The sequence below is a fragment of the Rhyacophila brunnea genome, unplaced genomic scaffold (genome assembly GCF_057557595.1).
Source record: "Rhyacophila brunnea isolate RB1 unplaced genomic scaffold, BYU_Rbru_1.0 scaffold_21, whole genome shotgun sequence".
In the NCBI taxonomy this organism is placed as follows: Eukaryota; Metazoa; Arthropoda; class Insecta; order Trichoptera; family Rhyacophilidae; genus Rhyacophila; species Rhyacophila brunnea.
This window is the reverse complement of record NW_028232871.1, coordinates 5,401,001-5,473,089: the sequence shown is the minus strand read 5'-3', so window position 1 is coordinate 5,473,089 and position 72,089 is coordinate 5,401,001. Positions and strand designations below refer to the sequence as shown.

General features: G+C 33.7%; 2 protein-coding genes and 1 long non-coding RNA gene across 3 annotated transcripts in view; all 3 read right to left on the bottom strand.

Annotated features, from left to right (window-relative positions):
* Positions 1 to 11,607: 11,607 nt before the first annotated feature.
* Positions 11,608 to 42,423, bottom strand: LOC147070639 (inositol-tetrakisphosphate 1-kinase-like). The gene is made up of 5 exons (XM_085948747.1): positions 42,108 to 42,423; positions 26,634 to 26,732; positions 25,875 to 25,972; positions 16,330 to 16,629; positions 11,608 to 14,070 (listed from the first exon to the last, which is right to left on the bottom strand). The coding sequence occupies exons 1-5, from the start codon at positions 42,228 to 42,230 to the stop codon at positions 13,494 to 13,496; spliced, it is 1,197 nt and encodes a 398-aa protein (XP_085804873.1). The 5' UTR covers positions 42,231 to 42,423; the 3' UTR covers positions 11,608 to 13,493.
* A 6,849-nt stretch (positions 42,424 to 49,272) lies between these two features.
* LOC147070638 (uncharacterized) lies at positions 49,273 to 52,333 on the bottom strand. The gene is made up of 3 exons (XR_015070870.1): positions 52,170 to 52,333; positions 51,802 to 51,964; positions 49,273 to 50,212 (listed from the first exon to the last, which is right to left on the bottom strand). It is a non-coding gene; the product is annotated as an uncharacterized LOC147070638 (long non-coding RNA).
* Positions 52,334 to 59,524: 7,191 nt separating this feature from the next.
* The window catches only part of LOC147070637 (uncharacterized), a 13,858-nt gene continuing 1,293 nt past the window's right edge, over positions 59,525 to 72,089 (bottom strand). Inside the window, exons 2-5 of the mRNA XM_085948808.1 lie at positions 67,579 to 67,711; positions 62,812 to 62,949; positions 61,119 to 61,281; positions 59,525 to 59,768 (exon numbers count right to left, since the gene is read on the bottom strand). Coding sequence (XP_085804934.1) covers positions 59,656 to 59,768; positions 61,119 to 61,281; positions 62,812 to 62,949; positions 67,579 to 67,659 — 495 coding nt within the window. The 5' untranslated portion in view covers positions 67,660 to 67,711 and the 3' untranslated portion in view covers positions 59,525 to 59,655. The remainder of the gene's footprint in view (positions 59,769 to 61,118; positions 61,282 to 62,811; positions 62,950 to 67,578; positions 67,712 to 72,089) is intronic.

The following is a 72,089-nucleotide window of genomic DNA, read 5'->3' as shown; positions in this document are numbered from 1 at the left end:
GAGTTGGACGAATTTGAATTTCAAGGAGACGGGTTCCGCTCGGCCGAGGGTTGCGATCACCGCGAAGAGTGGACGTAGGCTGTGGTATTTTGGGAAATATGATGGTTCGGTCCGCCCTTTGAGGTAGTCTCCTGTGGGATAGGTATCAATGTGTTGCTGAAATTTATTGTTTTTGTGTGAAATACAGGAGGACCTCGACTTTCGCACATAATTGGTTCCTGAAAAGGTGTGCGAATGTTGAATGTTCGAAAGTAGAGGGTAGTAAAAAAAATTAAACTGTGTGTATTTTGAAATATATATTTATCAAGTAAATATAAGATGTTTAAGAGACATGTTTAAGTGGGGTTTGCGGGTGTTTCCCTTAAAAAGTTATCAAGAGTTAACTGTTTGCCACTCTTCTTTTTCTTTTTTTAAATAAAATATTTTAAATGGTAAATCTACAATATTGCTTAACTGCTGGCATGAAATGTAAAGTGAACCAATCTTTTAATATTAACGCAGTAAACCCAGGCTTTTTTATTTGATTACTGGAAGCAATTCTTTATCCTTCCCTTTCAATGCTCTGGGATTTTCTGGTTGGTAAATTAACATTGGCATCAATTTTAAATCACCAGCCAAGTTTCCACCAAGAAGCAATGTCAATCGGTTTTTTGAAGGTTTATGCCCAGAGGCAAGTGATTCTTCCTTAGATAAGAATGTACGACTAGGCATTTTTTCCAAAATAAACCTGTGTCATCTACATTAAATATTTGGCTAGAGGAATATTCTCCATCTTCAATAATTTTGAATAATGAGGAAATAAAGTCTTTTGCAGCATATTTATTCGCATCAACCGATTCTCCAGTGAATTTAATATAAACCAACCGTTACTTGCTTGTTATAATCGTGTTAGAATCTTCTTTTTCTAGCCTTCCAATCTTTGTACAAACTAAGAGCCTTCGCTTGAATAATTGAAATATTCAGAGGGACATCTTTTTGATGTTGGTCGTCGATCCATGATGACAAAATATTTTTCCATTTCATCCATAACTATGCCGTGTCTTTTGGAAACAACAAATATATATCCACAATTTTGAACGTATTCCTTAATTTTATTTTTCAAAATTGAACATATCGTATCAGACCTGTTTGTATCATACGAACGTCCGATTGAAGCAAAAGATTCACCGCAATTAGAACGTCATGTTAAGTTTATAAGTCCTTGATTTCTTTTTGTTCGTATCAACACTGCAGTTTTTTCCGTTTCTCACTCATGTTTATAAATTTTTAGGGTGAAATATTTCAAATGAAAAAATTAGCAAAACGCACAACATGACACGCCCGCACGCGCTCCTGCGCAAGACTATATCAGCTATCCTAAGCTAAGTGACGGGTGCGAGCACGATGCAAGTGACGCAAAAAATGCACTTGCTTGTGAGCGAGTGAGAAGGGGATATCTTAACCCCACGGCCAGCGCGACGTTTTAAAAAAACGATTTTTTTTGAAATGTGCGAAATAGCGAATTGTGCGAAAGTCGAACGTTCGTAAGTCGAGGTCCGCCTGTATAAAGTTAGTGGTTAGTGAGAAGCAAGATAATAATAATAAAATTGAGGTTCTACTGCGCGTTATTCGCAAGAAACACGGCGTCATTTTGCCGAACAATAGCCACTCTCTTTATATTATTACTCTTGAGTTTGTTAGCATCTGTTATTACTATCGACATATCAAGACCATAAATAAAGCCGGACTGCTTTGACGATGTATGCTCACGGATAACCTCTAGTAAGAATGAGGCATACAAAAAGAAGCAGTACTGAAGCTGTATTATAAAACTACTAGGAGCTCTGATAGCAAGAAAACAAACTTACATACTTAATATGGCGCTACAAACCATTCAGGTGCATGACGGATTATACAACTATCTTCCAGGTTCCTTATGTTATAACTTGCGACATGAAGTCACCCGACGACATGACGTAATTGAGACGTAAGCTCAATACACGCATCGAGGCGAGCCGCCCAATCACCATAGATATTATGCTGAAACACCTATTTGTGTATGGGGACAATGAATAACGCCAGTATTAGAGTAGCGTTAATTTCTCGAATGCTATTGACTCACTCCGGTAGTACGTCACAATGATGTCATATGACGTCATGTCGACCGGGCGACTTCAACTCGCAAGTTACCGGCCCCTGAGCTCTCTCTCTCTCCATTTGGTTACACTCAGCCTCTCTGCATCCCCTTAGGAGGCAGGGTTCCTTTATGGAGAGCTCTAGATACATCACATCTAACATTGTAACCGGTCCATCCGTCTTTGTGCCATCAAGACATTGAAAATATTGGGCTTAAATTGCTTACAAACCTCAGCATTCGTATGGATGCTTAATTTTGTTTTCTAATAGCCTTCTCTCGTTTCTCCGCGAGGTTCCAGGATTCACAACCAAATAAAGTGATTGGTTTCACGCTCACGTTGTATATCTGGAATTTTGTCTATTTGGACAATAGCTTGGACCAGAATACTCTTCAGTGCGAAGAATGCTGTATCTCCACTCTCTGCAGGCAAGTTCTAGGTTCATCTCGTTCTTTTGGGAGATGTAAGTTACCATATAAAGAAAGAAAAAAACAAATACAAAAATTTACTTGATACAATTGAAATGTTCAACCATAGCATTGATAGCAGAGAATTCTGTAGACTGGTGAATAAGGCCGTTTCACACGGGACACCTGTGTCCAGCTACCGGGTCTCCATCTGAACGCGCCCATTCAGTTATGTGTAAATGCAGGCTTGACACAGGTGTCCCGTGTGAAATAGCTCTAAGGACCGTTTCAGACGGGACACAGGTGTCGCGCTTGTATATAATATAGGAGGCATTTGTATTTGAATAAATGGGCCTTTAAATTATGTTTATGCGTTCCCCAGAGCTAATGAGCCAATGCATAATTTCGCATTATAAATTAGAACATAAAAATGGTTGCGGTAATAAAAACAAGTGTATCGGCGGCTTGAGAATGTAGCGGCCAATGGAAAAGTGTACCGGGTACGCGTCGAGTCATTAGCTCTGGGATATTCATAACCATAATACAAAGGCCCATTTATTCGAATACAAAGGCCTCCTATATTAATACGAGCGCGACACCGGTGACACGCCCCAGATTACCCGCTGTAAAAATAAACAACAAAAATAAAACAATATTGTTATTAAATAGGTATGTAAGTATTTTATTGTTCCTTATATAAATAGTGTTATTTATTTACTTTTTATAAAAAAGATACAGTAACTTAAAATCGAAATAATACGTTAGGTATTTACAAAGTGGCAATCTACTATGCATGGGAAAGTAAACATAGTAGAATGTGACAACTTTAAATTGAAAGAATTAACTTGGCCCTCATGTTGTTATCAAAGTATTGTGGGAATATTTAAGGGATTTGTAGTTTTTTCCCCAAATTGCGTAGGTTTCTAAACTAAGAGTGAGATTCCTTTGAACATGTTTTTTTGATTTGAATAAAATTGAACATATATAATTTAGAAAAACACTTTCTGAGAGAGTATATATAACCAATAGAAAAAATATATTTTTACTATATATTTTAAATATATATTTATTTTTGATTTCGAAGAGCGCTTATGAGTAGGTATTAAAAATGACCAATAGTTAAAATTTGTCGAAATTAGTATGTCACGCCGTAGCATATTGGATAAATGCGACGTTTGGGGAATTTACCCGTGGAGATGCAGGGTTCGATTCCCGGCCGGGGTGGCTTACTTTTTTCAAAAAAAGATTTTTTCTATTGGTTATAATATACTCTCTCAGAAAGTGTTTTTCTAAATTATATATGTTCAATAATCAGAATGATATATTCTTAAATCTTGTGAATTATTCGTTTGAATAAAAGAAATAGTTAATTATGAATAAAATTGGTTTTATTGTGATGTGAAGTTAATAAGGTGTTTCTTAAGTTGTGATTATATTGAGATGCACGTCGCGTACTGTCACACTGTCATGGCGACAAACTTAGTCAGTGGTTTCATCATTTTGCGACGATCACCATCTCTGTAAATTCTATGATGGAAAGTGCCAACTCTAACGTATTAGTATTTTAAATTACTATTCATTATTCATGCTAGTTTCAATTAATTTTAACAGTTTCTACATGGGTGTACGTACAAAATTACTTGCGATATTACATCCGTAGATAATATTTTTAACAGAATCCAGCCCGCAGACCATATATAATAGACAACATTTTAATAGAAAATACATAGTGCCAACTGCTAAAAACAAAAAACACACGATTTTGACATGTGTAGGCATGTGGTAAATGTTAACAAACGATCATTGAGTCATGCAGGTTTCGATGCAGTGCGGTAAAACGTGAGGTGACCTCATTGTTGTTCTGGTGATTTTGGCATATTTTGCTAACTGACAATGTTCGCTTAAAGGTTCAAAATGTGCTACGGGATAGGAGCATCAATCTGATAACATTATTAACACCAAGAAAACGCCATTACACACGACATGACGTCACGTGATAGTACGCAACGTGCAGCATAATATAATCACAAATTTACTATCTTTATTCGGAACTTGTTACTAGACTACTTACTTGAAATGTTATATTTTGATGAAACAGTATTTAAAATCAAATACAATGACAGATGACAAAATTTTTCCAATAAGTTGGGATATTTTTAGATAATAATTATATGGTAACATTAAAAATGACAAATAATTTGTGCCTGTCATCATTGCAACTATTTCGTCCAGTTTATTTATTTATAGGCATAACTAATTTTGAAGATTTTTCTTTCCGATTAGGTTATAATATGATTTAATACTTTTCATAACCCTTTGTATTATTAACACGGAAAACATACACACAAATAAATATGAAGGAAAGGTAAGATACAATTTTAATTCAACAAACCTTCGTACTTCAAGTTACAGGGGGTCCTCGTTATCCGAGGGTAATTGGGACTGAAAAAATACCTTTTAAAGCGAATCCGCTTAAAACGGGGATCAAAATTACTTAGTAAATGGGTTTAATTGAAAGAAAAAGACACGTGAGCAAGACAGAATTAGCGCAGGAGTGTGGGATTGAAAGTGACAGTTGACGACTGTGAGCTATTAATTGCGCTTGTGTTTTTTTATAGTTTTTTTTGCATCTTCCTACAAATTCAAACTGCGGTGATTCGGATAATGAGAACCTCCTGTACTTCAACTGTCGCGTTGTAGATGTACTATTTATAAGAGAAAGTAGCAATTTTTTCACATTCATCAGAATTATTACAAAGTGAAATAACAAAAAAACAATAACAAAAATAAATTACATCACAAAGCTTTATCATATTATAAAATACATTATTCAGGAATGTTGTCATTGTATCGACTCAAATGAAATCTAAACAATACTATTGCATTCGATCCAAATAGGTTAAGTTTAGAACCTGCAGATCTATTCCAACCACCATAACAACTATTCATTATTTTTCTGTATTTGAAATAACTCCATTGTGTTACTTATGTATTCAAAGTGTACAGTTGTTATTTAAATTGCGAGGTTAATATCCGTCAAACGAAAACATTTAATTACAACAAAAAAGTGCTGTGCCTGCATAAAGACTTTTGCTAATTAACTGTCAAAGTGACGTTTGACTAACCTTAAAAATCATGGTGCATGCGCAATGCGAAACCAAAAATTTGGAAGATTATATAAGCAATCAGCTGTTGTGCCACCATTTTGTAATTGCAATATTAATGAAGTTAAATTAGACAGATTCCGATATCGCATAAATTATATTAGACATATTAAATATGAATGTTATTACACATAATTACATCCATGGCAAGGTACAGTGCCATTCTTATTTATTGAAGATATTTTATATACAGGCGGGGCCCTCGACTTTCACACAATTCACTATTATTTTGTACATTTCTTAAAATTTAGATTTTTGTTGATAATGCAAAAACTGTGCGCTTCCATGCAGTGCTTCTCTCTCCTCCGCTCCCTGTCACATTATCAAATACATAAAAGGGTGATATTCAACTATCTCTTGGCAAGTTTATAAAGAAAACACCCGATTGCTAATACGCCTCGTTAACTTTATTATAACGATTGATAAATAAATATTTTAAAGTACACTTTTTGATGTTTTTTTACATCCCTCTACTTTCAAACACATTTTCAAGAACTTATTACGTGCGAAAGTCGAAGGTCGCCTGTAATAATAACGGCTAAATTATATAAAATGACAGCTCGCTGACTTATCAGTCGCTATTTTTGATATTAATGAGTTGCTTAGTCGCCAAATGCGCTTTTGGCGATTTTCCAATAAAATTAGAAAAAAATTAAATTGAAATTAAAATTTTTAATGTATGTATATGCTATATCGACAAGTCTACCAGCATACGGATGTGCGAGTTTTAAATTCCGCCAGCTTCGTCAAAAAATCAAAATGAATATTGACTTGAGTCGCTAAACCGCTCCAGGATAATTAATAACAAGTCACTAAATCAGCTCTACATAGCCGACCAATCAGGCGTCGCGATTCAAACCATGAGTATACATTTAAATCGCTATACAAACGTCATCACTATTAGCATCAACATCATCGTAAATTCACAAAACAGTTTTTCGTGATTTACTTGAAACAAAAATCTCCAGAGCGGCTTTAGCGACTAAGTGACTGAAATATCCTGAGATACGTAATGCGTAAATAACGTAATGAGTCAGGCATTACGTTGGAATGGATCTGCTGGTATTCTATTATTTGTTTACGACTTACATATTTTGCCTTCGGATTGATTTTAGTATATTGTATTTTTTCTTGTAAAAAAGCAGATACAGAAGGATTTCAAAATGGTTGCAAACAAAAAATGGCATAGTATTTTAAACCCACATCGAAAAAGCTATAAAACGGTATCACATACAAACAGCTATTGTGTGTTGAACAATATTTTTTTTTAATTACAATATTTTAATCTTTTACAAACCAAATATTGGTTAAAAGCTACCGTCATAAAGGTTTTTCTAAAACTGCACACATTGAAATATGAAAATAATGTGCATTGTTCATAAACCTTGAAACAAAACAAAATAGTACAAAACTGAATTATATAAAGATTTACTATACAACATAAAAATATAAAATTTACATACATAATCATAAAATGTTCCCATTGCTAATACAACATGTATGTATTGTGTTTTAATAACAGTTTTTAGTAAATATACATTAATTACTGTCTCTATAAAGTCAGACTATTTCAAGATCCATTTTTAAATTCAATATTATAAATGAACAGTAGATTTTAATTCACAACAGACTCCTCCTGGGATTGCCTGCACGGTCCAATTCTTTCACGACATCACCAGAAAGGGGCAGGGATAACTTGGAAATACCTGTGGAGTTTAGTCTGGTCAAAGGTCACAGATGATGAGTAATAACTCTTTCCAGATGGGTTGACTAAAATAAGAGTGCCGCCGGTTTTTTATTAGAAAAAAATGCAATTGAAGGCGTCCCCCGAAAAGGGGAAAAAACGCATCATGTCTAAAAGTGATTTTATTGACTTAAAAGGGTCTATATACCATTGCTCACGTTATTGGAAAGTTTTATTATTTTACCTGCCACAGTTTTTGAGATATTAGCAATGCTTACCGAAGAAAATAAAAATTATTATCCAAAATAAAAAAAAAAAAATTTTGTCAATGATTAGAGTGCTTTCATGAACATAATTATTATCACAGATATACTCCAAAAGTCCGCATGATCGAATAAAACGTTTTTTTCCTGTCCTGAACAATTTTGTTTTTACATATAGACCCCTTTTCGGGGGACGCCTTCAATGTTGTTGACTCAAAAGCAGCGAATAAACAGTAATTCAAAAAAAAATAGTTATGCTAGGCTCACTATAGACGAAAGTTCCGTCGCTGAAATTACATTGCGGTAAATCCGTTACTAAACATTGCAGCCACATTCAATATTCAGTGGAAGATGGCAAATAAAAGTGATAGCTATTTATAACGCCGACTGTCTGCCGAATGTGCCGCGTTGCATTAAGTAACGTACAAATGCGACGTTGCCGATCTGAAGCTGACGGAAGATCAGTGCGAGGAGGGCGGAGCAGACGCTGAAATTGAGCAGCCCGCTGACGGACAACCGATCTTCCGTGTAATGTGCCCGATGACAGCAAATTATATATACAGTATAACCTCGTTTTTACGTGCCCGGAATTCACGTTTTCCCGGCAATTGCGTGCAATTTTTTCAGTCCCGATGTATTTCAGTACATTTAATACCCGCATTTACGTTTTTCTTTCCCGCGATTTACGTCGGAAATATTCAAAATATGCGAGTTACGCGCGCTTCTGAAGAACTGTCTGATGGAGAAGAGGTTGATATTCCAACAAAGGAAGAAGCAATGAGGTTCACCGAGGGTTTAAAAACCTACTTTACAAACATTGCTGATATCCAAGATGACACTTTTAAATGTTTATATGGTCTTGAAAGAGAATTACATAACAAAAAAACAAAAATGCAACAAACTAATATACATGATTTTTTCAATAAAAATTTAAATTGAATGTTGTTTTTTAATAAAACGTTATTTTTTTAGAAACATAATATTTTAATGTTCTTTTTTTCAATACCCTCCTTTTACATTTTCCCTCCAACTAGGTTTTTTTTTTCCAGTCCCTTAAAAAATGTAAAAAAGGGGTTATACTGTAGTATAATTTATCACAGTAGTATCATAATGATCAGTTTTGCACTTCAAACAATAAAATTTGCAGTAACTATATTTTGGAAAAAATACTTAGATAATTGGGTATTTTTGAATATTTTTATTTACACTTTGGGTAACCAGATGTAGATTTTATTATCTACGCCGGTAAATCAAAAGTCAACTATATTCTATAAGAAATGATATCTTATAGGAAAGATTAATCACACTAAAACTTCAAAATAAAATTAGTGTGTGCGGCTATACACTTGCATTAAACGTTTTGTTTTGCTCTCTATTTTCATCTTTGATTCCGTAGTCAATATATGGCAACTGTGTGCAGAATTATTGTCATCACTGAAGTTGATCCCATCCCTGTCGTGTATATGCAGCCTGTGCACGACTGCCTTCCGTGACACTATAAACGTGTCTGAATGAAAAGATTTTAGTGTTACACTTTCTTGTCGCGAAACGAAGCTGCACGGGACTGATGCAGCGACCATGCACCCTGGTGCTTAAAGAAAGAGTTTAGAAAATAAAAAATAATCTTGACTTGCGCCTATACATATTATTATGGCTTGTCTTTAATGGTTCGAATGCATGATGCATTAAATTCAAGTGTCAATCAGTAATTTGTTATTGTTAAAATTTCCACAAGCATCGAGCAATTTTCACTGTTTGGCCGGTTGATTCGAAATCACAGCCAACGTAACAAGTGGTTGTATGTACTCAGTGTTCTCTAAAATACTGACGTAGCTGTCAACCGACAAGTCGATGGTTCTAAATCGATCTCGGGTGTTTTTTATTTATGATTCTTCATTACATCAGTCAGATTCACTCTGCGAAATTGCTATACGTACGTGTAAAATACTTTTCATTTAATATATATATATATACACGAAACGATAAGGGTAATTTTAATCGTCTTTAGTTGAAGAGATAGTCTAACAATTATAGAGGCGAGTTTAATGCTTTTATCATGGTTACTTACAGCAAAATCAATAATAAATTTATTATTAAGTTGTTAGTTTATTGTTTTTTTTCCAAAGTAGTATGGTATTTTAAATAATTGGATAATAAAAAAAATTTAAATACAAATACTATAAATGCCTGTAATTGGAAAATAAAAAAAAAATAATATTGTCTTCTTTTATAGAAGATGAATACTGCAATATGTACATAATTTTATGTACTTATCTATAATATTATACAAAAACTTTAAATGCTTCAATACATAATATACAGAGATGATAATAATAATATGTATAATGTACAATGACTATAATTATAATAATTATGTGTGTATTAAAATGGTTATACATTTTTTCTAATAGTATAAATCTCCGGCATCGAATTTGAAAAATATTTTTTATTTCAAAAAACCTGTTTTATAACACTAAATCTGTCACAAAATTATAACAATATTGTGAAATCGCAACTGCGCTTTTTATTGAAAATAGAAAAATACAAAACGTTAAAACGTTAAAACAATTATTAACATTTTGATGTTCTGTTATTTAAAAATATTACATAAGTATCTAAGTAGTATGAAAATGTCAAAATTGTAAGCTTATGGATTGGTAGGAGAGTTATTGTTTTGTTTTTCAGACTGTATCAAGATAATTCTGTAAATGTCAGTCTTTCTTCTCATTCCGTGTTTATAATATTATTTTCACCGAGCGTACGCAAACTATAACATTATCATAAAGGCACACAAACTATAAAATGTGTATGTACAATATATTATAGAAAAATTCATATCCACTAATGTCACAATACAACTCTTATCATCGGTAAACTACAAGAAAAATATTGATATTATATTAATTATGTTATTAGTGTATTAAAGATAACAAATTACATACATTATTAATAATAACATGTAAAAACCATGGAATGTAATCCGATATTAGCACTGAAACACTTTTCGTACAAAAAAGTTACATGTTTGAATCCTGATTCACATGTAATATCACCGTCTTGGAACAAGACTGTTGCATCTCGCGGTGGCGATGGAGGAAGTAGGCTCGAGATCCAACATAAATAGTGCACACTAAGCTTTGTCAGTCAAACATATCTGTTTTCATTGAAGTAAAACTACAGTGTGCAGATGGTGTTTGTTAGTTTTTTTAAATTCAATTAAACCCTGCACAATCTAAGCCAAAGGGATGATAACGGGATCCCCACAAATGGAGAATACCTGAGTCATCTGCGATTTGCTGATGACATAGTAATTTTCTCGCAAGACACAGAAGACCTCCAAAGCAAAATGCAGGAACTCGCTGAAGTAAGCAACAGAGTAGGTTTGAAAATAAATGTAACAAAGACGAAAGACATGTTCAACTGCTTTGCGGGCCAAAAAGAGATCCTCATCAATGGCATTCAGCTCGAACAGGTGAAAAACTACATATATCTGGGACAACAAGTGTCTATAGATGGATGTATATTTGATCAAATCGTTCGCTAAAGCTTTTTCGCTTAGCGATTAAAGCTAGACAGGAGTGCTTTTATCGATGAAATGATCAAGTTCTGCGGAAGTACGTGGCAACTCAACGCACAGGACTGAGAGAAGTGGAAGCAGCTTGAAGGGGCCTTCATCCAGCAGTGGATAGATTCAGGTTGATGATGATGATGATTGATGTAAACACGGCATTAGATATTTTGGTACTGTTCGGTTATACGGAATACAGCGGAAAGCGCATTTTGAAAATAGCCGATAAACTGGATTATTTGTTAGTTTGCGTTAGTTTAGGTTAGGTTAGTTTGGGTTAGGTTAGGTTAGGTTAGGTTTGGTTAGGTTAACCTAACAAATAATCCAGTTTATCGGCTATTTTCAAAATGCGTTTTCTGCTGTATTCCGTATAACCGAACAGTACCGATATTTTCTATAATAAATTTAAAGTCTGGACTCCTGTTTCCCTCACCGGCTAGTTCATCTACCAAAGTACTCATATCCGAAGTGGTTTACGCCGGAAGTTATTTACAATCTAAGGTCAAAGGCATATGATCACGCACTATGGAAAAACATAGACGTACTGCAGATTATAGTACATTTTCCTGTCTCAGAAACTCATTGAAATGTGACATCTCCACGGCCACAAATCATATCTAACGTCGATTGGCCAAAATATTATCTGAGATCCTCAGTGTTTTCGGAAATATATTCATTCGCTTAGTTCCAGTACCACCATCTGTAAAATATTATGTATTTGTAAATTCAACGAAAACAAATAAGTATGACTGAAAAAGAGTGCACTATTTTTATACAACCTCCGATATAATGGTTTGGCTTAGACGGGGTTTAATTGATTTTTAAAATCTAACTAACACCGCCTGCAATTTTTATTCTTAGTTCAATGAGAACAAATAAGCATGACTGACTAGTGTGCAATATTTATGTTGGATCTTCAGTGTCCTACGCCACTGGCATCTTGACAAAATGCAGTTTTGAGTTAACCATACGACTTTTAATACTATTCAATCAGCTGTAATCATGTAAAACTGGTGTATCTCAATTCAAATTTCTTCTGGAGTAACTGTAATAAAATACTCACTACTATTGATTTGTCAAGACTCTTATGTATTACTTTTAACTTGCTACCACTTCTATAAAACTGTCCAAAATCAGTATTCATTCGATACAGAATATCTTAACATCTACCAAATACTCTATTCATTGTTTTGTGACTTGGTTTAGTGAGATTAAAATCTCGCTGGGATCTCGCTGGGCGGATTGAAAAAGCAAAATTCGGCTTTAGCATCAACGAATCTGAGACGAAATAGGTTGGTTATATAAATGCACATTGCAAACAGAGCGTCGCAATCCATACGAACAAAAGACATACATCTAAAAGTATATGGGACAAAGAGAGACATACTCAATGGTGAGAAAGAGATGTGAAAGTAACGGGTGAAATCAAGATAGTATTACATATAAGTTGTAGGATGTAAGAATGTATGGAAATACTCGTATGATTTTAATTAAGTTTTGATGACTTTTTGATCATTTTGTAGATAACACAAATAATAAATAATGATAATAAAATCTTAGTAGACTTATTACTGTTGCCAAAATAGGCATTTCCCTATTACTTTTTCGGATTACCATCCGCTCATGTGAATACTCAAAAAAGACGAGACAGAAACTCCAGTATCTAGCAAATGTATTTCAATGGCGGCTCGCTGACGGCAAGACTGGAATCTCTCAGTTTCAAAACGTTCGCGACCGAAACCGTAAATACGCGACATACGTCTCCCAATCTCTCAATTTCCAGTCACCCATAAAACAGTGGTACCAATATCAGTAGATTCGATGAAAAATCATATTTTATTACCGAAATTGGTAGTACTGAACTGAACTGAACAAGAAATAACAAGCCAAGACATCAAAAGTTAAAGATGGGCGAACCAATTTTTAATTTAAATGTGGCAGATGTTGAGAAATACTCCTGCCTGTATATTCCCATAAAGATATTACAGAAAAAGCTTAGAATGAAGTAGGAAAGACAATGGGTTTGACAGTTTGAGGTTATGAGATTATTATTGCGAGTGGGTTTCAGTAGCGCCGTGTGCGAAGCATCAGTCACTGGCCAGTTTATGAGTTCCATCAACAACCATTTCGTCAAATTTTAGTTTCTACGTGAGCGGATAGCTTTACTGTATCTCGGACGGTAATCCAAGGTGACATCACCGGAACAGATGGAATTTATTTGCTTCGTAAAGGGAAGGTTAATAACTGTTTGTTATATTTGCGTACCCCAGTTTTGAATAATCAAAAAATATATTTAAACACTTTCCACTTCCTCTGGCTCGAGAACATTATTATGACAGTTAAGAATATTTGTGTAGTATCCATCTATCTTTTCCCTGCTAACATTAATTAGACTCGCCTTGTCGAGGCCCCCATTGAAAACCTTGTTATTACTAGTAATATATTCATTTTCAAAATGCCCCCGATGAATTTCTTCTTCGATTGGAATGTTCTCCGAGATCGGGTCACTCTTCCGTCCCGTCATATCGTCGATGGTGTCGATGAGGTTTTCGAAGAAATTCGGATATCCTTCGTAACCTGGATACACGTTAATGTCTATGATAGCATATTGATTCGTCACATTGTCCACTACAATATCCACACCGAACAAGACCAGCTGGAGTTCTTTTCGAAGGACTTTGATGATGGCTTCGATTTTGCAGTCGTCAAGAGTAGCGTTGAGCTCAATATTGGATACCTCGTGAGGATCCAGGATCGAGAGAGTCGACTGGCTGTCGGCCTTGCAGACGTCGCCGCTCTGGAAGTAGATCGGTTCTCGTTCACTGCACGGGTAGAAATTTTTTAAACTAGGTCGCTCTGTTATATAATATCTGAAACAGAAATGAAGCATAAAATATATTTGTAATCTTATGACATCAAACACTTTACATGAATAATATTGAAAATGTTGAAGAAAACCTTCTTCCGTAGAGGTGGAGTCTAAAGTGAAGCAAAAAAAAACATCATGTCTACTAATTTTCATACAAACCGTAAAGAGCAGCGAGCGCAATCATTGTTGAATAGAAAAATAACACTTATAAAAATATTCCTTAAGTGTCAATTACATTGAGCTACTTTACGAACTGTTTGTTGGCGAATTTAATAGCGGGCGATTCAGCTACTGCGATTATGATGATGACACATAAAACTTTCCATTCGCTGAGAAGCCACAAGCCAGCAACTATTTTGACAGAACGTAGTTCATTTTTTTTACCGAGAGGTTGCTACTGCGCAGTAGGCCCACACGCCGGCGTGTAGCGTGTAAAGTTGACCGGCTTTCAACTTTTCTCGGTAGAGTGTTTACAATCTGCTTGTTAGCTTGTTCGATGATTACACTGGGCGACTTTACAGGCAGATTGTAAATTCGCCAACAAACAGCTCGTAAAGTAGGCCAATGTAATTGACGCTTTAGATAGATTAGAGATTGAGCTTAGACTTTGACTTTAACTAGAATGAGTTTATGAACTTTTTTGATAATTTTTTATTTTTTTTTATTTATGTCCACTTAGCCAATAGTTAAAATTTGTCGCGATTAGTACGTCGCTTTGTAGTATAAAGGATAAATGCGCGGACGGGGTGTAAGCCCAAGAGATGCAGAGTTCGATTCCCTGCCGGGTGGCTTACTTCTTTCAAAAAAGATTTTTTCTATTGGTTAAAATATATTTTCTCAGAAGTGTTTTTCAAAATGTGCAGCATAATATAATCACAACTTAAGGGACTCAATTCAGCTTTCTATGGATTCTTTATAAATTTTGAAAAACCTCTAAAACACAGTTCTCATAGGGGGTCTAGGACGATTTGGCACCAGGACAACTGGACGCCACGGAATTCGAAAATAAATAGACGTTAAGTACTTATAGGTACTTTAAAAAAATATATTTAATGTTATTATTTATATTTAAATGATAATACTATGATTTAATAATTGGTGAGAATGTAAATATGCAGACGTAGTAAATAATGATTTAATCATATATTTTGTTTAAGTTCCAACGAAAAAAGAGTTTTTTATTTTATATAAAGCCTTAGGCATGATAATTCTCCATCCGCAATAAAGAATACATTATTTTAACAGTAAAATGAATTAAAACTACTAAGTAGTAGATAGAAACTGATTAAAATACCTCGTCTATATTTTGTATACGTGTCTACGACAGTGCGGCGTCCAATTGTCCGGAGTCCAGTCGTCCCATTCCTCTCATAGGTACTTTGTGTAATTTAGTATTGTATAAAAAAACATAACTTCTTCGATACAAACCCCTAAGTAAACTCGGACATCTAAAAATATGCAATTTTACAGGAGACCTATTTGAAGTAAAACTTCTTAGAACTTCTATGTTTTTATTACTAGGCACCTGAAATTCAGTGAGTACAGTTATAAACTTCTGATTATCTGTGTGCGGATTATCCGTGCAAGATATGATGTACATAACGATATAATAACTCTAAGTAAAATTCAAACTGACATTAGAAAATCATTAAAAGATTCCTGCAAACAAACCAATATCACAGGTTTTCTTAATAAATAATGAGTATAAAACATGTTAAAATAGTTGCCTGCTTTAGAAATGTATAATGTGTAGTATTTTAAAAAGAAAAACCATAGTTCGGATTACCAGTGTTTTTCGTTTATCCGTACCGCCTCTCCCCACCATTAGCCCGGATAATCGGGAGTCTTATGGCGGGTCCAGACATGTGTAATGTTACGCGAATTTTTATGGGCGGCACACGATCTCGACGCGAATCCTGTTGTTGTTCGAGTTCTCGAGCACCGCAAGGCCTTTGTGTTCATGTTTAAGACCGACAGCCAATGAATCAACGCAAACGTCGCTACGACCATTACATGTAAGGATCGTAGCTATGTCGATACGACAAATTCGCGTTACATTACACGATTCTGGACACGGCCTTACTATATTATAAATACTATTCACAGTTTATTTACGCATTATTACATTCTTTTGACAGAATTGTAATTGTCTGACTTTACGTTGACTTTCAAACATTCATTAATAAGACAACTACAAAATTCTTTTTCGGTATATGTCCGAGTTTACATAGGGACCGTCGGTATTATAATATAATCTTACCTATTTCCGATCAGAAATATTTTATACAGTACTGCGTTGTGATTGATGAAACTTTGGACAACGCACGGAGGCTTGCATTCGATAAGTCCGGCCTCGTTGAACACCACCGACATCTTGTGGGCTGATTTCGAGCCGTGGGCCAGCTTCGGCTTGCAGACCAGCGGAAAAGAAACACCTCTTGATTGGAGGACCTTCAGATTCTCGATGTGGTTGTTGGAATACAGGATGCAGAATGGCGGAGTGAATACGCCATGCTTTTGAAGCAATGGCTGGTTCTCCAGAAGGGAATAGTATCGGTACCTGAAAAGGAAAAAATATATTTGTAACATAGACTAAGTATATCAAAGGGCGTGGACAGAAAGAGCAAATTCCACGGGCCTCATATTTCAATGTTCATAGAAGTTCATAACTTCTCTGCAATGCATAGAACGAATCTCATTTTTTTTACAATTAATGTCAATTCTTCTTCTCTCCTTTAACACGGACACCACATGGCGCCTCTAGAAATCCTTGTCACTCGCCAGTCTTTTTACATCATTCCAGGTCATGCCAGCATCCCGTAATTCCGCTGTATACACTCGGTAGATAATATTTAGCAGCCTTCCAGAATTACAGTTGGCTTGAAAAAAGGCAATCCAGGTAAAAATTCTCTTCAGGCGTTCACAGCACATGGCCAACTTAGGTCCAACATCACCTCTTCACTTTCAGCATGAAGAAAGCCTGCTTGATCTACTCTCTTATCTCCTCATTACTCATAAAGTCAAAACTAAATGCCACTTCTGAGGGTATCGCTTTATAGTTAAGTAGTGAGTCATAGCAACGTACGAAGGCTCAAGAGCGACTGTAGTTATGCCATGCTTGTATGACCTGGTAAGATTGCAAGAAGACTGGTGAGCGATAGGGATTCTTGGTAGTGCTGTGTAGTGTACATAATATACTGAGGAGTGGGTATGATCAAATAAGAAAGAACTGGCATTATCAATGGCCGGTTCATTCTGTACTTTTGGACAACAAAAAACTGATGATACAATTACTACGATTATAATACCTTGTTTACATGTGCATGGAATTAATGCTGACAGTATGTATTATCGCGGCTATGACAAGAAAATGCACGTGTAAACATGTATTATCATGCAAGTGCATGAATCAAAAAAGTTCGGAAGCTTCTGAATTTTCACGAGACAGTTGGATTTGTTCAATATCTGCGCCTGCGCAGTAGAACGATGGCGAAATTGCCGGTACAAAAAATTAACTACACCGCGCAGACTAATTTTGAAGTTAACCGATTTTCACGACCTGTCAAATAGTACTATAAAATGACAGCATCGCGTCTCGCTCACTCTTGAAGAATGAGATTGACGAGACAGACAGCACTTTTACGTGTAAACAGTTATTATTGCGATATCCGAATCAATATCATAATAATGTATCGATATCATTAATCCATGCAAGTGTACAGGCGCTACATATACCTAATAATATTATGTAATTTATACATGTAAACATTTTCCTTGTTCTTTTTTTTTATCTCTGCAGATACCAAATACAATTTGTTTTTTTAACACTATTATAATTTTATATTAATTTATTGCAAATGGTAATAAACAGGTGTTTCAACATTATTCTTTTTATTATGAACAAGTGCAGTGTCAGATAGGCAGTACCACTCATTTGAAATTATATTTTCCTTGTTCTATAAATGCATGTTAGCAATCCTATTAATTTTATTCACCTATTTAGAACCAAGGAAAAGGAGGGAATTTTCTTCAAAATTCTTAAAGCTATTGTTATAGATATTGTCGAACAAGAACTTATCGTCGGTATTTTGTAAAAAGGGCGAATCAACCAAAATGCTACTTTACAGGAGGAGGATTTTTAACTTTTGACATTTATTTGTTTTTTACCTGTAGATGATTATAAATATCTAACAAGTTTATAATAAAGCTTCGAAAGAATACTGTCATTATAATAGGTATTATTATATAATATTTTAAAAGGCCTAATATGTCACATTTGCTTTTTATTTCGTAATTTTAATTAATTTAATTTTAGTCGATTATCGTTTTTAAGTACTTTCCTGTGGAGATAAAATTTCGCCGTTTTTACACAACAAAGCTAGTGGGGTACATATTGTATTTTCATTAAAAACTCGATTTCGCCAAAATGGTTGATTCGCCCTTTTTACAAAACACCGACGTTATAATATTTATATTTACTTCTAATTACAGCTAATCGCACTTCCGTTTTCAAATGAGAAACGCCCCCAATTGTATCATTCCAATTTATGCTCCCGTGGTGTACGGATCTATCAATTTACGTAATTTGAAGCTTTTTATAAAAAAACATATGTCCAAAACGATCAGGAGTGATGTTAGAATTATCATTATTAAACTTTTGGTTTATTGCAAAGAAGAAAAAGAGTCGTATCTAAAAGGAGAGCTGATACATTATTTAAACATGCCTCAAGCATGCGATGCCGCCATGACATGTACGTCACTGAGAAGTCTTCTATATACGACTACAGCGACTTCCTGTCATTGCCGATTTCTTGTTGTCGAACAGTAGAAATAGGCGCAATGTATCAGTGGTGAAGACTTCATACTAAGCGATCATTTAAACTTTACTCTACATTACTGTTACATGTAATGACTGTAATACGCGAGGAATTTGAAGTGATACAACCCTTTTTTGTAAAAATATTTTCATTATCTGTTGTGCAACACAAATAGAGCCAAAGCTGACTATTTAACAGTTTTAATGTAATTCTTTCTTTCTGGTGCTACAACCCTATGGGGGTTTTGGCCTCCTCTAGCATTTTTGCTTCCATCAAATCTGTTGAAAATTGCTTCCCTCCAGTTTTATCTGCCGAAGGTCTTTAAATCCAATGCAGTGGCGAAGGGTGGAGGTAGGCTGTTAAGATTCGCTATAAATAGTGCACACTAAACTTTGTTAGTCATATGTATTTGTTTTTATTGAACTAAGACTACAATTTACAGATGGTGTTAGTTAGTTTTTGAAAATCAATTAAACCCTGCCCAAACGAAACCATAATAGTTTTGGCCTAATTTGGGCGATACGACAAAATTGTGCACACTTTTTCATTCATAGTTATTTGTTTTCGTTGGATTAAAAATACATATTACACATATTGTTGGTTCATTTTTTTTATTTCATTAAGCCCTGCCTAAACCAAACTATAATAAATAAAAAATATTATTCTATCTATAAAATATTCAAAGTTATGTATGATTTAATTGCATAATTTTAGATATTTTATAGATAGACATGTATTTTTTGACTATTATCTAATATCGCTTGGTTTCTCAGGGCTTAATTTAATTTTAAAAACTAACCAACACTTTCTGTGAATTGTAGTCTTATTTCAATGAAAAAAAATATGTATGTCTGAAAAAGTTTATTGTGCACTATTTATGGCGGATCTTAACAGCCTACCTCCACCCTTCGCCACTGATCCAATGTGACACTATCCCTCCATATTATACGAAGTCGACCAGGTCTTGGTTTGCCTTCTGGCTTCCCGAATATCAACCCATTTGTCTCATGCGTGTGCTATCGAAGGTGGGCTACCAGCAGGATGTATCTTCCATACAGCAATCGTAACCACTTAATACATCAGAAATACTCAGTCATGTTAATAGATGACAGTACGGTCACACATGAAGCCGCAATGACACAAGGCCAATTCAATTCAAATTCAAATTTATTTTACATAATAAAATGAGCATGGTAAATTATAAATTCAAAGCGTTCATGACATGACATAAAGTAAGTGTTAACAATTTTCAAATAATAATACAGGTTTACAGTAAATAATACAATAATAAAATAAGAAAAATAAAAGTACACGGAAGCACACAGAATGAACTAGGTTGATAGACAAATTATAAAACAATGTCCACCTAAATTCACCCTCACGTAAATGGAATATATCAATATCCGAAGCGATTTGATTAAACATAGTAATTGCTCTCCCAATTGGCATTACTAATGGCAAGTTACTTCTGCACTTGGGAGAACAAACAACGGATGCACCCGATTTCTAATATAATTCATCAGAGACACACAAGCCAATACCACCAGAAATGACAGAGTTTCTATTTACGTCGCGAATAAGTCAGAAATATATGTAGCTAAATAGAGATCCCTTCTAAGCTTTAAGCTACAGTATGTAAGCATACCTAAGAGAAAATCAGTCGGCTAGAGCGACGGACAATATCCATACAGCCGAAAGTAAAGGATTCTCAAAAATTTCTTCTGGACCCTCTCAATGACCAATCAGAGCTCACCCATGGTCCAGCCAAACAACACTCGAGCATTTTTTTCAAATTTCATGTCAATTCTATATGATATTTTCAAAACTAAAAGCAATCGTGCAATATTTTTCGAGTTGACGTTGGTGTAAATAAAATAAAATATAATAGTAATAAAATATAAGAAGAGTGTCAGAATAATATTGATGTTCGGCGATTTTAAACATATTGATAAAAAGGCTTTGCAATTTGACAGCTGATAAAATAAATTAATGGGTAGGTAAGTCTACTTTTATTATATTATGTTTATATACGCTTGTATGTTACATGAAAATTCTTTGCGGTCATGGCATCGAAATAATGATAGTATCTACTTATTGTATTTTTCATGTTTGCAAATCTACCAACGTAAACATAAATACATAAAGAAGTTTACGCTTTAGTAAATTACGTATATAAAATGTCTGTATTATTTTTGCGCATTCTTACAAAAATGGAAATGGCGGCCATTGTCATTTTATTTTTTGACATTACATTTTAAAATTATTGTTTCAGAATCAACATTAATATGACATCAAATCGTTGGATTTTTGGCTGCGCAGAATAACAGCAAGCGATGAAAATTTATAATGAAATCTTCAGGCTACACATAGGAAATTAATGAAGTCATCAATCTGACAGGAAATGATGACAAATAATTACCACCACTGGTGGGAGTGGGTTAAGATTATTATTGTTATGTCCCCATAAATGTTTGTTGTAATTCATGTTAATAATATTATTAATTGCAATAAGCTGTATCTGAGTTGAAATATCGACTTTTATTTATTTTATTACAACGTTTTTCTTAGCTCGTATTCTTATTTGTCCAGTACAAATCTTGCAATCGATTTTTAACTAACTTTCCGACTAGCTATACATTTGAAACTTTTAGAATATATCAGAACACGATGCCAATGCATTTTTTTAATACTTTTAGCTATCTTTAAGTAGAATTTAATTCATTTTCAGTTAATTCTGTTTTGTATGAAAAGTTATTTCAATACAATTATTGGTTGCTAGGGGGTCCTAACAACTAAATTATTAAATATACGTGCGTTACTATGGAAATCAATATGAAATGACATTTCATTATCAGTATTTCTATAAAGTACAAATTTTTTTGATCGTTTAAGCTAGTCAAGTCAAGTTTATATGATTCAACAGAAAATTTAAAAACGTTGTATATAAAAAGTATGTAATTATTTGTGACAATTTTGTTTTTATAATTATTAATACTTCTTTGGGTTCTGGGCCTCACATAGTCAAAATTCATAGTCACGCCAATAGATGGCGCCAATTATAGGGGGCATCCTATTGTATGGAACTAACGAATCTATATTTATATGTATATATATACGTCTGTTATCTATGTGCTCTACTCAAATAATCGATACTCTCTTTTGAGACAGATACCAGGAATAGATAATTTTTCTCGATATAACATACCTAGACCCAAGCATTTTCTAAGCTTGAAAAATGCTTTACTAGAACAACTGCTGTATCATCAATAGACACCCACTGAATAAAAGAAGCGTAAGTCATGACGTAAACCAGGGATGGCGAACCCATGACACTAGGACCATTTTGTGACTTGTTACCTCGTAGACAAGACAGCCGTCAATTTTGAGTAAATTTAGAAAAAAAAATCGGTGTGTGTATTTATGTACGCGCGTTAGAAGTTATACTTCTTTGGCATAACAAAACAAAAATTGTGATAAACTAGATTCTTTGACTGGCTTATAATTATCTTGTTAAATTACACACTCAAGAAAAATGACCGCTTATATTACTAAATTATATAATAGTTTCTTGTTGTTTTTATTTTTAAAGTACCAAATGTCAATCTGACGTTTAATCGTTTGTTTACGTAAGGAATTGCAAATGGCCGACAATAATAAATTCGCTGCCTAGGCAACGGAACAATTCAAAGCTATAATACTATACTGTATAATCGTCACGATTGCAGCATCATACTGTGGCGTAAAGGTAGTGCGTTCGGCTGATAACTGAACAATCGGTGGTCCGAATCCAATCGAGTGCGTTTTTTTTCACGTGAAGAAATAAATTATGTGTTACATGTCACATGCCAAAAATACACTCAGATCTGATTTCCCAAACGCGCCAAAAGAAGTATAACTTCAATAAAACTTTTTTGGCAAATGTACAATAAACCATTGTGTAAAAACATTAGTGTTTTTCTTTTAATATTACTTGATTTGTGGGAAAAGGCTGGCTGTCCCTGACGTAGACTGTGGTAATCTTCAGCAAACACCAGCTCTGTGGTGACAATAAATTGATAAAAACACAACCGACCACAAATTACATTAATCGCATATTTGACATTTACTTAACGAGCTTAGGTTACACATGATCAAACAATTTTTGTGGATTCTACACACTGTATGAATCAACATTATGTCTATAACAGCATTGTGCATATCGCTTGTAAAATCTGTTCGAGATATTCCCAGATTGTGTTTACTATGTGAGAATGGGAATATAACCTGGAAATATATCGCACCGTGAGTGTAAAACCAAGGCATCTGCAATTTTTTCAATTTTGAGATTAAATGCAAAACAACTGCAAAAGTTGTGAACTTGATAATGTAAAAGTGAAGAAACTGAAAGAACATGCAATATAATGTAGATATAAACCAAATATTATGGTTTTTTTTAGAAACTCTATTTCTCCTAACAAAACGAAGACTTCAAACCCTAAATATCCAAAATATGTCTTTTGCAGATACCTTGGTTTTACACTCACGGTGCGATATATATAATATATCAATGGCAAGGGGCGGAGGTAGGCTGTTAAGATCCAATATAAAAATAGTACACACTAAACTTTGTCAGTAATGCTTATTTATTTTCATTGTACCAATAATACAAATTGCAGATTGTACTGGTTAGTTTATAAAATTCAATTTAACCCTGCCTAAACCAAACCTTAATACATAGTTTAGGTATGCTATGGGTGAGTCGACAAAAATAGTGCACACTTTTTCAGTCATATTTATTTGTTTTCGTTGAATTAAGAATATATATCACAGATGGTGTTGGTTATTTTGTTAAAATTCATTAAGCCGTGTCTATGTTAAACCATAATCAATAAAAAACGATTTTCTATCTACAAAATATCTAAAATTTTGTAAAATTCATGCATGGCATGAAAGAAGTATCCGAGGACGACGACTGGAACTTCTATTGGACTGATATGAGTATTTCTGTCGAGAGGGCTAAAGACATGAAGCGTTTCCAAAGAATTAATCATTTTCCTGGAATGCTGGAGATTTGCAGGTGAGAGAAGGGATGTACCTTCTGACAATTTTTACAAAAGTTACCTTTATATGATTTATATGGTTTTAGGTACATCCTATCATTTGGTGTATACATGGAGTTTCTATAATTTATTCAGTTTTTAGTGATTTGCAAACATTCTTAATTTTTTATTATCTACCTAACTTGCTCTTAATTGTTCAATTGTGTTTTAGCAAATCGTACAGTCCACTTTCAGTTTGCGCAAACCGCCATTCGATAGGGCGTTCAATGATTAAAAGTGTGAACTTGCCACAAACAAAAATCTACAATGCAGATAGAAGCACTGCAACACAGATCACTTATCATTAGACTTAGTAACCTTTTTGGACAACTGCTAAAATTGTAAATGATATTCCCTCATACTTATGTAAAGATAACAATATCTTGAATAAATTGTGAATATATTTAAAAGATATAAAAGATAAGAAGTATATTATATTTTTTCTAGGTTTTATAGATGTTACTGTCACCCTTCCCACAAACCACTCAAACAAATCAGCTTGGGGAGTGCTTCATTGTCACATGTCAGAGAGACCTTTGATTTGCATAAATATCGTAGGTGAATTGAGCATGAATAAGGGTTGCATAATATGGTTATATTGTAGTAATTAGTTTAAAAGGGTTTTTTCTTCCACATTGTACACTTTGTTTGAAATGTCAATATTGTTTTTCACATACCTAAGTGCTATGGGGTTTTTATTATTTCATTCATACATGATTTTATGATGTTTATTATATTAACCTATACGTAATTGCCAATCAATTTTGGGGGGTTATCATTCCCTTCCGCCTCCGAAGGGTTGACTGCCTTAGTTTTGGAATGTTACAGTTAGACAAACGGCATCCCGACAAAACCGCCCGGACATTACCACCCAGACATTGCGCCAAACCTGTACCGGTGCTCGTCAATACCGCCCGGACAAATCGCCTACACAAAACCGCCCGCAAAAAATACAAAAATATATAAAACAAGTGCTTTTATGGTTTTTTGAATTGTGTATCGATAGAAATTTACATACTTACGATAATCGGTGTAATTTGAGATTTAATCTATTGCAGCTGTTAGTAGAGCAATAACAAAATCATCACCTTTTTATGGTAGTATTTCTAATTTAGAATATTTAAGAAGGTTAGCACATAATATTGAAATTTAATTATAAATCATTTATATTTTTTTTTATATATCTTTTATCCGTATGTTTCTTTTATTTGTGTAGGTACCTACCAAAAATACACAAAATAAAAATTGTCTCATTTCTAAATTGTCTAGGCGGTAATGTCTGGGCGGTTTTATCAGGACCCCAGACAAACATATGCGTCGCCTGCTTCTCTCGACAAATTCCTAATTTTTTTATTCCAAGTTTGTGGACATCGGGCAATGTGCGAAGACCAAACGGCAAATTTTATTCCGGCATTGAGTTTCATTTGCCATAGCATCCTTCTGAGGTTTTCGGTGGTGAATTTAAGCATCAATTACAGACAATGACATTATCAATGGACAACGCACTCAATACAGTAGCTAGCAAGTAAATTCGCGCATAGCGACATTCGCACATGTATAGGTAAACGTCACGCAATTTCCATTATGCGATATCACGCATCGGGAATTTATAGCATTATAAACTTTATTGTAATGGCGTTAGAACAGTGTTTTGTAGTGTCAATATTCATTTGAGCGAACCCGTTCGAACCGAACCATTCGGCAGACCCGACAAAAAGCATTGGGAATCTATAGCAATATCACCTTTATTGTAATGGTGTTAGAACAGATTATGCCATTTGGCAGATCCGACAAAAAAGTGAGTGTCATTTTTTTTTCCAGATGCTTCGTCCATATTAATGTCATTGATTACAGGTCTTAAATTTGGTATCAGTAAGTAGGTACATACAGTAATAAAAAAATATAAATACCTATCGAGGAGTATTCTGACATTGTTCAACGGATCTATGACGGTCATATCTGGATGATTTGAAATATACTGCTCCACATTACCGATGAGCTCTTTCGACTGAAACCATAAACAAACATAGAATAAGTAAGTCATCCATAACACAGAAGTTGAAATGTCTGAATCATTCTTGATTCACCTCAGCATGGCACTAGTGCTATTTTTTTCTACTCTTCTTTCTCTTCAGCCATGTCCGCCCCTTAGTTAGAGCATATGGACACCACGTGGCACCTCCAAGAATCCCTGTAGTAGTTAGCCTGTCTTCTTGCATCGTTCTACGTCATACCAGCATCCAGTAGCTCCGCCGTATACACTCTACCGATAATATTTAGTGGCTTTCTTAACGTAATGAGAGGTTGTTTATTTTTACAGCAGAGATTATGGATGATTATGGAGATTATGACCATTGCAAATACTTGCTTTTCCCTCCACCACCCACCACACCTGTTATGCAGGCGTATACTGTGGCATAACGAACGTTAGGCACCATTCAATGTTATGCTGAGTGTCCCTGAAGCAAATTCCCAAGACCTTGGTTGACGTGCACTAGAGTGCGTGATTCCTGTTAGATGTCCTCGATAAGAAAAGACCTTCTCGCTCGCCGTAAAACATGCCACTACAATACCATTTGCAGGCAGGCAATATGAATAAGTTAAAATATTAGTTAAATCTTGTTTTTTTTCAGTTTGAGAGGTTATTGGACCAGGTTAAGGATTCATACCTGAGCGTCTCCATGCTCCGCCGCAGCAATAATGTCAGTCAACTTGTGAATGAATACTTTCAATGGTCCTTGTTCCTCCAGAGGCCTTTTAAGATCCAACTGAAAAATATAGAATGAAAATGATATTATTAGTCTGTTATAAATTGACATGCGAGATGACTGGTTAAAGTTGGGGACAACGGATTCTCCAGATTATACCAGAAGAAAATACCAGGATTGGAAACTATAACATGTGAAAGTAGAGAAAAATGCTTTAGAATCAGAAGTGATATTATGGGCTTTAAGTAAGTTACAATAGTTGGTAAGTTATATGAAATAATTACAAGATAAAAAGAACTTTTTATATATGTTTTTAAATTTTCTGTTGAATTATTATGCTCAATATGCTCAAACTTTTACTTGATATGAAGTAAATAAAAAACATACAAACAAACAAACAAATATCAAATACTGAAATGTCATTTTGATTTCCATAGTAACGCACGTATATTTCGAGGGTATACTGACAGAACGCATTAATTCATTAAAACAAGTTCTGAGATAATCGCAAAAAGGACTTTAATTTTTTTTTCAAAGCGTTCTCCCACGTAGATTTTTTTATGATTTAAAAACATTTTTTCTACATTATAAAGACTAACCTTAATGGCAAACACAATATACGACATGTTACAAGTCCTGTATTTTGTATGCGCAGAACGCATTAGGTCATTATCATGCTTTCTATCAGAATAAAAAAATAACAATATGATTTAATAATGTTTCTATTTTCTCACCATTATATCCTATGCATTTTACCAGGACGTAGAGCGTAAAATTGTTTACATTTTGGCATTTAAAACAAAAAAACAGCAAATAATGAAATAATGCGTTCTGTCAGTATACCCTCGATATTAATAATTTAGTTGCTAGAACCACCCCTTAGCAACCAATAATAGTGGATTGGATTACGGATTTCTTCCGAAATAACTTTTCATACAAAACAGAATTAACTGAAAATGAATTCAATTCTACTTAAAGATGGCTAAAAGTATTAAAAGAATGCATTGGCATCGTGTTCTGATATATTCTAAAAGATTCAAATGTCTAGCCAGTCGGGAAGTTAGTTAAAAATCAATTGCAAGATTTGTACTGGATAAACAACCACTGGACAAACAAGAATACAGGCTAAGAAAAATGTGGTAAAATGATTGATGGCCATTAGCACAACCCATTGGGTCTTTTACATTTTTGCCAGCTGCCTATCAACTAGGCCAGTGGTCGGCAAACTCATTAGTCAAGAGAGCCAAATATCAAGAGTACAACGATTGCGATTTCTTTGAAGAGCCAAATTTTTTAAACTTAAACTATATAATGTAGGTACACTGATTATTAACTTAATAAAGTTTTAAGTCTTAATTAAACTATAGGTAGGTACAGTGAAAAAAACTTGATGTCTTACTTAATAATGATATTATTTATTGATAAAAATTAAATTTTATGGACGGTATCCATAAAATTAAGTCAATAAAGTATATAAAAGTCTATAGAGATATAAATTACATCAATTATTATCTTTAAATTAACAATTGCCTTCCATCTCCTTGAAAAGTTTGGGTAAGTCAGGATTGTATGATGTCGTTTTTAATTTTAGGCACGATTCAGGTTTTCATCAATAAGACGACTTCTCAATCTTGATAAGGTTCATGCTTGCAAAAGATTGTTCGCATGAATATGTAGAACCAGAAAGGGAAAGAACAGCAAACGCTAGTTTTTTCAATTGATCATATTATGAGTCAGGAATACTATTCCAGGTGTTAAAAATCATCATGTCTTACTTCTCCAGGTCTTTCAAAGTAGACTACGTGCTATGAACCATATTTGTTTTTCTCCAATATGTCCATATCAGCACAGAGACATTGAAATTTAGAGTTCCATAATTCTTAATTTTTTAAATCCAGCAATTACATTTCAAAATTTCAAAGTTGCCAATGTCAACATTAAAGGGAGAAAAAATTAATTCTGTTACCGTAGCATTAAGAAGTTTTTTTAACAAAGACTAACGTCGCTTTGCTGTTTCTGAATTCCTGAATCCTTCCTTGAGAGCTTTCCTCATATTTAAAATTGTTGTTTTGAAATAGCAAATGTCAATATCAGAATTATTTTCGTAGCGATTTTTCAGCAGGCTTTGAAAGTGAATCGACGATTCTCTTTCGAAATCTTAAGCAAAAAGGGATAATTTGTTTTCGAATGAAATAACTTATTCTAACATCGAAAAAAATGTGTTTCCTTCCCCCTGCAGTTTACGATTAAGCTGATTTAGATGAGACGTAACGTCTCCCATGAAATAAATTTTTGGATCAACTGATTGTCCGTTACCTATTTCTGGATAGTGAACATCATTCTCAAGGAGAAATGGTTTAATTTCTGTTAATAAGAAAGCAAAACGTTTTCTCTTGATAATCAACGTACCATGTTATGCAGCAGAAGATCTGCGTACTAAACTAACTAAAAAAAAATTAAATTGGCGATGATTAAGAGCTAACTTTGCTAATTTCTTTTGGAAATGTCTGCGCACAAAGCGCTTTTTGACGAATGATGCATTGTGCTTATTTTTTTCTTTCAAAATAGTAACAAACCCTTTTCCTACACCGGTCGTACTTTTCGCCCTATCTGTTGAAATTGACACAATTTTATCGAGTGGAATATGATGTTTATCCATGCACTAAATTACAGCATTTGCAATATCCTCTCCACGTGTTTGACCTTTGAGTGGCAAAAATCTTAAAAGTTCTTCTTTATTACCTGTAGATGAAATAAATTGTACAAATTTGTCCTGTTTCATTTATGTCACAAAACTCGTCAACTACTACTAATAAAGATGAAACCAATTTAAGATCTTCGATTTGCTGGTTGGTTATATTCGAAGACATTTTGACTGTTTTATTTTTCACTGTTTTAGTCCGTACGTGGTCATTTGTAGAAGAGCCACACTCAAGGGGCCAAAGAGCCACGTGTGGCTCGCGAGCCGTGGTTTGCCGACCACTGAACTAGGCCAACGTGGGTGCTATAGAAGAGTTAATATTATCAGTGTTAACCACTGGCGAAGGGTGGAGGTTGGCTGTTAAGATCCGCCGTAAATAGTGCACACTAAACTTTGACAGTTATACATATTTGTTTTCATTGAAATAAAACTACAATTTACAGATGGTGTCGGTTGCTTTTTAAAATTCAATTAAACCCTGCGAAAACAAAGCCATAATAGATAATAGTCAAAAAATACTCATCCATCTATAAAATATTTAAAATTATGCAATTAAATCATACATAACTTTGGATATTTTATAGATAAAATAATATTTTTTATCCATTAGAGTTTGTTAGGCAGGGTTTAATGAATTAAAAAAAAATGAACCAACAATACGTGTAATATGTATTCTTAATCCAATGAAAACAAATAAGTATGAATGATAAAGTGTGTACAATTTTGTCGTTCGCCCAAAATATACCAAAACTATTATGGTTTGGTTTAAGCATGGTTTAATTGGTTCTTAAAAACTAACTAATACCATCTGTAAATTGTAGTCTTAGTTCAATAAAAACAGATATGTGTGACTGACAAAGTTTAATGAGCACTATTTATGGCGGATCTTAACAGCCTACCTCCACCCTTCGCTACTGATTCACGGTTATCAGTTACAGCCACCAGAGAGATTTTTGTTAAAATTCGTATTCCAATATTGTATCATATTATATCTCCTATGGATCGACACGTGTATCCCACTTTGGAAACCATTGGTATAGAAAAAGGTTTTTCTTCAACATCTTCGGTATAATCATTGTATTTGAACAAAGCGTCATTCTGATATTCTGAGTTTCATTGAACAATTTTATTAAAATTACAAGGTAAACATTAAATGTTATAAAAACTATAAAATAGTATTTTAGGCCAAACTATGAATTTAATCGGTCATGTTCACTTTACATATTAATGATTCTCGCAAAGGCTGTTCAACACAGCTATATAATCTTTATTTTGTCGTATAAAATTTACACTGACTATTGCCGTTTTTTAATAGATTTTTTTGTAAATTAACTCCACAATTATTCATTGTGGATTTTGACTGACTCATGACAAGATTTCTTAACAGGTTTTTATTTTTATTATGAGAAATGGATTTTAGCCACATGCTCAGCAGATTATGTTCATACTCTGGATCCAAATACACATTGATAAAAACCAACATGAAATTTTACAACACTGAAAGACGATCCAACTATTTTCTTCTTCTTCATGTAGTTACATCTTTTATAAACAATTGAGCCCTTATTCGGTAAAAGAGTATTTTATTTATTTAGAAAAAGAGTATTACGGCATTACAGCGATTGGCCAATGCGCCATAATACATAATAAATACAAAATTATAAAAATATCTTAATTACAAATGACAACTTATATAACAAGAAAGTAGAAAAGACAGTATGTGTATATGTAAATATTAAAGAAACATGGTAATATATACAATTATAAATTTAAGCTATTTAACACGTCCACAAACATTATATAGTTAATAAAAAATAAATCAACCTTTATGGTGCCATCAAATAAGTTAATTGCACGATACACAGCATCATGAAACATAGCATCTGTCCTATGCCGAGGTATCTTGAAGACCGTAGAGCTACGAGTGATATTGGTGGGAACATGAAAATTAATATTTGCCAGTATATATGGATTGTAAATGAACCCACGAAGAAGTAAAAAGAAATGCTTTAAAAGAACAATCACTCTTTGGGTGGACAGGGATTGGATTGATAGCATACTTACCCAGAAGAAAACGAGTCGGGAAATTCATTTTATTATCATTATCATAAGGAAAGCACCCGTATGTTCATCAGGATGTATATCAGGAAATATATGTATATATGTATATCAGGAAAATTCCAGTTCTCGGTAAATCACTTTAAATAGGTCACATGTAAATTGTACGTATTACATTTCACCGTAGCACAGTTCGCCGTGAGCTTTCTTATTGGAAAGACATGATCGCATATATACGGTCATCTCTATTTTCATAGCCGATTTTGTCAAAATTCAAGAATGTATGTAAGTAAGTATGTAAGGCTATTTTCAAAAATTGTTTGCCGCTGGCTTCCTGTAAACATAAACCGACAAGAACTGTGTTTTATTTAGACATGAATTTTATCTCAGCACTATACGACCCAAAGAGGTTGTACGGTCTTTAATATACGACCATATATTTCCGATACAACATTTCACGGTGAAGTGTAATACGGCAAACTGCATACGTAAAAATTTCCGGACACGCTTTAAATAACCATACATTCATTTATCTACGTAGGTACCAGCCAAAAATCATTATTAAAATCTTGACAAAAGATGGCACTGGAAATAAAAGGATGGCCCAGCACGTATCACATGATTTTTGAACTGGCGTGGGCGTTTACGAATAACTAGGTAAGTACTTATTTATTTTTTGATGGAGCAGAAATACTTTTTTGGAGGAAATAATAACATATTTGGGGAAGAAATTTTTGTTCATTCTATTTTTGCACCGATTAATATAAATTACCAAATGTCAATACACAAAATATACCTATAGAATATTATTTAATATGAAATTATTATTTGTACATAAAAAAAAATCTATTTTAATTGTACTCAATTTGGATAACGAGCGCACCTGTATCCACAGGCACGTTGTTGAGAACCCCTGGTTTAAATTGTTCTAATTTCATTTGAAGGTTTTCCTGCGACATGACATTGATAATTGATTTTCATTGGTTATGACACTCGATTGCTTATTGCCAATTCATAACGCATGTCAATTATTGCCTGTCACACTTATAGGCGAACCAATTTTCCTGAACTTTGCCATTTGAATTATACATGGTGGATACAGTAAACTAAAAAATAAATCGAAAGGGTTTAACACACTGAAGATATCTCATAATATAGCTACATAATAAAAACCAGTCGAATTGAATATATTATATTTTTTTAATAATCATGATAGTTATCACCTGATTATCATACTGGTTTTTACTTTTTGGTTACTGGTTTGTTTATGTTTATATAACATTAGATGAGCCAATAACGATTTTTATCGGTGTTGTTTGGAATTCTGAGTGCTTTGAATGACCTTGATTTTTTGATTAAAAAAACTGGATTCTCATAAGTACCAGTTTGGTATTTCAGTCATTTTGTCGAACACATACGTGTATAATTTGATAGTTAACTATTATACAATAAAGTCAATATCACAAAGTGTACCCATAGAAAATTTGTAGTATCAGACGTATAACTCGTTAAAAACAATTCGACCCCTTAGAGTCAAAGAAACCTATCTTAATTTTTAACAATTTTGAGTTACGTGTAGTATTGGACATTAAATGATGTCATGTTAAGTGACAAAGAAACATATCAAATAATTCAATGGATAAAAGATAAGTCAATACATATCTCCCGCAAACACGTTCTTGTTAATGGCTGTGTAATGTAAATTTACTTGTGTTTGGGGTCTCCTGTAAAGTAGAGAAAAATGAAATACGTTTCTTTGACTCTAAGGGGCTGAATTGAGGCTATTATTTCCAAACCCGGCTCAATTCCAAAAATGCAATAAACTGTTATACAGACATATATAAGACTAAGTTGTATGATTTTTTAGTTAATTTGTAGCGTAGCATATTTAAAATAGAAAACAAAGGGAAACTTACTCATTTCTATATTAATAAAGAATCTATTTACATTTTTTAATGTTTGGAATAAGCCAAGTTTGAAAGTGGCATTTGAAATGAGCCATTTTTGAAACTTAACAATGTGGATTAATCCGCCGATGAAAGTATGTAACCAAATGACATACCACTAAAATGTTACAGGCAATTTTGGATAGCAATAATTATGACCAGTTTCAATTATTCAAAACTGTCATTAATCAGAAAAATTAATTAAATAACAAAATAAAATAAAAGTTTTGATGACTTTTACTGTGAAATTTATGTAAACACTGAAGTTTTTTGGCTTCATTTCTTTGCCATTTTTCTGGTTTCCTTTGCCTTTGTCTAACTTTTAATGCTATAACAGTAACATCCATTGTTTATTAATACAAATAACTGCTTCAATTAAAAAAAAAAACACCTTTAAACTTGAATTATATGAGGAGCGGTCACAACACAATTGTCATGCAAATTATACCGGACACTATTAAACACGTGACCCCAAAGCTGAGCTCCCATTGGCTAAAGTGAAACGATCCGTCTTTGAAACTAAATGATTGTGGAATAAGCCACGTTTGAAAGTTTCACGTTATTTTGAATTGATATTTTGTATGTAATGAAGCCGGGTTTGGGGTTGCTACCTAAAAATTCTTTTAAAATGTATTTTTTTTTACAAAATGACATCATCTTTTGACAATATTGAAATGAGCCGTGTTTGGAACTAATAGCCTCTATTGGTTTACTCTTCTTCCGTCTTTTCCATGCTAGAGATGGCTTTAAACATGTCATCGATGGTACAGCTTGATGCAACAAACGGACAGACCATAACGGTCTACAGATCTTTCGGCACCACATACGCAGCCTGAAGAATCATCTGAGTATCCCCATTTCATCATATTGTTTTATCTGGTTACTTCAGTTTGAATCCGATTCATCATTCTCTAAAGATGATAGCTTCTCATCAGACACCACTGAGAAGGCTGTGCAGTTGTAAAATAAATATAAAGGATAATAAGGCTTCAAAATTATATAAATAGATTATCTACAATGTTAAAGGAATGTTCAGGTTAATGCTTTGAAAATATCATAAAATCTCCATTTTGACCTACGATGGGCATGTGGGCCGTTAGGGGTAATAAGAGCAATTCAAATATAATCAAAACGAATAAATATATGCTACTCGCACTCTTGTGTAGGAATGACGGTTACGATCGCATTTCCCAGTTCGTGTGGGGCAGACCTAACAGAACAAAATATTCATTAATTCAAAGCTATGCAAAGGTGTTTAGCATTTAATACTCGTAAAATTCAAATATTCATTAACAAAATAAATAGCACATTATTTGCATATTTTAAGATATTCATAATACAAAATATCAATGTCAAATTAAAAATTAAAAATTACATTTGCAGGAATGTAAACAATCGGTTTAAATGTATTTTAAACAGTTTGTTCATGGACAGAGTGAATTTAACTAAACACCTGATAAGAAAAATCAATAAGAATATTTTTCACAACTTCAGATATGTAACCTTACAGTGTAAAAGGCAGATATACTTAATTACCTACTGAAGTATACTTTTCTTAATAATAAAAAAAAATTAATTCAATTATATACAAAATGTTGCAAGCAAACAACGGTTGCTATTTGAAACACTGTTGCGCATGGATAAGTATCTGTTTCATTGCAACAGTATTTATTGCACATGAACAAATATTTGTTTATATGTAAGCATCACACAATTAATAACCAAACAAATAAATACATTCCTATTTTTTTTTCTGCTCGAAAAAGAACACTGAAAGTCTACATCAGTTTAGCACTGATACAGATAGTGTATGATGTCTCTCTCAATTAAACCTTCACCTTGATACGATTGACTAGAAAAATCACCGCTCAATATTACATGGTTACTTATTATTTTATTTAGCTAGTGTTGGAAGAATGAAAATAAAAAATACACTGCTTATAAAGTATTAAAAAAATTACATACCGTCTCTGTTCTGGCAGAACACACTAACTGGAGAATACTAGTTTTGAGTAATTTGACTTTGAAGTTGTTAAAATGTTTGAATTAATGGTCTATCATGTGAGTTTATTAAGTAATCGTAAAAAGGATGACTTTAAAATAAAGACTGTTTATTTATTACGAAGGTTTCCAGACGGTAAAGTTTGAAATAAGGAACATTTTGGTAGTAACTCAATATGTCATTTTTTCGAATTAGTGTCTTCTGCCAGAACAGTGACGAATTATTTACCATAATTTTTTGAACGATAGAAACTGATTGTAGATTCAATATAACATTGACTAATCCAGGCTGTCACCTACAACACTCAATTGTCATATATAATATTTGGCTTAGTTTATAGTAACCCTCCTCCAACATTATAAGGTTTTGACCGTACGGAAAAAAAATTTACGGTAAATATCTGAATCGGCAACAAGTTCACGGCTGTTTTCGAATGAATATGATGTATTTTACAACGTTTTTCTTAAGTCATATTCTTATTTGTCCAGTGGTTGTTTGTCCGGTACAAATCTTGCAATCGATTTTTAACTAACTTCCCGACTAGCTAGACATTTGAAACTTTTAGAATATATCAGAACACGATGCCAATTCATTTTTTTAATACTTTTAGCCATCTTTAAGTAGAATTGAATTTATTTTTAGTTAATTCTGTTTTGTATGAAAAGATATTTCGATACCATTATTGGTTTGCTAGGAGGTCGTAGCAACTAAATTATTCAATAATATATACGTGCGTTACTATGTAAATCAATATGAAATGACATTTCATTATTCAGTATTTCTATCAAGTACAAATTTTTTTGATCGTTTAAGCTAGTCAAGTCAAGTTTATATTATGATTCAACAGAAAATTTAAAAACGTTGTATATCAAAAGTTCTTTTTATCTTGTAATTATTTCTTATGAGGTGTAAATTTAGCATTACGATAATAGCTAATTATTTACCCATAAAATGTGATTTTTACTTGCATAGAGCTGTTAAAAGATTTGAAGTACACATTTATTTACTTATAGCAATTTTCTTAGACCAATAAAACCATGCCACAGTTAATAAGTAATTCATTATGTTCATTTATTTATGATTCAGTGAGCATATAAATCTACTTATTTCTCAGTAAGTATGCTTATACGTTTTTTAAATTGTCGACTGTCATGCTTGATGATTTTTATTGCAATGTCATTTTTTTTCAAACAGCATCAAGGCTGCTCGATTTCCTATTTGAAATGAAATGCTACTAAGTAATACTAGTGTTAAAAATAGATGACGAACAAATTAATGTTATTTGTTTGTAGTACCAACTACTTATATAATTATAAATTGTATTATTTTTATTGAACTCAGGGGGTGAATTAATGTAACTATCATAAACCCTGTCTACAGTTGGGCATTTTTTCGTTTGTGAGATGAACGCATCACGGTGCATGCGTAGCGTGCGCATTGTCTGCCTCAAACCGGTTTCAAAATGGCCGTTTTGCCAACCTAATGATTCCGCGAAAAATGTATAATAGTATATCAGACCATAAATTTACGCCAAATAAGCTAAAAATACTATAATTTTGAAGAATTAAAAACAAAAAAATGTTTTGTGTATGACAGTTTTTTGAAAATTGTACTAAGTAAGGTGCATTGGGGTAATTCCGACAGGAATTTCTATGAAATGACTATAGGTTATATATTTCGGTTAATTATTCAAAGTGTTTTATATTTACTGCCATTATTGTTTTACCTCTGTGTACTTCAAGAAAAGATGTATGATAAATATATATTAGATTGTGGAATATATAGTTGGGTTCTTTAAATTGAGAATTTGAAATATTGAGTCATTTTTTTTTTGGCATTAGGGAAATTACGAACTATCTTGGGGTAATTCCGAAATTATTCAAAAGTTGATTTTATTGCACTTTGACCGAAGGTTTACCTTTCTTTTTCTACCGTAATTACTCCTAACACAAAATATCATCAATTTTGTTAATAGTATCCATAATCCCTAACTTTTGATACTATTAGTTCGGAATTACCCCAAAAAAAGGTAGTGGTTCTCAACATTTCAGTTAAGTACTTAGGATTATAGGGATTGTGGAACGGGATGGAGCAGAGCAGGTTTATTCCCGGTTGTCACTACCAGTTTTGTTCCCACCGGTGACAAATAATGAGAAAAAATATCCCAATATGACACAAGTACCTACCACCTTAAATCAATAAAATAAAGACGAGGAAAATCAAAGAAAGTGATAATTTTAAAAATCAATTTTTATTTGAGTCTACATTCTTATTTGACTACCTTGATGGAACAATATTTTTATAAAGATATCTTTTGTTTACTTACTGCTTTTTGCATAGCAAAATAAACTTTTTTCATACCCATACAATTAAATTAGTCAACATTAAAAATGTTAAATCAAAGTCGGAACTTGTCTTTTAAATCATTTTCATCTACTTTTATGACATAAACTTATAATTTATTCCTGCTAGCAAACCTAAAACTAAAATGCGGGCTACACTGTTTAAAAAATATAACAGAATTGATTAAGACATGGTCTGAAAGCCTCACATTTACATAATAATGATCTATTGGTTTGGCACGCAATCAGTCAAAATAAATTCTATCTTTATCATTACATAAGTAATATTCTTTTTCACCAGCACTTTTTTTTGTATATCTACTTCTTCACTATTAACGACTCTGGAACGTTGTCACTATCTTTTCTTTTGGTCGTAATAAAGGTTAGCTGCTGCTGTGGTCTCATAGTTATTAAGAAGTTGATAGAGAAGTATGTTTCCTCATGTTTTATTATTTCTTCTATGAACCCAATATAGTATCTCCATTTTTTCTGATTTGACAAGCACTGAATCATTTAATTTGTAATTTTCCTTCATGGCAGGGTCCTTTTCTTGAGTTTTGTATACTATATCTTTATTTTTCAGTTTTAGTAGCAGTTGTTCATCTTTTTCTTTTGAGTCTTCTCTAGTTGTCATATTTTTTCCTTTTATAAAAACATCAACATTATCATCGCTTGAAGAATGAGATTGGCGAGACAGTCGGCATTTTTACATGTAAACAGTTATTATCGCGATAGTTGAATTTACACACTATTGGTGCCAGTCACAGAACAGATTAATAAATAGAAATGCAAAAGCCATCGCCATGGACCAATATTTGAAGCAGGGTATGTTATGGCGGTCAGGCCATAAAACCCAAATATAACAAAGCATGTGACGACGTAGGTATGTATCAAAAATGTCAACCAAATAAGACCTCAGACTGGTGATTTGGGTAAATGTATATCTTAATTATATTATATTTATTACATTTTTACATCTAAATTTAATTTTGTATGTTTTAGTGGTATATACGAGGGTGGGTCAATAAGTCCTTAGAAAAGCCGACAGGTGGCGCGACTAGTACTGTAAGCGGTTTGTTTTCATGCAGCGGCACTACCGATTCAGTATGCTGCGAAGTTTCAATCAGATTGGTCGGGTTGTTGTGTGTTTCTCGTACATTTAAAAAAAAAATTTGCTTGTGGAAAATGGAAAAATGGAAAATGGAGAAAATTGAGTTTAGAGCTGTTATTAAACATTTTAATATAAAAGGGTTAACAGCAAAGGAAATAAAAAATGAGTTGGATTTAGTTCACGGCATATCTGCTCCTTCACTTGCAACTATTTATAACTGGTTAAATGAATTTAAACGTGGTCGTACATCAACAAAGGATGAACCACGCTCAGGACGTCCTGTAGAGGTGACTACACCAGAAATGATCAATAAAATCCACGATATGGTGTTAAGTGACCGAAGATTAAAGTTGAGTGAGATAATTGAGGTTACAGGGATCTCAAAAGGTAGCGTCATTTCTATTTTACATGACAAATTGGGCATGAAAAATATTTCTGCAAGATGGGTGCCGCGTTTGCTCACAGTCGACAATAAACGCAATAGGGTGGTGGCCTCTAAAGCCCTGTTGTCGCTCATGCAACGCAATCCGGATGAATTTTTTCGTCGCTTTGTGACTGTAGATGAAACATGGATACACCACTATACTCCCGAGACGAAAGAACAGTCAAAGCAGTGGATTGCGAAGGCAAACCATGTCCAAAGAAGGCGAAAACCGTAAAATCAGCTGGTAAGGTTATGGCTACTGTATTTTGGGATGCACGTGAAATTATTTTCGTTGACTATTTGGAAAAAGGAAAAACAATAACAGGGGATTATTATGCATCTTTATTGGACCAGCTAAAAAACAAAATTGAAGAAAAACGGCCTCATTTAAACAGGAAAAAAATCTTCTTTCATCAGGACAATACCCGTGTTCACACATGTTTACGATCAATGGCTAAAATTGAAGAATTGAAGTTCGAATTGGTCGACCACCCACCGTATTCGCCAGATTTAGCCCCCAGTGACTTTTTCCTTTTCCCAAACTTAAAAAAATGGCTAAGTGGACAACGTTTTTTTTTCAAATGAAGAAGTCATCGATCGGACAAATGCTTATTTTGAGGACCTTCCGAAAACTTATTTTTCTGACGGTTTAAAAAATATTGAGAAACGTCTAACCAGGTGTATTGAGCTCCAAGGAGATTATGTTGAGAAATAAAAAAAAATACAAAAATAAAAACTGTTTTAATGCTTTTTTCTAAGGAATTATTGACCCACCCTCGTACCTATTTTGTTTGTAATGTATCCATACAACACATTTCTTTCATTAACATTGGAGTCATGAAAGGATGATAAAAATACTGTATAAAAATGGGGTGACATTCTGGCGCTGCCTAGGGGGAGTATTTTGTCTAGGGACGTCACTGGACGTAACCATTGAAAATAACATATTCTAACACGTGTGTAAGTTTATCCCATATTTCTCCATACTCTAAATCCGTTGCCTGTTATACCACACCCAGTAGGGTAAGACAGTTCCCATTAATTTTGTGTTCCCTGGTGCCAGTAAATCCATGCACGTGCACAGGCACTATAAAACATGCGCAAATCTAATCAGCGTTAAAACCAAAATTAAAAAGTTGAAATGCACAGGAAGATGAACTGATCAAATGGAGACGTGACTATAAATTCTACGATGCTGCCAGACAGTGGAAATTGCATACCTGCTACAAGTTGCCTCAGATTCAACCGATCTATCCTCTGGACATGCTTAAGGCAAACATTCAGATCAGATACTTTGATTATTTTGTATGTACAGTACTGTGTATTTACAGTAGTGAATCCAATCCCGGGATCTTGGACAATTTTCGATACCTATGAATCCCGGGATTAGTAAACATAATCCTGAAACCTCCGGGACTGATTTTTTATCAATCACAGTCAATTAGTATATGTATAAAATTATGTTAGTGAAGTGTATGTACCTGCACATAGCACATGTCACAGGGGATATCGCCGGATGCTCATGGATAATTTTTTGTTGTCATACGCAATCGTAAGAACACCAGAAAAATAAATTCATTCATTTTACCAGCTAGACGCCACTAACGTTCTGGCACGCGAAAGGCGTCTAACCGCCAGTGCCACGGACGTGCAGGCAGGCACTTGTTACTACGCTGAATTTTATGAATGTTATATTTTCTTAAATAAATAAGAAAAAGTTTTTTTTTCACATTATTATATATATTATAATATTATTTACTCCATTAAACCCATGTATTTCCAAGATTGAACATACACAATATTAATGTTAAATATGTTTGTTCTCCCACGATGCAGAACTAACCTGCCATTAGTAATGCCAATTGGGAGGGCAGTAACCATGTTTAATGAAATCGCTTCGGATATTGATATATTCCACTTACGTGAGGGTGAATTTAGGTGGACGTTGTTTTATAAGTTTTTAAGATAGGGTCTATCAAAGTTCACTCTGTGTGCTTCCATCTACTTTATTTTGTTACTTATTTTATTTATTTTCTTATTTTATTACTTATTCTCTGTATTTTTATTTTTTAAAATTATTAACACTTATTTTATGTCATGTCGTGAACGCTTTGAATTTATAATTTGTTATGTTCATTTTATGTAAAATAAATAAATTTGATCTGATTTGATCTAAATAGTATAAATTATAATATACGGTTTTGATTGTTTTATCAATGCTATTTGTATGAATAAAAAATAATAATAACTATTGAAAAAATGCCAATCCCGGGACCGTCAAGTTGTAATCTCGAAATCCCAGGATGAAAATTTTGGCTCGGGATTGGATTCCTTAATTTACAGTATGGTTGTGATCGGCAATTTTACAATGGATTCCTTTCAGAGGTTTTTCTCTGTAAATATTTACTTAATTGGCCCATTGAACACTGTATTAATGCACCCAGCAAAGCCATATAGTACTTATCCTATGAATAAAAGCCATGACCAACTATAAAACTTCACTGCTTATTTAATACCAAAGATTTTCGTTAGATATATTTGATGACCTATTTCTCACTAAACATAGATAAAATTAATTTCAATATCATTTACAGATGTAGATTACAAATAATTTATCAATCAAGTTTATATTTATTGATAATAACTCACAATGGATGTGGGTATAATCAAAAATACATGTGCCAACATTTTTCTAACCTTAAAATAATATAGAAATCATTTATTCCGGTTACCCATGGATGTATTTTAAATATATGAAAGGTAAAATTTAAATAAATATTTTTTCTTTAAATTGACAATTGATTTAACTGATATTTTATATATATTTTTTGTGATATAAACAAAAACGTACCTTCACCAAATCGTATCCGTGAAGTCTGCAAACACCAACAAATTCTGTCCATCTTAATTTCTGATATTTTTTCTCCGACATCCAAATGCCGATGAGTTTGAAGTTGTCAGCGGCTTCGCACATTATTAATTTTCAAATTATTAGTTATATTTACAATATAAGTTTGAATGGATTAGTTGTGGATGTCAACAACTAATATTATTACACATTGTTATGCTTTTAAAATGATCAACATTTTTTTATTTTTGCAATAAATTACGGCGGACTGTTCTGCGTCGAAAAAGACAAGAGCTGTCAACTGTTATTTTATTTGTGTACTTTCGAAAAAAATGAACATTGACAGAACTAAACAACACACACACGCGCGCGATCCGTCGTTCGAAAAGTATTGCCATATATAATTCTTTGAATCAGTGCTGCCATGCAGTGTTGCCATCTTTTCAAGGTGGAATAGTTCTAAGCCTCCATTAAATTAAAGTATTTGGGGAAAAAGTTTATTATGCGATTTCATCTGTTGAAAATGTGTAGGTTTTTTATTTCTCAGAAAAAAATAACGGAGAATAGAAACCCCGAGACCCCATTATATTTAGGTACCTCTTCCGACCAAAAATGCTTACCGAATAATTCAAGAACGTTCATTTTAAACCAAACTCAAGGGATTTTTTTACATTTTTCGAGCAATCTTTTTCCTAAGTACCTACCCCAAATCTTCTTGTATTGCGAAATTATAGTACTTTGCACCAGTTTATCGAAAGGAAATATCGAAGTTTTAGTACTTTTTACACATTTTTTCCGATATTCAAAATTACAGTATTTTGGGCGCATTATGTCTGTCTTATATCGTACATAGTACGCGGACCAAAATTATAGTACAAATACTATAATAATTATAGTACGGTTAGCAACTCCGTTGCCAAGTCAAAATTTAAAATTTCAGTAGATTTTGCCAAAAAAATCAGTACCTAGATTCCAAAGAGATTGAAAGACTAATGAAAGACTATTGAAAAGGAGGAGTCCAATCTTTTTGGTAGATTCACATAAAATATCAGTAGATTTTTGTAATTGTAGTACCTATATTAGATATGATTTTTAAGACTAATAAGAATAACATTCACTAATAGTAGTAATAATAAAAACAATGATGATATTAATGGGTAAAATGGCGTTCTTGTGTAGAGTTACAACGTTGTTTTGTTAATGTAGAAATGTCACACTTCGTTTAACGTTATTGTTGGCGTTGTCGGTCATTTGCTCTGCGTGTGTTAACTACGAACCGGCGCGCTTGGCTCCGTTCCAATTGTCGTTGTTGATTTCGTTCAGCTCGTGCCTCTTGTGATTGAGATGCACGCAATTGCCACATGCTTACACGCACGTTTTTGTTATCTTGTTGAATTTGTTCGTCTGTTCTTTCTGCTCTTCTATTTCGCATGTTTGTTGCTTTATTCGTTATACGGCCCAAATGGCCCCCCTTGCATCTTGCTGGCATTGTGCACTGTAATACACGCACATAAAAATAGATAAATAAAATAAATCGTACAAAATTTTACACGCACTGCGTTGTGGTATGCCGAATGAAATGTCAAAATGACGCGACGCTTCTCTTGAATTCTTCTCGGACGTAGCGCCATCTATCATTCAACAACATAAATAATTTCGTTCTGTTTGAAATACTAAGGACGGTTAAATTTGTTCAAACAAAAATAATAAAATCGCGATTAAAAAATGGGAAGGTGGGGGTAGGAGAGTGAAAATTTGGGGTTATAGGTATTTTTTATGCCAAATAATAAAAAAAAAACAAAAAAAAAATTGTCAAAAAAATAAAAGAAAAATTTTCTGGATAGAGATACCCTAATCACCTAGCGGTATGAAATATACTTGTTGACCTATTGTCATACCTAACAAATATACATAAAAAAATTCATAAAAATCGGTTGAGCCATTTCGGAGGAGTTCGACCACAAACATTGTGACACGAGATTTTTATATATATAGAGATTATCTACAACGTTTAAGGAATGTCCAGGATCATGCTTTGAAAATAGCATAAAGCTCCATTTTGATGTACGCTGAGCATGTCCCCCCTTAAGTGTTTCTAAACACCTCCTCCTTGCAAAATTACAATAATTCAAAGTTAAGTAGGTAATCACTTTTAAAATGCATATTATTATTAAAAAAATTATTATGGAATATTATTTTTTTAATAAACATTAGGTGTTGTAAAAAAGATTATGTCAAGAGGTGTCAATATTAGTGAAATAGGTACCAACCTATAAAATACTGCATCTTATATATTACAGTAATATTGTCCGTGTCCGATCCTAATAAGATCATATGGGCCTCCACAGATTTTGTTTTTACGAGAAATAATGGATGTCAACAACATGCTCAACCTATTAAGTCCATACACTGACTCAAACACAAATTTAAACACAATATGTGTATTTTTGTCAGACCCAGGATTTTAACCTGGGACCTACAACACTATAGGTAGGTCGCGGCAAATGTGGATGTAAAAAAAATAAAAATATTGACAGCCCTATCTCCCAGAGGGATACCTATAGATTTGAATATAAATACACTTTTTATTTTGTCCGAATACAATAATTATTTTTTCGACTAATATTAGACTTCGTCTATAGTTTTATTAATTATTATAGTTGCAGTAACTTGTCTTATCTGCCTGTTATCTACTTGTGACTGAAAATAAATCTTTATTCCTAATGTCGAAAGAAATAAATACAATGACATCCCGTGGGGGTAGGCAGCTTGAGCGTCGCTTGGGGGCGGCAGTTACTCGAAGGGCGGCAAATCGAGATTTGGTATACTTATAGAAATAGCTAAAAATATTTTGTTTACATGTTGTACCTACCTACAATAATAGCTTTGTAAAAATGGTGTGGAAATAACAAATCTGTGTATTGCTAATTAATGGTACAGACCAAATACTACATCAGACTTTGATGATTCGGGTAAGTGTCTAACTTAATTATATTTTGTCGCTTTTTATATCTAAATTTAATTTTGTATGCTTTATTGGCAATGACATTAATATGGACGAATCATCTGGAAAAGAAAATGACACTCACTTTATTGTCGGGTCTGCCGAATGGCATAATCTGTTCTAACGCCATTACAATAAAGGTGATATTGCTATAAACTCCTGATGCGTTTTGTTGGGTCTGCCGAATGGTTCGGTTCGAACGGGTTCGCTCAAATGAACATTGACATTAGAAACACTGCTCTAACGCCATTACAATAAAGGTCATATTGCTATAAATTCCCGATGCGTGATATTGCATAATGGAAATTGCGTGACGTCTACCTATACATGCGAATTTACTTGCTAGCTACTGTATTGAGTGCGTCGTCCATTAATAATGTCATTGTTTATTGGTGTTTATTTTGTTAGTAATGTATCAATATAACACATTTCTTAGATACTGGAGTCATGAAAGGGTGATAAAGGGTGGCTTTTTGGCGCTGCCTAGGGGCGGCATTTTGCTTAGGGACGTCACTTAATAAATAGACAATAATATGTAAATAAATCCCGTGTTTGTTCAACATACTTACATTATTGACGACATTAGGACAAGGAGATGAATATTATTCCCCACGCCATACTTTAAGTTTAGTGGTATTACTTACTGCATACATAACTTACTGTTCAATTATATAAATACATAATAATATATATTTTTTAGTCATTAGTGTAATAATAGTAAGTACCTGAGGTCCTCTAGAGGTGAGAGTAGCCTAGAAATTGAAATTAAAAGAAAAATTGTGTTACACAATAAAAATGTCGCTTCACTATAATGAAGATGCTACGTTCCAAGGCAATGAACCGAGACTTAAAATGCGTTGTATATAAAACACTGATGAGACCAGTTGTCATGTCGCCGGGGACTTCATGTCACAAGTTACAACATAGGGCTGTTGGTGCATGACTAAAAGCATGGAAAGAGTGGTGGGCTCATTTAAGCGGTGCGTGCTGTGTAGTATCTTCGGTCTCATCAATAACACATAGTTAGGGTGGAGACGAATATACTTTTACGACCCAACACATTGTATAGTCCATCAAATTAGGCCGCCTTAGATGGCTAGGCCGTATACACAGGATGGATGAGTCACGCATGACAAAGAAACTAGCATTCAGTAAGTCGGAAGGCAAACATAGGTATGGCCGACCTCGTAGAAGATAGTGGGATAGTGTCGAGTTGGATTTAAATATCTTAGGTATCCTAAACTGGAGGAAAACGACTCTGAACAGACCTGGGTGGAGGCAGATGCTGGAGGAGGCCAACATCCACATGGCGTAAGGAATAAGAAGCTTAATAATGATAGGTCAATGATTATGAAAGCATTCAAAATTCTTGTATTATTTATTTATAGGTAAGATTGTACAGGGTTGATAATATATTCAGTATTTTTTTTTTTAAACCAACTTTTGGCTGTCATAATATTTACATTGTATAATTTAATACTAAGTAATTAATGAAAATAACAAATATTATGATTATATAAAATACCTACATCAAGTAGTGCAAAAAAGATTCAAAAATAATAATTATTATCTTATAGCGGCAGCGAAAATTTTCACACCTTATCAAAAATATACATTCACAAAAATTCTTCAGTTTATTATAATAATACTAGCTGACCCAGCAAACGTTGTTCTGCCATATAAATTATTTCTAGTGAATATTTTGGTTGTTAAATAAAAAATAACGAATGTATCGTGAGTGTGTGGGGATGGGATATATGACAGAAAGAGGAATAGAGCGCTGTAGACGATGACCGCCGATAAAAACAATAAAACATCAACCATTCATTTTCTCAATTCAAAATGAGTAATGATGTTCATAATGAATGAATTACCTGTGACAGGATCTCGTTGTTTAATGTTTATGTAATATCCGTCTTGTCCCTTCCAGAAAATTAGCGGATATTGGAGAGCGTCGTATGAACGGTGTGTATGAACTCCAGATTATTGTTTCTTCTTCGAATCACGATTTCTCGCGTCGATGTGCGGTTGCCAACCATGATTCCAGCAATGTCGTCAACAACAGGCGCATTGAATCGAAGCACGTGCTCTCCAGCTGGTGTTTTATCAGGATTGATGACAATAGCGTGATTGTCACTTTGCAATTCGTGCATGTGTGCTTTGAAGAATTTCAATAATTCATTGTGCTCATTCAACAGAGCGTCCAGTTTGCCGACGATGCGCCTAGCATTAGGCGAATTGAGGCTATTGTAGCTGCAACGTGCATCCACATGATTGATGTCCTCACCGCCCATGAAGTAGATTTGTAAAAAATTATGTGGTTCGTTTGGCATTGGCAGCAATGAGCCTACTTTGTGGTATACTTGGCCTTTGATTTTGAACGTAGAATAGAATTGTTGACCATTTGCCGCAGTATTGTGAACTATTTCTGTTGCTCCGAACGAAGTCTTTTGGAAGCATAAATTGAATGTGCGAATGGACTTCAGGAACAGGTTTGAATCTGGAACCGTGCCGATAAGCAAGCCGTTCAATGGTTCTGGTGGTATCTCAATTTCTGGTAGTTGCACTTTTCCTGATGAGCAACACATCCCGGCTGACTCATGTTTGTATTTGAGCGCATGACAATGAGGACATTCTTTGTCCATAGCACCAATCAGCACTTTCGGATGAGCAGAATATTCAATATCTGGCTCGTACTCGAATGCGAGACGAAGGAACGAAGCGGATGTAAATGTTCGATGTACTTGTTGGCGTTATCGGTCATTTGCTCTGCGTGTGTTAACTACGAACCGGCGCGCTTGGCTCCGTTCCAATTGTCGTTGTTGATGTCTTTCAGCTCGTGCCTCTTGTGATTGGGATGCACGCAATTGCGACATGCTTACACGCACGTTTTTGTTATCTTGTTGGATTTGTTCGTCTGTTCTTTCGCATGTTTGTTGTTTATTCGTTCGACGGCCCAAATGGCCCCCCTTGAGTCTTGATGGCATTGTGCACTGTAATACACGCACATAAAAATAGATAAATTAAAATAAATCGTACAAAATTTTGCACGCACTGCATTGTGATATGCCGAATGAAATGTCAAAATGACGCGGCGCTTCTCTTGAATTCTTCTCGGACGTAGCGCCATCTGTCATTCAGCAACATAAATAATTTCGTTCTGTTTGAAATACGAACGACGGTTAAATTTATTCATACAAAAATAATAAAATCGCGATTAAAAAAATGGGAGGGTAGGGGTAGGAGGGTGAAAATTTGGGGTGATAGGTATTTTTTGATGCAAAATAATAAAAAAAATACAAAAAGAAATTTTCAAAAAAATAGAAAAATAAAATTTTCTGGATAGAGATACCCTAATCACCTAGCGGTATGAAATATACTTGTTGACCTATTCTCATACCTAACATATATACATTAAAAAATTTATAAAAATCGGTCGAGCCATTTCGGAGGAGTTTGACCACAAACATCGTGACACGAGATTTTTATATATATAGAGATGACAGTAATGAAAAAAACATTGTAATTATGTTATATAGAATACCTACATCAAGTAGTACAAAATAGATTCAAAAATAATAAGCAAGATAAAAAGAGCTTTTTATATACCACGTTTTTAAATTTTCTGTTGAATCATATAAACTTGACAATTCTATGTATTAATAAATACTTTTTTTTGTACTTGATGGAAATACTGAATAAATATAAAATACTTACTGAAATGTCATTTTGACATTTCATATTGATTTCCATAGTAAAGCACGTATATATTAATAATTTAGTTGCTAGGACCCCCTTAGTAACCAATAATAGTGTTTTACTTCTAACGATTTTTTTCCAAAACATACAGAACAGAATTAACTGAAAATGAATTCAATTCTGCTTAAAGATGGCCAAAAGTATTAAAAGAATGCATTGTTGTTGTGTCCTGATATATTCTAAAAGTTACAAATGTCTAGCTAGTCGGGTAGTTAGTTAAAAATCTCCAATCAAGGAAAAATTTGTACTGGACACAAGAAAAAATTTGTACCGGACAAACAAGAATACAAGCTAATAAAAACGTGGTAAAAAGTAGGTAATAAAATAAAAAATATCTTATAGCAGCATTGAAAATTTTCACACCTTATCTAAAATAAGTACATTTATAAAATTTCAGTTTTTTTTCAGGTTACAGATCCAGTCCAGTTAATATTTTTATACAGTTCAAATTTAAAAAGTAGGGACATGTTGAAAATCACAAAATTAATCAATTATTATTAAGTATAAAGATATCAAGTTGTGCGCTATTGCTAGAAGGAGAGAGCATTAATTAAATATATATTGAAGCAGCATTTTTCACCAGGTCCATATTTCCGTATCCGGAAATTTGTACATATGCACTTTGCCGAATCACACTTCACCGTGAAATGTTGTATCAGAACTATTTGGTTGTACATTAAAGACCGTCCAACCTCTTTAGGTCGTATAATACTGAGATAAAATTCATGTCTAAATAAAACATGGTTCTTGTCAGTTTACAGGAAGCCAGCGGCAAACAAATTTTGAAAATAGCTGATATAACTTTGTTAGGTTAGGTTAAGTTAAGTTAGGATTTGTTAGGTTAAGTTTTCATTTCTTTCCGATAAGAAAGCTCATGGCGAACTGTGCCACAGTGAAATGTAATACGTACAATATACATGTAACCCCATATTTCATTGCATTTGAAACTGGTTGCAGCCTATACTGTATATTATTGAATTGATTTTACCAACAGGAATGTACCTATGCCCGATTGATCAATTATCCTGTAGTGTGAATGTATACCATATTGGAGACAGTGAAAGAACACTAGTTTTACATTTATGATGTCCTCTCCAGATAGCAATAGCTTTTTATTCCACAATGACTTGAATAAAATAATATTAATCTAATATAAGGAAAGCTAGGATGAAATTATTTACATTAAAAGACTTGTTGATTTAGGGGTCAAAGGTTGTTCTTGCATATGTATTGGAATTTAATTATTATACACCCTCCTTCATCATAGTTTCATCATTTTCTTGTGTATCAGAGACAAGCTGCAGGTAAAAGTTGTAAATAATTAGGATGGAGTAAGCTGCATAACCTAGAAAAAAAGATGGGATTATTTTTATGCACGCAATCACTAAACCTATGCAAATCACTTTTGATTGTTTTACAAGAAAACAAAAATAATTTTTGGACAATTTTCTCAAAGGAGAACAGTAGATAACGTTTGGTTAGACATTGGTGTCATGTCTATTAAAATAGTTGATCAAACCATTATCAATCAGTACAAGTATATTTGGAGGGATCCTGACACTGAAATTGATCTGACACCTTGATTCAAACCACAAAAGTCAGTCGCCAATATTAATGAAATTTAAGAAGTGCTTCAGACTCTTTAAATGTTGGGAGGTATTAACATGGCGGTATCCAGTAGAAATATATTATTAAAAGTAGGTATATCATAAAGACTGTCTAGTATTTCGATATTTCATCATGATTCTAAAAGATGGCAATATTGTGTGTATAATATATAAAATTATTTAAAACAATCGACAGGGGCTAGTATGAGTGTAATGTACAGTGTGTATACACATTCATTTTCTATGGCCGGTTTTGCGCGTTCAGAGTTGGAGAACGCATATACACGCTTGTGGCATACATCCGGTTAATGACTATTAGTTGATTTCATCATAATTAGGTAGGGTGTATGTCAGTGGCGAAGGGTGACTTTTTTGGAAAGAGGTAGGCTGTGGAGATCTGATAAAAAGAACACACTTGTCAGGTATACTTACAAGAAATAAGAAGATAATACGATATTACTACAAATGAATAGGTACACACTATTGACAACGACACACTAATTTAATTAAACTTCAAAAACTCACTGACGACATAAAATTAAGCGATCAGTTTAAATTACGTATTTTATCAAAACATTTATACACATCAAAAATCATTAGATAAAAGTTCTTTTTATTTTTAAAAACAGTCAATATTTATTAATATTCAATTAAGCACCATAGAAATTTTTTATTTATTAATTATTTAGTTTTAGGCTCTGCGATCGGAGTTTACCGTAGTTCTTACAATTCGATAGACTGGGCGGAGCTACGTGACGTAAAGTCCATATGAAAAAAATTGAGAATTATTTGAAACATAATCCGACCTTTATTTACGTCAAGACAGATGGCGCGCTGTGTTATATTTTTTAAAACCTTTGCAGATTATTTTGTAATTATTATCTGTGTAATACATTCCTACACATATGGCATCTCTCGTTGGCAAAATAAATTATTTTATAGAATATAATATAATCAAGTGATTATATAAATAAGTCAATATGTAATTAAAAATATTTTCTTAAGAAGGTAGGCTTCAAATAATCGCCTAGTATGGAGTCTTCGCCACTGGTGTATGTGGGTGGGTACATTTATTAACCACATTGGACAGAATCCGTCGAATGCGTGTGATCAAGTTCCGCCTGGCACCAAGATTCAAGTTCAAGATTTTTCTAATTTGTATGGTAGGTTTTTTGTTCAATAAAAAATGTTACGTATGTTATGTTATGTAAATTATTCATTCAATAAATATGTTGTTTGTAAAATGGTATCAAACTGAATGAATGTTAATTGTCATATTGTAAAATTTAAGCTACATTAATTAAACAGAATATTGATGTATACTTACCAATACTTATTATTTCCACCGCTATAAAGAGTCCTTGAAAGATATCTATGGTACCCACTTCATAAGCAATCAGTGTAATGTACCTTTCGAAAAAGCGAACCAATATGACCAATTCGAATAGGCATGCCAGTATGATCCACAATTTGACATATGCTAATTTTCTCTGCAAGAAAATATCAATTAATAAAATCACAAGGGTACAAGATAAATCCAATACACAACAAATTGTAAGCCCTTGGAGAAACATCACAACTTCATACAATTTTTTATATATAATATACGTTATGTGCTGTCACAGTAAGCTGCCACTACGGGAAAAAAATGCAATGTCGTTTTATTTGGAATTTAAAATGTTATCAGACTTGGACCTTTCAACAAACATTGTCGCCAGAACAACAATGAGGTCACCTCACGCGTATCGCGCTAGTTAGTGAAGGTTTTTTTTCTATTATCTGCAGGCCTACACATTTTCGATTTGATTGTTTTTAGTGGTTTTGTCTGTAGATTTTCTATTAAAATATTATCTACGTCTGCTGTTTACATCTATTATCTATGGTCGCCTTGTTGGCTTCTGTTCAAAATATTATCTATGGATGCAATATCGAAAGTTATTTTAACGTACACATATGTAGAAACTCTTAAAATTAATTGAAATTAGCATGGTAATTTAAAATACGAATACATTAGAGTTGGCACTCTCTATCATTGAATTTATAGAGAGAGTGATCGGTCGGAATGACGAAACCATAGACTAAATTTGTCACTGTGACAGCACATAATGTGATGATAATGTATTTGAAGCATTGGGTACTATCAATATTTATTGTCAAATACTATTCTCTTTTTAAACGGACAATAGCCTGTTTACATATGCATGGATTTACTGCTAGCAGTACGTATTATCGCTACCATAATAAGAAAATGCAAGTGTACAAGTCGCAAGACTGCATGCATGGATCAGAAAAGTACAGCGGCTTCTGAATTTTCACTCAATAGTTGCAACTTGCACAACATCATAGAAATCTGATGGTGAACCTGCCAGAAAAATTACAAACTACACCGCATGGAGCATTTGACGTTTATTGATTTTCACAACCTTTACGAACCTGTCAAATAGCATCACACAATGAGAACAAACGCATTCGCTATAGCTTGAAGAATGTGATTGGCGAGATTTTCAGCATTTTTGTGTGTAAACAGATATTGTCACGGTAGTTTAATTTACACGACATTGATGCCAGTAAATCGTACAAATAGTGTGTTTTTTAAACTATCGCGATAATAACTGTTTACACGTAGTGCAGACTGTCTCTCCAATCTCATTCTTCAAGCGTAAGCGAGATACGATGCTGTCATTGTATGGTATTATTTGACAGATTCAGACATGTTCGGACAGGTTTGTAGATAATCGGTAAATGTCAAATTGCATGCGCATTAGTTATGCAAGTACCAATTATTGTGTGAACATTCATAAGCTTCTAAACTTTTTTGATCGATGCATGCAATCTTGTAACTTACACGATAATACCTGTTTACATGTGCATTTTCTTGTTATGGCCGCAATAATACGTATTGTCAGCAGTAAATCCATACACATATTATAATGCTCCAAAATTTTTTCTAAGATTTCTCATACATGCGCAATAATATCGAATATAATAATAGCACCTGAATACGTGTATGGATTTACTGGCAGCAATAGTGTGTATTTTAAGCTATCGTGACAATAACTGTTTACACGTAAAAGTTCTGACTGTCTCTCTAATCTTATTCTTCAAGATTAAGCGAGACGCGATGTTATCATTTTATGGTACTATTTGACAGGTTGTGAAAATCGGTTAACTTCAAAATGTGTTTTTTTACCGGCAGGTTCCCCACTATCGAACAATCCCAACTGTCGCGTAAATATTCAGAAGCTTCTGAACTTTTTTTAATCCATGCATGCAATCTTGCAACTTGCATGATAATACAATATGTTTACATGTGCATTTTCTTGTCATGGCCGCGCGATAATACGTACTCGCGAGTGGAGAACTACAAGGTTCTAAGTGTTTGTCCTTGGAGAAGCAAAAGTAACAATGAGACAGCTTAGAATTAATACTACTTCATTGTTGGGTTTGTTTTTTCAAGGACGAACACTTAGAACCTTGTAGTATTAGGCTCACATACTGTCAGTAGTAAATCCATGGACGTGTAAATGGAGTATAAGATAAAAACAATGAGTTATCGCGAGTGGAGAACTACAAGGTTCTAAGTGTTTGTCCTTGACGAAACAAAAGTAAAAATGTGGCAGCTTAGAATACTACTTTATTGTTGAGTTTGTTTTTTCAAGGACGAACACTTAGAACCTTGTAGTATTAGGCTCGCGTTATGTCATTGCCATTTTTAATCACCACTGTAGTCCTTTACAAAATATGTCAGTGGTCCTGATTAGGATTTAATCAATTTAGACTAAAACCAATATCAGATATTTTAAATTAAAAATTCAGAACAGGACAGTCAAAATTCAATTTATTAATAAAAATGAAAAAAATAAGTTGCTAACCAGAAATATTCCAAATAATAGTATAATCGACATTGTAATATGTGCCAGGAAAACTATTATCTGTATACTGCTTAATATTATCTGAGAATGTGTTTGATGTCCTGTGATCATTTGCGCAATCGTAGAACCAAATGTGACAATATTGACAACCTAAAAATAACAATATATTATAAACATGGTATACAGGTAAAATCCGTTGATTGCGGAGGATACATTTTGGACAAGGTTGCGATACATGAATTTTCACAATCAACGAGGGATTTGAAAAATAAAATAATTTAAAATATGAAAACGCTTTTAAACTAAACACAATTTCTAATCAAATAAAAGTAAAGTAACCATGGAATAAACTGAAAAAAATTACTATTATTTTGTACATCATTGCGAGATGTCGAGAGTCCTTCTGTCTGTGCTTATAATGTAAAATTTGTTGATGACTGTCAAATATGCTTCAGTTATGCTGCAGTTATCCCGCAGATGCCCGCATGAGCTTTTATAACTTTCTTTTTAGACCAAACCAAACCTAACCTAACATTCTTTCGCCCATGTCCGATTCTAATGGGATCATATGGGCCTCCATAGAGTGGAGGTTTGTATTAACAGATTTTGTTTTTAACAGAAATGGATGTCAGCCACTTGCTCAACCTACAAGGTCCATACTTTTTTTTTTACAAGGTGGTTGGGTGGGTTAGTTGCATTGATGTGGGGCTAATTAGGTGCCTCCATTTATATCTTTAATTTTCTTTATGGCCAGGATTAAATATTTTGTGTAGTGTTCTTGTGTTGTTCTATTGCTTAGTGCTTCGTGAGGCTTTTGGAGGTCAATTTCGTGATTATGTTGTCTACATCGAGTCCTGAGAGTCCATCGCTCCCTTTCTAGTATAGGGCAGTCGTTGATGACATGCCACACAGTTTGAGATGTGTTGCCGTCACATGGACAACAGTCGTCATCCCTCAATTTAAATCTTTTTAGATAAGCTCGCACCGATCCGTGGCCTGTTAGTATCTGTGTGAGTTCGTGTGATATTTTTAAGTTCCTGGCAAGAGTGATGGCACAGTTTATGTTTGGAATAAATTTCTGCGTTATTGATCCTGTGGCGGATGTTGTGTATCTGTGGTTCCATAGCTCTATGGTATCTTCGTTTAGTTTTTCTTTTGCGTAACTCAGAGGGAAGTGTGTATAGGTTAAAGGTCTTTTGTCTGTTGTGGCTTGTTTATCCATACTCTGCCATACTCTGACTCATACAAAAATTGAAAAACAATATGTGTACTCGCCAGACCCAAGATTCGAACCTGGGACCCACGACGCTATAGGCCGACCCTTAAGCCGCGCGGACATTGTGGGTGCTCGCCTGCCAAAACCTAACCTAACCTACCCCAACCTAATATAACCTAATATAATCTTAGTGTGTGATAATGATGCATTGAAGTGTAAGAAAATTTAAAATTAACAATTATTGGATCGAAAAGCATTTGCACCGACAGAAAAAGGTATTTAATATAATTGTCTACCAAATAATAAATAAGTACTTAAAACATTTTGTTCAAAAAGGCATTGGAAAACAAAATCCAATAATATGATAGCCAAAAGCAATCTATATGGTGAAATTAATGTGAACTGTGTGCTATGTAAAATATTACATATTATTGGGAAAGCAAAATAATGGGAAGTGGATTGGTTTCTGGGTTACGCTGTAACAAGGATTAAACCTTGGGTGTGGAGAAATATTGGACAAACTTAAATATGTGTTACTATTTTCAATAGTTACATAATAATAATATATCATAATATGCATTAAAGTTTGTCATGTAAACGAATCGCGCATTTAATATTGTTAGTATTTGACGGCGTGCTTATAAAGTAATAAACCGAAACTGGCTTACACATTGCTATCTTATTAATCTATTCTTTGGTTTCAAACAATCAGCAAATCATTTTGAATTCGCTCATGTCTCAAAAAAATTGTGAATTAATGTTTCAAATATTTTTGAAGTTATACTTTTTTGGCGCGTTTGGGAAATCAGATCAGAGTGTATTTTTGGCGTGTGACATGTAACACATAATTTATTTTTCCCCTCGAAAAAAAACGCACTCGATTGGATTCGGACCACTGATTGTTCGGTTATCAGCCGAACGCACTATCTTTTCGCCACAGTATGATACTGCAATCGTGACGATTATATAGTATAATATTTTAGTTTAGAATTGTTCCGTTACCTAGGCAGCGAATTTATTATTGTCGGCCATTTGCAATTCCTTATGTAAACAAACTATTAAACATCAGAGTGACAGTTGGTATATTAAAAATAAAAACAACGAGAAACCATTATATAATTTAGTAATATAAGTTAAAGTGTATAAGAAATAAACCAACGGCATTCCAATAAGCGGTCCTTTTTCTTGAGTGTGTAATTTAACAAGATAATTAAAAGCTATTCAAAGAATCTAGTTTATCACAAGTTTTGTTTTCATTTTAAAGAAGTATAACGTGCGTACATAAGTACACACACCGATTTTTTTAATGTGATGCGCTAGTAAACTTTATAATGTGGATAATACTTACCACATTTATCCACGCAAATATTAAAGATCCAGTCCTTAAATTACATCCGCAGCAACAACTTTCGACATGGGGTATTGTCATTTTGGATGATGTGAAAGTCACACCTTGGATTATTCATGTAAGAAATAAGCATTTTTATCACTAAATATTAGATAGGATAAGTCAGAGATTGAAAGTCCAATCTCTTTGGGATAAGTAAACTGAATCTGTAATTACATTTAATGCTATTAACTTTTATAAATAAAAAAGAACTATGTAAAAATTGTTATTACTTACAAAAAATATAATAATGTTTAACACTAAGTATGCCATGTACTCCTAGAATTTCAACAGTCAAAGATATAACACTGGCTATTAGACATTGTAGAAAAATTGTTATTGTTTTTGTAGAATTATTATCATTATCAAAACCCAACTTACCTTTTATAGATTATTATATTATTTATATTACTATAATAATATTAGAGATAACTAAACTAAAATCAGGACATGAAGATTTGACACCACGGAATGTAGGATAATGATATAATTATTATTGTTGCAATTCATGTTGTTTATGAATTACTAATTTTATTATTAATTAGGACTCTACAATAATTTGACTGATGGTTCAAACATTATGGCTCGATGACATTGAGCTACTTTACAAGCTGCTTGGTGGTTAATTTACAATCTGCTTATAAACTCGCCCAGTGGCATCATCGAACAAGCTAACAAGTATATAGTAAAGAATTTACCGAGAAAAGTTAAAAGCCGATCTACTTTACACGCTGGCGTGGGACGATATGTGTCTGCGCAGTAGAGCGATAGTGGCGACCTCCCGGTAAAAAAACGAACTACTCAATACGTCCTGTCAAAAATAGTACCAAAAATAACGCTTTCAACTCGCTAGCTTGTTGGCTTCTGAGTGAGTGGAAAGTTTTGTATGTCATCATCACAATCGCACTAGCTGACTCGCCCGGTTTTAAACTCGCTGAATAGCTTGTAAAGTAGCTCAATGTCATCGACGCATTAGTGTTAAATTGTACCTACCTAAAAAAATCCATTCCAAAGACTATTTATTTCTTTCATTAGACCGGTTTTCTGAAATAATGTTGACAAAAGTTCTGCAGTTCATGGTCATAAATCGAGAATAGAAAACAATAATTTGGAAAGCCTCATCGTCGGGGGAAACATCGAGAGTCGAAATCACCTACATAACCACAACTGCTTATTATTTTTAATTAAAACTATAGTTGAAAAACTTTGCTCACCTAGATACGTCGTAGAAAATGGGAGCTGAACTGTGATAGCCTTGGAGGGAATCCGAAGATATTCTTTACTAACCGAAATCCAGAAAATAGCCAATGGAACATCGGCGAAGTTCAGTTTTAGCATCCCGCCGTTTCTCAATTCAACAAATTCCTCTCAAATTTATAGGGAAAGCGCTTCTAAAGAATTTTCAGCATTGATTGCAAAAGGGTTTCGAATCCTGTCATATTGATTGTATGAAAGTAATAATTAAATTTCTTTTGCATGTTTTTGAGACGGATCCAAAATTAATTGCTTGTTTTCAATGGTGGTCTGGTAGGTCGTTTGGTACATTTGTAGAGATCCTTGTCTCAACTCCTTCTAATTTATCAGAGCATGTGAATTTATTTAGTTTATTTTCATTCTGGCCTTGTATTGTTTTATCAACTTCATGCAGGTGCTCAAATATATTAACAGCCATGATCGCAAATTTGGCTACTAAGTAAGTATATATTGTATAATATACAAACTTATTTGTTTTTTTTTGGAAGCATTGCACCGCGACAAACCTAGCATCGTCTCGCGGCACACCGGTTGCGGAGCACTGAAAGGTAAGACCGAACAGATCCACTTAAAGCCAAACCAGCGCCATCTAATTGGTAATGAGCCAAACACTAGAATTTTGTATTGACACGTCAGACATATCAACATAACCTACAATTTTATTAGTCATGTCATTGCGATTGCAGTACAACAGATCTTTCATCTCAATTATAAATATGTAAAATTGACGTACTCTGTCTCTTTCTCAAAGTTAGCACGGGTAAGAGAGGGGCTGTAAAAAGATATCACCTTTTGACAGTTCAGACGATTACGATGACGTAAAGAGATAAATATGTGATATATTTATCACAATTAGCTCTTTTTGGATGTTAAGACGTGATATATTATCTAGAATAGACCTGCATGTAATGGTAAGGATGACGATTGCTTACTAGGATTACCTAGACTCCTTGAATATTCATTTAGAATATATTTCTCTCATCTCCTGCGGGTCTATTCTTTACTTATCAACCGCTAAAGTGATAAAGTGATAAATACAACGGCTAACTAGGGTAGATTTGTATCAAAGTATTAGTTTCAATAATTGATATATTTTAACAACAGCAAGAGAGGTGCTGTTAAAATATAGCACTTATTGCAACAATTACAACCAATTTATTGTAATTGTTACAATAAGTGCTAATACTTTGATACAAACCTACCCTAGTTAGCCGTCTAATTTATCACTTTAGCGGCCTTACGTATTGAATAGACCCCCTGGTTTAACTTGCTGTCAAAATATCTCATTTATAATAAATAAATGAAATGAATAAGATGAATCCATTTTATATTGTATATTCTTTATTATTGATCTGAAAATGTACATAAATAATTATTTTAAAATTTAAAAAATAGTAAATATTAAAAATTAATAATATTTATTAAAATTATGCAACAGGAATTTTATTTGTATTAGATTTTATTCATTATGGTTTTGATAATAAATGGTCCTTCCTTTGTCTGTTGCTCATTATACAATTGTTTGGTGAAGCTGTTGATCACAAACACAGTATAGATTACATACACTGAAAACAAAAATATGGTTGTATTATTAAAATTATTCATTAAAATTACATGTTACAGTCCCCTACATAGATCATAGGAACAGTGTTATTTAGGCATTTGTAAAAAGAGAATAAGAATGATTTAAGTATATTTTTAAACTAATTTCTACAAAGTCTGCTGTCAAAAATTGTAATATAAATGATTCCAGATAATTGGTACAGCCCAAACAGTTTTGACTATAAAAGAAAGAGTCTTTTCTGTCATTTAAAATGATTTTGTAAGCGCATGAAGCATGGTTATGTTGGTAAACTTTACAAATATTAAGATCGCTTAGTTGTCATTCTGATTTTCTTACATATTTGATGGCTGTCATTTTTTATGTTTATTATAATTACTTACTCGAGTAGATACAGTTGTAAACAGTTTTACAGGATTTTTATTTACGGAGTGTGTAGTATACAGAACGGATTACTAAATAGAATTTGATAGGCTGTAACCCAATACCTATACTATATTTTGACACATGGTTTTGAATGTGAGTGTCCTCGAAAATGAACCACACATTATAGATGTTCAATAGTGTGTGTTACAATTTTAAATACACCCATATTGAATGAGTGTCAGCGCATTGAGAGAAAGATCCTGAGGCGGATATACGGACCCATGAATGATGGTGCAGAGTGGAGAATTAGGTACAACACAGAACTATACCGCTTATACCAAGATTCAAAACTTTCCACCTTCTTAAAACTCCAGAGGCTAAACTGGGCAGGCCATGTCAAGCGCATGACTGAGTCACGGATACCGAAGAAGATCCTCGAAGGAAACCCAGGGGGGAAAAGGCCAGCGGGAAAGCCACGCACACGATGGGGTGACAACATTACAAAAGATGCCAACCAGCTGCTAAACATCATGAACTGGAAAAGACGTGCGGAGGACCGTTCCGGCTGGAGGACGGCTGGAGGAGGCCAGGGCTTGACTTGAGCTGTAGCGCCATCGAAGAAGAAGAAGCCAGCGCATAAAACGAGAGCAGTGTTGTAAGAACGAAATACAAGCGTATTCTTAACACGAGTTTAAGTTTATACCATATTCTCTTCCACACTCGCGATCAGTTGCCTGTTACTCCACGCCCATTAGTTATTTTAGTTCCCATTATTTCTGAGTACCCTGGTGTAGTATTTTAATTGTGACCGATCGTCTTTTTCTATGCACTGCAAATTCGCAAATACAGTATGATGTTCCTCAAATTTTCCGCCATTGGAATAACTGCCGTCCCTATGCGGTGCATAGTCTGCCTACCCCAACGGAATGGCACTGAATGTACCTAACTGTTTTTGTTAATAAAATAAATATTGATTTGGCATACTTACAGCTGTAAATAATTCCGGAGCCAAGTACCATACATCCAACGATCGCGATGTCATTTTGCATATCCATAATCATGTTGTAGGAAACCATCATACAGCATATTAAACCGATCGAAGTAGTAATTGAGATCATTACCATCCATATTTTGAGCAAATTTATTTTACCCTGAAAAATAATAAAACTAGGTAATCTGTTCTATCAACGCATCTATTCTATACACAAGGCGGCTATCAGCAACTATTGAGGGTAGTTTATCATACTTATGTATTGAGGATTTATAATTGTTACAATTGTTATAATTGTGCTAGGTAACAAATTAATGTTGCTTCGGTCTATCAAAGGTGCTATGTTCCAGGGCATTGGACCGATACTAGAAATGCTTATTGTACAAAACACTAATAATACCAGTGTTTTCAAGTATAAGCCTGAGTGTATATCGATGGTTTAGCGCACAGATATTGTATGTCCAGCTTAGTATGTTTTGAGAAAATCAAAGTTTAAAATTTGAGATGCATGAGAAATGGACAACTTGTGTATTTGAATTAGAGGTGAGTTGGAAATACTGTCACCAGTTTGTGTACTCAAGTTTCGGATGAAACTACCCATACTAAGTATTTGTGGCCCAATAAACTTATTCCAAAAAACTTGTGATGATATCATCGCGAGTCGCTGTTCTGTGCACTCGCCAGTTGGTAGACTTTCAACACTATTGACATTAAATGCGCACAAACGAAATAGCACTTGAATATAGGTATATTTTAATTTATTAGTCTATTGCGTTCGAATGTATGAATAATAATAGGTCATAAATTTTGTGTCGCAGCACAGTTGTGAGATAACGCACAGGCTTAGGCTTGTTATATACCACTTAAAACAAGCTTAGAATTTAAAAAAAAAATCACAGTTATTCATTTTTGTTAACAATAATATTGTAACCTAATAGAAAAACAGCTCATAAATTTAAAATTTTATATTATATGGGACTTTTCGACAAGCGGAGCTCAGCGTATTTTTAGCGATTATATTGAAGCCGATAAACAGTCTGAGTTCCCTGAGCCTGAGTTGGTTTTAGTTTCAGTTGAGTATGAAACTTTTGTCGCATACGCACGCCAAAAAATGCTGTATATTTATAGTATTCCAAATACTAGTAAGTATTTCTATACTAAGTATTTTTTATACTGGTAGTAAGTATACTTAGTCTTCAAAATCGACCAGTTTTCCCATCTCTAATTTGAATGATACAGTATCTTCTAAAATATCCTATTTGGACATATAATATTTTTACAGTATAAAGATATGATGCAGACGAACATTTTGTGTATGTTAACTCAATTTCGACAAAAACTGGACATACGATATCTGTGCACTAAACCATCAATATATAAGCCTATAAGTGATAATACTTCGATACAAACCTACCCTAGGTAGCTGCCGTAGCGGCCGAAAGCAGTCTTGTGTAAGGAATAGATGCGCTGGTAGACCTCGTACAGGATTGAAGGATTTGGACAGACATGTTTGGAGGCAAATGCTGGAGGAAGCCAAGACACATATATGGTTGTAGTACCAGGAAGAAGAAGAAGATAACTTTACTCTAAATAATAGATAAATCTCCGACAACAACCATGCATTTGACCCTTAAATATAAATAAAAGCGAGCATTAATGATTTTAATATAGATGGCTATAATTTTCTTACCTTACATACTCCGATCATAAGTATGATACTCATCACAGATTCGATTAGGCAGACGACGAATGGAATCAGATTGATGAGCAAGCTTGAATGGACAACCTCTTCAAGACATAGATGGCATAATAGACCCACCGAACAAATCTAAAAATAAACAAATATATTAATTCACCCAACAGCCTTCATGATATTATCACTCGACTCTAGAGATATAGAGACAGGCCCGGTCTTAGGACGATTGGACCGATGGGGCCTCACATTGTTATATATAAATTGTTCGCAAAACACTAATGAAGACAGGAAACTTAAAAGGGTGTAAGTGCCATTTTCAAAAAAAGAAGGTAGAGGGAATTTAAAAATACACTCATTCAATTCATACATCAACCATACAATTCGTACAGCCAACGCCATCTTCTAGAATTTTTAAGAATTATTTCCGGGCATCAGTTTCACTTGTACCCTTCTGTAGGACATTGGCCTTGGCACATGCTATCCATTTCCAAAATAAAACCGTTTTCATAATATCTGGCACTCGCAGCCTTTTATGTTTCCGGTATTCATTCACCGTAGCGCAGTTCGCCGTGAGTTTTATTATCAGAAAGTATCGTATACTATACGGTCTCCAATTTTATTAGATTCAATATTTATTTATTTATTTATTTAAGAATACAAAACATTGTGGGCATAACAAATCTAAATTCAAGACGTACACAACATGAGATTTACATTATAAGTCAAACATTACCCTCACAAGAGAGAAGAGAATATAGAAAAAGAAATATATATATAATAACAAAAAAAAAATAATCAAAACATACTTAAGTACAATTTAATACAGAAAAATATAATTTTTGAGAACGAAAAATATACAATTTTATACAGAAAAATACAGTTTCAAAAATAAAATGCAAAGTACATCATTGAAAATGTCTATGTCTTTAGGGAGCGCATTTACTAGTCTTGCACCCCTCGCTAATGGTGCCTGATAGGCTTGATACGAGGAAACGGTTCCAATACAGAATAAATCATGACTGCGACCACGTAGGTAATTGATAGGCGCATGGAAATTCAAATTCATTAGGACACCAGGATTGGAAACCATCCCTCGCGATAACAGGCAAAAGTGTTTCAACAGCAGAAGAGACCGACGAGATTCAAGAGAGTGAAAAGTAAGCATGCCTTGTAGAAAGGCAGTCGGAAAATAATCATCTGACGAATTATCGAAAGGAAAATAGTTAAATGTTTTAAAATAAAGACATCGAAGAAATTTCTTCTGGACGCGTTCTAAAATAAGCTTATAGGAAACCTCATAAGGACACCAGATAATCGACCCATATTCAAGAATGCTACGCACTAATGAGACGTAGAGTGTACGTAATACATTAGGATTCTTGAATGGTTTGGATTGTCGCATGATAAATCCTAGAAGCTTACTCGCACGTAGAGCCGTAGAAGTTATATGAACATTAATTCAATTTTCATAGCTCTAATTGGCAAACAGAGTGGCTTTTCATTGAAACGAATGCCCAATATTAGAAATGAGGCGGTGGGCTCTTGCAGCTCGTTGTGCAGGCAATCGTGATAATTTATTTGTATATTATTATATATTTTAATATCAGTGACCTAGTGTTTCTTTAAAATAACTTAAATTATCCATATCTTTATCTAATGGTTGCATTTTGACTGCTTAAAAATACTATATGACGTAAAAAAAAATAGAAAATTATATTTTAATTCTGAGCGTCTAGTGCGAGCACTTTGGGCGAGCACTAGCAAAATAGTCTATAGTCTCAAACATTTGTGTATGAATGCGTTCGCTCGCCCACAAACCAAACACTTGGCACGCAGCTTCATTTAGCAATCCAATGGGTGTGCGTCTAGATGTATCTATAGTCTAAGCCGTGGCCCATGTCTAGAGTCCTCGCACACATGCTCCAATCGGGTCTCATACTTGCTGGAACCGACCCTGATTTCTAGTGTAAGGATTAAGCTAATACACATAGGTAAATACCTAAAATAACATAGTTTAAAAATTACCAACTTCTTCTGAGACAATTCCGGGACAAGTATAAAATAAATTTGGTAACCAAATACTGAGTCAAGAGTTATTTTTTACCGCTTCTTCCTAATCAAAATAAGTGCTTGCGAAACTCAAACGTATAACCGTGTATGAAATGTTCGTAGACAGTGTTTTTTTTTGGGGCATAATACACACGGTTATACGTTTGAGTTTCGCAAGACGCCGCCGCGCCGCGCTCGCCAAACCACTACGGCCGAGCACTAAACCATCTCACAATCTGGCAAAAAATATCTGCACGGTAGAGCCACGGGACCTTTAACCATTTTATCCTTTCAGTTTTTTATTTAGTGAGGGGACATTTCTCATCTGTTTCTAAATATCTTTTTGTTGAACAGGCACCCGGGCGGCTGGCACTAACGGCGCGGCCCTGGGTAAGACTAATTATTTATGAAGTGTTAGTAGGTATGCCTTATAAAATTGACATATATTAATTTTACCTGGTACCTACTGGGTTTCATTAGCTATTTTGAAATTCAATCATAAACGTCATGTTTAGTAATACTAATAAGTAATAACATTGACATCTGACCTTTTTGATATTGAGTCTGTAAAAACTGCATTTAACTATTTACATTAATATATAATTATTTTATATATTATTATTTATCATAATATTTCTTTGAAGTTTATTTGTTTATGGTTGGCTGTATAATCATAGCAACTATTAATCGCATTTATGCAAGTAAATGGAAACTATAAACATTTAAAAAAAAAACTCTGAAATACGTAGTAAATATTATTGGTTTCATCAATTCAATGTCTGGGATTTGTCAAGAACATTGATTAAAGATGAGATGTTGCAATATTACAAAACTTGTATATTATATTATTATCTAAATATTGCAAAATAGATATTAGTATCAGTGGGTCTATTCTATGCTTATCGACCGCTAAAGTGATAAAGTGAAAAATATTATCAAACTTAGGGTAGGTTTGTATCAAAATATTAGCACTTATTGTAACAATTACACGAAGCCGGTTTTTATTGTTGCAATAAGTGCTATATTTTAACAGCACCTATCTTGCTGCTGTTAAAATATCGCACTTATTGCAACAATAAAAACCGGCTTCGTGTAATTGTTACAATAAGTGCTAATATTTTGATACAAACCTACCCTAAGTTTGATACTATTTATCAATTTAGTGTTCGATAAGTATAGAATAGACCCACAGATCTAGGTATGTAGGTAGTGCAAACTATAACAAGAAAGTAGTTATAAATATACCTATAACTATTTTTTAGACATTAAGGAAGGCTATGGTTCACGATTCATTTTAGACATGGAAGCCTTTTATATTTAAAAAAATAACGTATTATATTATGTAAGTATTTGTATTCTGTCGCAACTATTGTTTTCATGCTGTATTTATTTTGGTTACATGTAAATTGTACGTGAAACATTTCACCGTTGCACAGTTCGCCGTGAGGCTTCTTATCGGAAAGAGATGACCGTATACCATACGTTCTCCAATTTTATTAGATTCAATAATGAACATTAATTCAATTTTAATAGCTGATATTGGCAAACAGAGTGGCTTGTCATTAACGATTGCCCAATATTAGAAATGAGGCGGTGAGCTCTTGCAGCTCGTTGTGCAGGCAACAAAATGATTAAATTTACTTCCAAAATTATTAAACAACAAAATAACAAAATTACACTACACAAGATACCTATCTAAGTCTAGCCATTTAAAAATAATTAAAGAAATATTCACCTAATTCTTTAATTTAGCAATTTATTTAATATGTTCACCTTTCACAGACGTGAACACACAATTAATTACCTATATTCGGTATCTGTATCGTATCGAAAGAATTTATCAATACTGGCGTTGTATCGAAAGAGAAGCATCAATACTTACGAGTAGATTGGTACAGTTCGGTTATGAGGAATACAACGGCAAACACATTTTGAAAATAGCCGATATACTGGATTATTTGTTAGTTTAACCCAATGACATTAATATGGACGAAGCATCTGGAAAAAAAATGACACTCACTTTTTTGTCGGGTCTGCCGAATGGCATAATCTGTTCTAACGCCATAACAATAAAGGTGATATTGCTATAAATTCCCGATGTTTTTAGTCGGGTCTGCCGAACGGTTTGGTTCGAACGGGTTCGCTCAAATGAACATTGACACTAGAAACACTATTCTAACGCCATTACAATAAAGGTGATATTGCTATAAATTCCCGATACGTGATATCGCATAATGGAAATTGCATGACGTCTACCTATACTATATATGAATTTAATTGAGCTACTGTATTGAGTGCGTTGTCCATTAATAATGTCATTGTGGCGAACCTATGGAAGAAACGTGGTTAAAATGCTCCCACAATCTCCTAAAAAAATAAGAAAAAAAATATTCAAAGAATAAAAGATATTCCTTCGGCTAGAAACACAACGAAAGATAGAATCTCAAGAACTCAATTATTATTGTATTTTTTAAACTTTTTAATACCCATGAAAAAGTGCTCGGCACGTCAGACAGATGAAAAATAATATTTGAGAAATTTTGTCATGCGTACTTAAAAAGGTTTGCCATCCCTGCGATACATTAAACACTATAATATTTTAATTTATTTATTGATTATAGCATGATATTATAACACTCATAACCCGATCTGTTGACGTATTTAAATTATTTCCTAGTGATTTTGTAGTTACAATAAAAATATATGTCTTACCAAATTCAACCACGCTATTACTAGCGATCCCGACTTTAAGTCGCATCCACAACAGCACGTCTTAACACGGGGTGCTTCCATTTGGTAATTGTATTTCAAATGTCTTGTGATGTTGAAATAATCAATGATTTTTCTGAAATAAAATGTCCAAAACATTATTTTTATTGATACATATGTATATATACAGGGCTCGAAATGGAACGGAGTGCACCGGAGCGCCGTCCCGGTTCGTGAAATCGGTAAAATTATCACTCCGTCTCGTGGAAAAAATAATTTAACCATCTGAGATAGATTGGTATAACAAAAAATCGAACACACTTATTTTTATAAAATTCACATACAATTTGATAATTATATTAATATCTTCAGAAAATTGTCGAGCGCTCCGGTTCGTAAACGTTTCCATTTCGAGCGCTGCATATATAATATTTGTGCTTCAATACAGCGCTCGAAATGGACAGGAACGCACCGGAGCGCCGTTGTGGTTCGTGGAATTCCAAAATATACCGTTCCGGCTCGTGGATTCATTTAAAATTGCGTTGCGGTTCGTTAGATTGAGGTATTTATGTGTGAATGTATCTTTTAAAGTTTTTCTCAAAATTAAAAATTAACGAAGTTATGTCATGCCGGGCGTGCAAGGGTTAAAAATAAAATTTATGACATCCCTAAATTTCTTTCAATTTTCTTTTTTGTGTCGATACATCCGTGTCTAAATGCATTGTCTAAACACTCCAAATAATTGCATACTTACATAAAAAAGTAACTACAGCTGCAAGCTACAAAAGAATTGTGCCTTTGCTGACATTGTTTGAAAACCTTTTGTACTTAAATAACTTAAATTCAATAAAAAATAAAGATGGCACCTACATATTTGTATAATAATTTCTAAAGTATGAAATATCTCAGTACAGTCTCGCTTTTACCTTTGACTGGTATGCATTGCGAATTTACTTACCTACTAATTTATTACTTATATTTTATTGTGAGTGATAAAACTTATTTATTTTCATCGCCATCTAATCGCCGTGTTAATTTTATACCCACGTCTATTTTTGCGGGCAAAATTTTCGGTGGTAAAATTAATATGATAAAGTTTGGTAATTTAAATCGTACAATTCCGCCAAAATCTACTTATTAGTGATAATCGCTTGTTTTTTAAAACATTTTGTATTATTTAAATTTGTTCTCTTGAAATTTGGTTAAACATCTCAGCAGGCGATACCTTTCTATATATTACATATAAGTATATTTTTTGTCGTTGGTATCCAAACTGATTTAACATATAATGCTGTTGACCAGTGGCCACAAGCAGAATTTTTTCGTTTTGAAAATGATAAATATGAGTGGATATTTATAAATTTTATGAAGGTTTAATTAAGTAGTAGGTACTTCGTGTAAATCTGCTAAAAAATTAAGAATTCACTCCGATAAGCATTTAAGATCGACAATACAGTTGAAACAGGGTTTTCTGATTCAATGTCATTTCGACAATTGACTCGACGTGTTAAAAATATTTATGACGTGTCGTAAACCCTTATTTTTACAATGAGTAATAAATAAATGCACCATTATGCCATTTTCCTACAAAAATGTTTTTGGTATGAAACTATTGAATAGCCTACCGTAATTAGTTTATTTTTAAGGGACGTTTCTATTGTGTTATTACATACGTTGTAACTTGCTACTTTAAAAAAATAGAAATAATAGATACCTACTATGTAGAGAACTTTTAGTTAATTTTTGTTTGTAAATTTGTTTTAAAAAAAAAGATCCTCCAATAAAATTTTATTACTATCATAATAATAAATTATTGTTCTGTATTATCATTATTCATCACCGTGGCAATAATAATGACTATAATGAGACTAGGTAAGGACAAACATCACAAATTGAATCGTTTAGTTTAAAATACACTCACAAATTAGGTAGGTACGTGTTCAGTGCGGACAACAAATACTTTTAGATGGTAGTCATAGATTAAATAAATACGGTGGTAAGTTCTTTAATCTGAGGTGGTAAGTGTACGTATATTACAATAATGGTAACCAAAGCATCATCATTGTAACATAAAATATATGTCATGGTCTCCACAACGAGGGGCTGAAAGGGCTCTAGCCTGGGAGCCCGTGCTCAGGAGGAGCCCGGCGAGGCGAATCGACCAGATAAGTGAGATAAACACACATCACAAATTTGCTTTAATAGTAAAAAAAAAGAATTTTCTTACAATACTATTATTTATAGTTATGTGGTTATACGAAACAATTCTTAATTGTTTATCAATACTCGACATCTCCATAATTCGTATGGATGTTTTAAAATATACAATAAAACACTAAATATACAGATTATTGTTACCCCGTACATACTGCCTTTATTCTTAGCGATAAGAAGGGGGCCCCACCAAAGATCCTAGCCTGGGGGCCAGCTTCACGATGTGGGGCCTATGGTATAGGTATATACATACACTACAATATTAGTCCTTATAATGTTGAATATAGGTAGGTACCTACTGATTAATGACACTTTTATATTATTCTATAGGAATCGTGTTTAGCAACTCGAGTTGCACCTTCCGTCATGTTTTATCTTATATAATTAATGATACTTCTTCTTCTACCCTGTCATGTCTTAATATTGGGGCATAGGGCAAGCATTGGCGCCACTTCCCTCGGTCCATCGCCATGAGCCTCCCGCCACGTCAGACCTGCAGCAAATAGGTCGCTTTTGTAGCAACGCTGCAGGGTGAGGGAGAGGCGGCCACGGCAATGGAACCCTTGAGGCTGTGCCACAAGGGTACGAAGTGCCGCACTCCTTGGCGGCATCCGGAATACGTGTCCCAGCCACGTAAATCGTCTCTTTGTGATAACTTCAATCACCGAAGGCTGCTGTGCTCACGAACTCGGGTATTTGTAACGCGGTCGTACCAATGTACCCCTAAGATTCGGCGGAGACATCGATTCTCAAAGCTCAAAAGCCGATAATTAATGATACACCATTGGTAATTTAAAATGCTATAATTACGTAGTTTGGTGATGATGGCTTGAAGCTTTTCTTAGAAGTAGGTATGGCCTAATGGCCCTTATGGTGGAGAAGGTCCATAAGAAATCTTTGAGGATCCTTTGTTTGAAGCTGTGTGGATGCCATCCATGGCTTTATCCGATTGATTTATCTTAAGAACGCTTACACACTGTGTTCAACCAAATCGCTTCGGATATTGGTATATTCCTCCTGCGTGAGAACGAGTTTATGTGAACGATTTATAAATTCTTAGTTTGATAACTTCTTAAATAATTAAATGGCGTAGTTAGCTCTATCGGTATACAGATATGTACTGTATAAATTTTGTATTTACTCGTCTCTGTATAGGTACTTACTATTTTTTCTAATAGTTGTTGCATCTATTTCTTTATTTTTAAACACTATTTTAATACTATTTCTTTATTTTTTTTAAAATATTCTGTACTCGTCTTGAATCTATAATCTGTAAAATTTGTTATATGTAAATTAATTTTTAATTTGAATCTTTATGGTAGGTATGTGGATATGTTGATTTTTAAGTTTAATTAATTAACAAACTGAACTATCCCAAATGAGACAGTAATATAAGTTATAAGCAGTGACGAGTGGTGGTAGAAGTAACATGCCTGCTGATTATGGGTGGTAGATAAAGTAAGAGTAAAGAATAATACAATTCTTGACGGTATACTTTGTTGAGACGAGGTTCTTTCGCCTGCGGCGCTGACAATCCTTGCCCACTTGCTCAATATACATCCGCGTAAGAAGTTCAAAGCTTATTGCTGCATTTATACATCCAACGTACGTACGTATGTAAAGAAAAAAATTAAGCATACCGTTTTTTCGGAAAATTATAGAGCGTTCCTGTTCGTGAAATTTTCCATTTCGAGCACTGCTTCAATATAATATCAACTTAACTTTTGGTATTCAAACCAGGGCTCGAAATGGACCGGAGCGCATCATCGGTTCATGAAACCCCCAAAATTATTACTCCGTCTCGTGGAAAAAAAAATTGACGGTATGCGCTAGATGAACCATATAACAAAAAAATCTAACAGACTTATTTTTATAAAATACATAAAATTAGATATTTATTTTGATATTTCCGTAAAATTATCAAGCGCTCCGGTTCGTAAAATTTTCCATTTCGTGCACTGATTCATACCTAACTAATACAATCAAAAAAGGCTCCAAGTAATTTCGAACATTTCACGCATACAACACGTACATACGATTACACACGTATTATAAAAAAAAAAACACAAACACAATCTCAAAACCAGTGTCATACTATCATGTGGCTTGAAGCTGTGGGTATTTAATCTGAACGGGTCCTTCCGGTACATATAGCTATATAATTTTTGTAAATATATACCTACATACAAATAATCTCGCAGTCAAAACGCTCAATTATTGTGACCACGCCCTTAACAAAAACAAACAACAAGTGCGAATGAGAAAGTATGCGGTACGCTTATATTCTCCGCAATATTACA

Coding starts and splice junctions, on each gene's coding strand:
- LOC147070639 (XM_085948747.1), bottom strand. CDS start 42,230: ATGTGCGAAGCCGCTGACAACTTCAAACTCATCGGCATTTGGATGTCG. Junction 26,733..42,107: donor ACGGATACGATTTGGTGAAG/GTACGTTTTTGT, acceptor TATATTTTTCAG/TTGGATCTTAAAAGGCCTCT. Junction 14,071..16,329: donor ATATTTCTGATCGGAAATAG/GTAAGATTATAT, acceptor TTTCTGTTTCAG/ATATTATATAACAGAGCGAC.